Source organism: Lygodium microphyllum, chromosome 7 (assembly GCF_053477565.2).
Source record: "Lygodium microphyllum isolate KBCC chromosome 7, Lygodium_microphyllum_v1.1.10, whole genome shotgun sequence".
NCBI lineage: Eukaryota > Viridiplantae > Streptophyta > Polypodiopsida > Schizaeales > Lygodiaceae > Lygodium > Lygodium microphyllum.
This window is the reverse complement of record NC_141141.1, coordinates 153,999,184-154,071,272: the sequence shown is the minus strand read 5'-3', so window position 1 is coordinate 154,071,272 and position 72,089 is coordinate 153,999,184. Positions and strand designations below refer to the sequence as shown.

Here is a 72,089-nt window from a genome sequence, read left to right as displayed (position 1 = left end):
GTGGCAACGTTCTTTCTGCCAAGGCGTTTATGAATCTACGATAATAACCAACCGAAGACAGAAAGCTATCAACTTCTTTTGGAGTGCGTGGTGGACCCATGGCAACTATGACTTTGACCTTCTCGGGATCTGTCACAACTCCTAACGAACTGACCACATGGCCCAGCTATGCCCATAAGGTACACCGAAAACACACTTCCGTGGGTTTAGAGCGATACAAAATTGTCTGCAACGCTCAAAGCATTTTCTTAAAATGATCAACTGCCTTTCTCTCACGATGGCGGCCCCTAAGTCATCAATAAACACCTTCAACTGTTTGTTGCCACGAACCAGGCGCATTGCATAAACCAAAGGCCATCACATGGTACACAAAAGTACACATGAAAACCTGCAAGAAAACTCTCCTTCTCACCAAGAATCCATGCTCTCCAATCACACAAGAAAGAGGCACACAAGAAATAGATAGATTAAAACCATCCTCACTCTCTTCCTCTTCCTTACTCTTCATGAGATCTTGTAAAGGAGCACAAGAGAGGGAAACAAGAACAAGAAGGCAAGTGTTGTGCCAAAATGAGAGAAAGGGAAATGAACCGTGAGAAGAGAAGATAAAGAAAGAGAGAGGGTGTAACCACCTCAACCTCCCACCTCCCCAAATCCCACAGCTGCAACCACCTCCTTTTCCTTTCTTGAATTATAAAATTCAAATTTGCATACATGGACTAAGGTCTAAGGACCTTTCATTTTTAGCATGAGACAAAAGGGTTTGACCTTTCCTTTTCCTAGCAATATTTTATAGTGTGTCTCTTTTGGACTACACATTTTACATTGCTTCATATTTGAAATCTTGACAAAGGGGTACAATTGCAATTAGTCATTTTACAAAAAGTTGTTTCCATGTAAGCACATTTTTGTGTCTTTATTTGCACTGATTTGTCGGTCATCATTCCTCCCACACTTAAGTGTGAAGCGTCCCCGCGAACAAATTTGAAGAAGAACCACAATCATCACTTATTTTTATCTTCAATCTTCATTTCTTTTCTTCATCATCTTTGAATTGCCATTGGATAGGGAAGGAAAATAACACACAAAATAGAATCACAACAAGGACGTTAAAGCCTAGGTCACAAACATTCCACAAGAAAAATTCACCAAGCACACAAAAGATAGGGCTTTTAACCAACTTGCACACAAGAATAACTTCACACTTAGGATAGACAGAAAAAAAACCACACCATAAAGCTCATAATAAAAAGCCGAGAAAGATAATCATTCATCATACCCTCTCTAAAGATACAACAATGTAGTTCTCCACCCAGTAAATGTGTTTCAAAAAAAACATGGAAAATAGGTTTTATTGAAGATAAAACAAAAAGAAAGAGAAAAAGGCTTGTGTGTTTTGGAGAAGGGTGATCTTGCTAAGCAGTAGAATCGAATTTAGGATAAGAGAAGATGTCCACATGAACCACTACCAAAAAGGTTTTTATTTAAAAGACTAATGGTTCAATTTTTTTTAAAAAAAACTTTTGGGGTCAATGCCAAAGGATGCTGTATGGATGGATAAGACCAGGGGGCGTAACGACCGCGTGGAAGGAGACGAGCAAGTAAAGGAGGATGAGACAGAGCCAATGTCGCCTCCACCATCAAATCGGATCCATGGGGTACAGGCTGGATTGAAATCATATGAGCTTGGTTTCCGCACATTGGAAGGTTCCACCTAGTGAGGCTAGGTGAAGGAGGATGTGTTCAAGATGATCGTTATGTTGCTGTGTGGAGGATGAAGAGTAAGGGAAGGATGGAGGATGCTGTGATTGCTACATGTGATGGAATCCGTCATGCTACAGGGGGCGAACAGTGGACGACTACCACTTAAGTGATGACAAGTCTCGAGATGATGTAGGGAGCGAGGGCGAACAGTGGACGACTACCACTCAAGTGATGACAAGTCTCAAGATGATGTAGGGAACGAGGGAGAACATGTCGGCCCACCAGAGAAGAGTTGGGTAGAGTAGGTGGAAGGGGCGAAAGAGGAGGAGAAGGCGGGGGTGGACAAAGAGCTGCGGGGAAGATTAGTGGGTTGAATGGGGGTTTAGGAGTGGCAGGTGGAAGTGGACGAGGGCAGGGAGGAGGCGACAGTTAGAGTGGCAGAAAGATACGGGAAAGGAGACAGAGGACATGCCACATGGCAACCTAAGGGAAAATGGAGGAATCAGAGGAGTAGATGGGGGTGTTTTGGAAGGGGGGAAAAGAACGGCCAAGGCTAGCAGCACGCACGATAGCAGCATGAAGCCCATAGCCTCATCAACCTCCTCTCTTTCATTCTCCTCCAACGGCTCAACAAGACTGTATTCATTCCTTGCTCTTTCCCTCGAAATGCAACAAGGAAAAATCGTGTTCCATGGCCAAAATACACCAGCAAATCCTTTCTTCTTGCAAGTTCCATGACCACCTCTTTCCCGGCCAGTGTATCAAATGAACAGCACCCTGCCGCGTCACAAATAGAACCATGAACTGGCTAGGTAGAGGTTGCAAATACATTGCTGGCCATGAAAACCTGCAAGAAAACTCTCCTTCTCACCAAGAATCCATGCTCTCCAATCACACAAGAAATAGATAGGTTAAAACCATCCTCACTCTCTTCCTCTTCCTCACTCTCCATGAGATCTTGTAAAGGAGCACAAGAGAGGGAAACAAGAACAAGAAGGCAAGTGTTGTGCCAAAATGAGAGAGAGGGAAATGAACCGTGAGAAGAGAAGATAAAGGAAGAGAGAGGGTGTAACCACCTCAACCTCCCACCTCCCCAGATCCACGGGATGCTTAGTATCATAAACTTATATAAAGTTGTGCAAATCTTGACCATTCCTGTCATTGCACATTAGGAAGCAGAGGGCCTATACGATGATAGATGAAGCCATGCACTCTAAAGGTATAAGAATTTCTAGCAATAGATAAAAACTCATCAACATTGGCACCAAGTGACACAAATGCAAGATCACTATTATACGATCGTATATTATTCTTAAATACTCTACTTTGAGGATGCATAGTGTGCAACAAATCATGCAATGGTTGCAGTGGACGTTGCAATGGTGGCAACATTACTTTTCCATTCAGACAACAATGTTTACAAAAAAAAAACTGATCCTTGCACTTGAGTCTCACATCTCCACAATTTAGCCAAACATCGCTCACACATCTCAGAAAGACTTTCCATGGAATGCATAACTGGGTCTTGAAATAGCAATATTGTAGTTGCAGGATGAATATCCATTGCAGGAAAAGCATGAAAAATGGAACAAAAACCTCCATTTTGAGGACTAAATGTTGGAACATTATTGAAACTTGACTCATTAATCACAGGATTTCCTAGATTTTGGCTATTTTCAGTCTTGTAATTATAATTCATAGCAAAAGTAAATTGCTGCTCAATCAATTCACCATCTAGAACCTCCATGCGAGAAGGCATATTTTGCATACTATGTAGGGTACCCCCCTCATGAATCACACTATCATGATTTAGAGCTTCTCTCTGTGAAATGTTTTGGCACCCAACCATAGCAGAATACATCTCTTTGTGCCCCCTTCGACCATGTTTTATTTGTAGCCGAATCATTTGAGTCCTAAGCCTAGCAACTTGCCATCATCTATGCCACATAGAGTCGAGTCTATGCCTATGAATACGTAACACATAATCTCTACTAGTTTATCGATGTGAAAATAATATGACAGGATTCTCACAAAGCCTGCACACCAAGAGAGACATGCATTCTTTCAAGAAGAGACTTGATTGGGATTAGTATTTTCAAAAAGACTTAAGAGTAGAACCAATCTAGAATCACATAATTCAAAACACTGTAGTAATTTATTTAAATCAACACAATGTTACATGCAAGGAATGCTAGTACTAAAAATAAAATTTATATATTTTTATATTCCACATATAATTAGATATCTTATCCAAAGAGAGACATAGAAAATTTCTATCTAACCAGCAAGTGATACCCCAAGCTTACAACTCAAACCCAAATATATCATTCAACAAGAATACGCAATATACCCAAAACATTAAGATTCTTAAATCATTACCAACACCAACAATCACAAAACTATGCGAGTACTTTGATTAAGATTCAAGAGCTACCTTTGCCATGACGAAAATAGCAGTAGAGTTATCTCTTTACAAATTGCAAGCGATAATAAAACTTTCTATAAGTTAATCTTTAAACTTGATACATCTAGTCTAGCTTAGTTTAAGTTTGTCACATAAAAAGCGCTGTTGCATAATTTCTTAGCCCATGAAATGCAACTTCACAAAAAGAAAGCACACAATATTATAAAAAGAGTGTGTCAATGCACTTTAAAACACTAGTAGTCAAAATCAAAATTAGCCCAAACACAAGTTAAAAAAGGCCTATAAAGACCATAACTTGTGTTTGTGCGTGTGCGTGTGCGTGTGCAAGATATATGTATATATATATATATATGTATGTATATACATATGTGTGTGTGTATATATACATATGTATATATATATATATATATATATATATATATATATATATATATATATATATATATATATATATATATATACATATGTATATATACATACATACATATGTATATATACATACATACATATGTATATATACATACATACATATGTATATATACATACATATATATATATGTGTGTGTGTGTGTGTGTGTGTGTGTGTGAACATTTAAATGCAAAAATCAATTAAGTTTTCTCTCTAGATTGCAAGACAATAAGTTCTCTCTCTAAACCTTAAGAAAGAGGCATCACATTTATGTACCCATTACATTTCACTCATTACATTTCAAAACCAATGCAAGTTTCACAAAAAGGAAGCATATATCTCCATAAGAAAGTGGTGGCCTAAGCACTTTACAATAAGCAAGACAATAGTTCTATCTAGATTGCAAGACACAATGCCTCTTCCTATAGAAGAAACCTCAAGAAAGAGGTATCACATCACATTGCAAGTACCCAATACATTTTACTTAGTTTAGCTTTTCCACATCAAAACCAATGTAGGCCCCACAAAAAGGAAGCACACATCACCACAAAAAAGTGGTGGCCCAAACACTTTAAAACAATATGGAACCGATGATAAGCTTGATCCTAAGCAAGTCCTCCCCCTTAGTTGTGACCATCCATTTGATGACTCAATTGTTGCAGCAAGGCATTAAACCTATTAACATTCATTTGAAATTGCAAGAATGGTAGTCGAAAACCTCTTTGGAAAATCATAGGCTTGTGGTTAACTCCAAGCCCCCAAAACGATGCCCACATATCATTCACCAATAAATTCATCAACCTGCTTGTCTCAGAGACAATTGTCGAAAGTTCCCTTACTTTAGCACCCAGACCACTCGAGACTTGTTGAAGAACACTCTAGGTGTGCTTTGTCTCGTACACAACACTATACAAACCCTTAGCCTGTTCATGTAGCTCTAAGGAGTAAATGGCAAGTGTATGATCGACACGGGTGCATAAACTCATCTGCAATTCCATCAACTCATTCATCTTAGCCTCGAGACATTTAAAGTCCGAAGAAATTGAAGTAGCCTTTGTGTTCCTTCGAACCCTTGTTGTTCTTGTAGATTTAGCAACACACGTTCCTTGTTGCCTTGCTACTTCTTTCATTTTTCACACACTAACTTTGCTAACTCTATTAGACTCCACATTTTGACTGCAAAAACATATACAAATATACAAATGATTATCTCCAAAAAAAGTATACAACACCTAGTCGTAAATACAATTAGAACTATCTTCCATATCCATGCGAACGGCTCCAAGTAGGCAAGCGTCGAAGAGATGATGTCATGGCTATTTTCTTTAATTCCATTGAATCAAATGCATTCAATGGCGTCAAATGCACTATGTTTGGAACATCATCCATGGCATTGCTTTGTTCCATGATGACTACACGAAACTTTCAAGAGAGTATAAGAGTTCCACTAGAGAAATCTCAAAGCTATTCAAGATACAATCGATAAACACATTTGCAATCAAAAACCCTAAATTCAAGGTGACTCAGACTCAAAGATAAAAGAACAGTCATGCGCGTGAGCACATGCGTAAGTGGCCATACATGAGCACATGCATACATGGTGCTCGTCAAAGGCCAATTAATAACCCCTCCCTCTCTAATGGATGTCCATTCATTGACATTTGCATACGACTCTCACATCACCGAAGGCCTAGCAAGCACCACTCAAACTTGAAAATATGCTAGCCTCGACCGTATTCGAGACTTGAAAGCAAAAGAACAAATATGCATTAGGCCCAACATGCATAAGCAAATGTGTATATGCCCATGGTGAGCACATGCGTACACAGTACTCAATAAAGTCCAACCAAGCATTGTCTAATCTTCCCCCCTCTCTCTCTCTCTCTCTCTCTCTCTCTCTCTCTCTCTCTCTCTCTCTCCAAGCCTTGCCAATGGATGTTCATTAGTCTACATCCGTACGTAGGGCTTGCTAGAGGATCGAAGGTGTTGTAGATCCAAAGGTGTCTGAGGCTCCAACTGAAAGAATACTAAGGTGAAAGATGGAAAAAGAAACCATTAAAATGGCTCCAAAAAAGTTTTGTAATCTAAAATAGATAAACAACATATTTCAAAATGGAGACTTTCATCAATCAAATAAGGCAAATAAGAAGTCTCATAGAGGTTATACGTACACCAAGCAAACCATAGATCCGAGGATGTGCTTATGTGGTGATTCTTTCAAGTTAACATTGCCAAAAACCTATCAAGATAAACTTTGAAAGAAGCAAGTTACACATCAAGGGCAATGTTCTCTAGTGTAAGGGGATGAGCCTATGCGGCGATTCATCTGGGTAAACATTGTCGAGAACCTATTAAGACAAACTTTCAAAGAAGTCAGTTGCACATCAAGGGCAATGTTCTCAAGTGTGACCAAGCTCTCATTCTTGTGAGTAATTAACTCACATACTCCATCCTCTATACGACCTGCACTGTCAATAAGATATTTCATCTTCTAGTCACGATCATCCAAGGATCTAGCATTTGGCCAATATTTTCAAATATGGTCATATATCTCCTCTATATAGCCCTTGATTTCTTCCAACTCATCATGTATCCTCACTCCATCACCAAGGTTTCCTTCATATTTCTCCCCCAGCATTCTCTCAGTTCTTTGTAGATGGCTACCAATGTTCTCACTAAGAGAAATCGAAGCTCTTTGATGTCAAAATAGTGTCTTCACTTGCTTCTCAATCCCATCCAAGTGACGAATGATTCTCAAGAACCCAATAGAACTATCATATCCTCCAACATGCTTGAGTGCATGACGAATTGCCTTCCTCCTTGTAACCTCTTTCACCTTGCGCATACCCATTTGTACGCTAGGAATGCATTGTACAACATTTGATGCAGACACGTTCTTGTTTGCTATAAAACCCTCCATGTTGCACAAAACACGTGCGTTAACAATAAGGTGCGTATCAACTATCCTTAAAATTTAGAAATAATGAAAAATCCTAAATGGCATTAGATTAGCCTTCCAATACATTAAATTTGAAACATATGTGCTTTACACCATGTGATCGATCACGATAAGATTTACTACAGCAAGCATCACTTGGAGTGAGGTTCCAATCTATTTATCTCACGTGCATGACTCAAGTGAATCTTTCACTAACTCACATACATGTATTTCAAGCAAATTCACATGGCTTCCTAGTAGGCGAGAAATTAGAGTTATTGTCACAATGGATGTATTCATTTGAATATCCCTATGAATACATCCCTCATGATGCAAAACCCCTCTCTTAGTCTCAAATCTGACAATTCGTCTTTGTTCACAACCCATGGACAAATTCAAAGTTCTCTATAATTATACGCACCTCACAAATTGTAATGAGTAAAGTTGAGGATGGATCTTTTAATGTACCTAATGTTACAATGACCACTGAGTTGGCCTTTTAATTGGAATGAGGTTTTTTTCCCTAGACAAAGACTCTCATTACTTATGCACACTACACAACATCCTTTCCTAGAAAATCATGCCCTACAACAATGCAACACTCCCCATCCCTGCTAATAAAACCAACATTAAAAAAGTCCCAAAGTTTAAAAATGTCAAAAATAGGGTTTTTTATATCATTAAAGTTAAATTATTATTATATGCATACCAACCTTACGAATTGCAATGAACAAAGTAAAGGATGGATCTATCTCTCAATAATGAAAGTCAAATAAATAGTATTATCACTTAGCCCCTAGTGCATTGAATGCTACAACTACCAATGAGCTAGCTTTTCAATTTGAATGAAGCCTTTTCTCCAACACAAATAGCCTCATTACCTCATCTCATTCGGATCTGTAAGATGGACACCTATAGTCCAAGGGTGCACACAATACAATATCCTTCCCTAGAAAAGCACTACTTGATAATCCATGAAGAACATAAGTATAGAAATTTGTAGTCCCTACATTAGAGTTCAAGAGATATGGCTCCATCTTGATACCTTTAGGGGTTGATAATATAACACATATCTTACAATTAATATAGAAGATAATAAAATAAACATAGATTTAAATCCCCATATTGTTGATATCTTGCACTCCATGTCTTAAAATGCATATCTTAAAATGATTATTCTAACATAATGTAGATCCTCATATCTTAAAGTGTGTGGGCAGGTGTTCTCTATATAAATCCAATATTGAAAAGTCCACTATTTCAAAAGCCGATAGAGAGAGAGACACACACACACACATACAGACACAATTTTTGCCTATAAAACCAAATTATTACACAAAATCAAATCAAAATACGAAAACTTTGCATCCTACATGAGACTTTGAGAGAGAGAGAGAGAGAGAGAGAGAGAGAGAGAGAGAGAGAGAGAGAGAGAGAGAGAGAGAGAGAGAGAGAGAGAGAGAGAGTACTGAATCTTCCACTCCATGTACTAAAATCAGTGAAGATGATAAAATAAACATAGATTTAAATCCCCATATTGTTGACATCTTGCACTCCATGTCTTAAAATGATTATTCTAACATAATATAGATCCTCATATTTTAAAGTGTGTGGGTAGGTGTTCTCTATATAAGTCCAACATTGAAAACTCCACAATTTCAAAAGCTGAGACAAAGAGATACACACACACACACACATACAGACACAATTTTTGCCTATAAAACCAAGTTATTACACAAACTCAAATCAAAATATGAAAACTTTGCATCCTACACGAGACTCTAAGAGAGAGAGAGAGAGAGAGAGAGAGAGAGAGAGAGAGAGAGAGAGAGAGAGAGAGAGAGAGAGAGAGAGAGAGAGAGAGAGAGAGAGAGAGTGTGTGTGTGTGTGTGTACTGAATCTTCAACTCCATGTACTAAAATCAATGTAGAAGATAATATAATAAACATAGATTTAAATCTGTATTGTTGATATCTTAAGATGTTGATATCTTCCATTTCATGTCTTAAAATGTGTATGTTAAAATGTTTATTCTAATCCAAGGTAGATCCTCATATTTAAAGTGCATGGGTAGGCGTCCTCTCTCTCTGCCCCCACACCTGCGTTAAGAGAAAGAGACCTTCCCTCCCCCTCTCTCTCCCTCTCTCTAAGCAACCAACCAACCTACCAACTAACCTACTTCATACCCTATGAGAGAGAGGAAGACATAGTCCATAACTAATTGATCAATCACTTTCTCTCTCTCTCTCTCTCTCTCTCTCTCTCTCTCTCTCTCTCTCTCTCTCTCTCTCTCTCTCTCTCTCTCTCTCTCTCTCTCTCTCTCTCTCTCTCTCTCTCTCTCTCTCTCTCTCTCTCTCTCTCTCTCCCTGTCCCTGTCCCTCTCCCCCCTCTTCTCTCCCATACCTGAATATCTAGCTCTCTCTCTCTCTCTCTCTCTCTCTCTCTCTCTCTCTCTCTCTCTCTCTCAACTAAAAACAACTAAAAAGTTAACTAATAACAATAAAAACTAATAACTAACTATTAACTTAATTAGCCATATTATCTTAGTCTTAATCTTAATCTCAATTCTTATTGTTAATAACCTTAATCAACCATTAAATAATAATTATCATTATCAATTAAATTAACTAAGGTCAAATTAACAACCAACTAACTAACAAATACAATATATAGTACTGCTCTCTTATTTTGGCTTTTCATTCGGTTTTCGAACGTCCATTTCCTTCTCCCAAGCCTGATCTTGAATTTCTCCTAGGCCTAAATTTCAATTTGAATCATCATTGATATTAAGATTTTATAATCCATACATGGTCTGTGATCATTGAGGCCAGTTAAGGTGGCTTTTATGTCCAACATTCTCTCTCTCTCTCTCTCTCTCTCTCTCTCTCTCTCTCTCTCTCTCTCTCTCTCTCTCTCTCTCTCTCTCTCTCTCTCTCTCTCTCTCTCTCTCTCTCTCTCTCTCTCTCTCTCTCTCTCTCTCTCTCTCATGATTACAGATTATAGATAGATAAGAAAGTAGTGTAGATTCTCTTTCTCATTTTTTATTTTGCAGACTTGCAGGCACACTTACGCTCATGATTTTAAGAGCAGGTTGGTGGGAGCTTAGGGACAACTAATAACTAACAATTATTAATAAACTAATCAATTAACCAATAATTAACATTAATAATCAAAATTAATCAACATAAATAATAATAATAATAATAATAATAAACACAATATAATAAGAATAAAATAATAATAACTCATCACAATTATAATAATAACAATAATAATATTATAATAACATAACTAACTAACAAATACATACAATGTAATAAAACTATACAAAAACAACTAATAACTTAACTAATAAAAGCTAACTATTAACTTAACTAACCATCTTATCTTAATGTTAATCTTAATATCAATCAATTAATAATTATCAATTAAATTAACTATGCTCTAATTAATAACTAACTAATACAATATAACTACATAAAAATTACTAATAACTAACAATAATCAAATAATTATTAAATAGATTCAATAATAATAAAACGAAAAATTAATCAATCAATTAATTAATTTTCATAAGATTTAAATTAATTAATTTTAACAATAATCTATATCTATAACAATAATAAAAAATAACTAATCAAAATCAATAATTAGCAACAACAATAACAATTAACATTAATATAAACAATTATAATCAAAAAATAATATTATATTATATTTATTATTATTATTATTATTATTATATGATATTATTAATACTATAATAAAAACCAATATAATATAACACAATATAACAACATGATAATAACTATAACTAACAAACAAGTACATACAATATAATAACTATATAAGAATATCTAATAACTTAACTAATAATAACAATTATATATATACTCTTTCTTATTTTGGCTCTTGGTCAATAATAATAATTATTATTATAATATAAAGTATAGATCAATCTATATTCTATAATCTATATCTATGATAACAATAACATCAACACTAACGCTAACATTAACTATAATGTAAAACATTATAATATAACCAATAATAACATTTATATTTATAATATAATTATATAATCTATATCTATATATCTATACTCTTTCTTATTTTGGCTCTTGGTTCGGTTATCTCTTGAACCTCCATTTTTCCCCCCGAGCCTATTGTTCCTCCCAAGCCTATTTCGAATTCGAATTCATGTATGCATGGGATGTGATCATTGAGGCCAGTTGAGGTTACTTTAATGCTCGGCGTCCTCTCTCTCTCTCTCTCTCTCTCTCTCTCTCTCTCTCTCTCTCTCTCTCTATTAGAGTATAGATTAGATCATAGATCTCTTTCTCATTTTTTATTTTGCATTTTATAGGCTTACAATTCGGATCAATAATAGATTAATAATAATAATAAGCAACCATTAACTATTAATAAATATAAACATAAATATTAACAATAATTATATTATAACTATTATTATTATTATTGATAACTAACAATAACAACAATAATAACAATATAATATAATAAGAAACCATTAACTATTAATTAACATTAACATTAATATCAAATCATAGTGTAATTATATTATATATTTATAATTGTTATTATTATTAGTTAGCTATAATAATAATAATAATAATAACTATAGAAAACTAATATGATATAATATAATATAATAAGCAACCATTAACTATTAATTAGCATTAACATTAATATCATATCAGATTATATCATAGTATAGTTATATTATATATTTATAACTATTATTATTATTATTATTAGTTATATTATACTAATATATATATATATATATATATATATATATATATATATATATATATATATATATATATATAATGTAATGTAATAATAATTGTAAAGTATAGATTAATCTACAATATATCTATCTATATCTATAAAGTATACATTAGTAATTAATAATTTGTATCTATATCTATAAATATAAATATATGTTATATTATATTATATAACTAATTATTATTATAATATAATTATATATTATATATAATTATTAATTAATTATCAATCATCATCATCATCATTCATCATTCATATTCATAAATAAAATCAATGAGAATGATAAAATAATAATAATAATAATAATAATATAAGCAACCATCAACTAAACTATTAATTAACATAAACATTAACATTAACAACAACATCAACATTAACATTAACAACAACATCAACATTTACATTAACAACAACATCAACATTAACATTAACATCAACATCAACATTAATGTTAACGTTAACATTAATATCCACATTAACTTAAAACATTAATGTGGAAGAGAGAGAGAGAGAGAGAGAGAGAGAGAGAGAGAGAGAGAGAGAGAGAGAGAGAGACGCCCTGTGCCCCTGCAGCCGATCGTGTTGAGAGAGAGAGAGAGAGAGAGAGAGAGAGAGAGAGAGAGAGAGAGAGAGAGAGAGAGAGAGTGTGTGTGTGTGTGTGTGTGTGTGCTGCACCTCAATGAGAGAGAGGGAGACATGACACCTGCGTGTTCCATGTTCCCACAACCTGCGTGTCGCCCAAGCTCCCACAACTTGCAGCTTGCTCCAATCGTAAGCCTGCAAAATGAGATAAAAAATGAGAAAGATATCTATACTCTTCTTATCTAATCTATACTCCAATCATGAGAAGAGAGAGAGAGAGAGAGAGAGAGAGAGAGAGAGAGAGAGAGAGGGAGAGAGAGGACGCCATACATTAAAGCCACCTCAACCCCCCTCAACCATGCATGCATGAATTCGAATTCAAAATTTGCTTGGGAAAAATTCAAAATAGGCTTGGGAGGAACAATAGGCTCGGGGGAGGGGGGGGAAATGGAGGTTCGAGATAACCAAACCTCCAGCCAAAATAAGAAAAAGTATAGACTATAGAATTTTAAGGCATTTAAGGTATAGAAGAGGATTCTCTCCATGTTAAAAAGGCTCCCACACATTTGATATAAGCTCCAATATCAAGTAGGACACTCAACTAAATTGATAAACTTGATGAATCTGAGAAGATCCATGTATAAATTGATTGATAATTGGTGGACAATAGAAGGCCTTAGACACCTTGAATAGGTTTACATATGTGCTCTAATTATATTTCTAGTGTGTTTACGGATGGTGTTGATAGTGTTAGAACCCTATAGAGCTTCTTTTCGTCACCCTTACAACCATATATAAGAAAAAACGAACTATAAACAACCAAAACATTATGTATACAAACCATAGATTCTCAAGACAACGAAAGCGAAACAAACTTTGGATGTTTTGAAATTCAAGAGGTATCTCTCCACAATCTAACAGCACCTTGGATTCTCTCTCTCACACCTAACAGCAGTGAGCACCTTGGGACTCTCTCTCTCTCTCTCTCTCTCTCTCTCTCTCTCTCTCCGTGCCTGTTTAGTTTATGTTAGTCCTATAAGCTTTTCTTTTTAGAAATTTTAAAATGCCTAATTCCGATGCGGTGGTGTTTTAATCGCTATGCATTTAATAGCGAGTGGAGTAACTTGTAAGCTGTTAAATCTATTGTTTTAAATTCGCATTTGATGACACGTTTACACGGGTGACTTGTTTTCTTTGCTCCCGAAGTGTGAACTGTAACTGCAAATTTTAACATGCCCACTTCAGCATGTTTTGCTTTCCGTCGCTTCCATTTTGTTGTGGGGAGGGGCTGTTACGGAGAACAAAGTTATTGTGTCTTTCATCAGGGAACGGCTCAACCTGATGAGTCTTTGCTGGTTTGCTAGCCTACGGGCTGCTGAAATCACCGGAAGAGTGTAAGAGTTGGTATTTAGTTGTTGCCTTTGTGTGTGCTGAATGCCATCTAGCTTGAAATTATCCCCATTGTATTGTGCATGCTTGTCTGCAGGAATTAGAGCCACAACCGTCTCACCTTAAAGCTCGGTGCCATGGACATCTTCGAGGACAAGAGTGTGCTGGAACTGTTGAATTCAGATTCACTGCCTCAATTCTCAACAGCGAATTTGAATAGGATCTCGGATGCACTTGCAAAGGTTAGTGCATGTCTCTAATCTTCTTTTCTGCGGCTCATTTTTGCTTGCAAAAACCATTTTGCTGCACTTCACAGATTTGGATGTGCGCACTCATGGATCTGCAGGTTTCATTAGCAAGCAGCTTTGATTATGGGGTTCTTTCTAAGGTCTTCAATTGTCTGCGGAGCTGGTCCAGTTTACATGATGTTTTCACAGTTTGGTCTCACCTTGCAAGCCTTTATGATACTTTACTCCATCAAGATTATGGACAACTGGAGGTCTTAGACTCCGCTTGCGAGCTTCTATTTCTTGTTGAGGACATGATTGATCAAGAAAAATGTAAAATCTGCTTACCTGTGTAGAAAGCTGTGCCTATCCTTTTCCTGTATACCGTTTTGACTCGCACAAGCTGGCAATTTCCACAGATAAGGTTACGGCTGGAGAACATTTTCTGTTGCGCCTGGTCACGCTGGCGGGATCTAAAGTTACCTCGGTTAAGCTTCAAAGGAGCGCTGTTGAAGTAATATCGTCGCTGATTGTCAATTGTCCTGTCAACCAGCGAATTCTGGTGGAACAACTGACTCCGCAATGGTATGACGCTCCTGTTTTTCTGATCGAAAGGAGATGGAGCTTTCTTTTCGTCGCCGACTGAGGAATACACGTTTTTGTAGGGAGAAATTGGTGCAACAGGTACTGCCGAAGTGTGGGGATTTCTTTGTGCAAGCGAGCATTGTGGAAATCTCTTATAGGCTTTCAAAAAGGGATGTCCAGCTGCTTGACTTGCTTAAAGATCAGAGGTTAAAAGAGGAAATGCGAGTGCTTCGGCAGTCTAAAAGGCGTGATTTCTACGAGCAAACCAGGATATTTCTCGATCATTTGAATCAGTCCCTTGGTCTTTCAAGGAGGTAAAGGTCGGGATTCATTCAAGAAAGATGCCTTCTTGTTTAAAAAGTGTCTTATTCGAAGGCTTGAAACTTGTTGGCTTTCTATCAAGCAGTGTTTTCTCTTTCTTGGCAAAAGATATTGTCATTGACGGGCAACCAACATCCTTGAAGGAAGAGAAGTGGGTACATTTTGGCCACGATCATATGAGTTGTTATGGAGTGTTGTCGGTAGGTGATACCAAATCTGGGCCCTGGAAGTTGCCAGCCAGATAGTTGTGTTCGCATCTAGAATTCCACTTAACAAAAAATTTCTGTGAATTGTAGGGAAGCAGCAGTCCTCAGCTTGTGGACGTATATTATAAGACAGTCACAGGCTTACAGAGTAAGTATCTCCTCTCAGTTTCTCTTTATCAGGTACATCTTCATGGGGAAATGTCTCATGGACACGGATAGAAATAGATAGCTAGGAATGATCACAAGGAAAACTTGTTAGCTGTGTTAGTGCCAAATCGTAGAAGTTGTACCAAACCAGAAGAGTCAATTGGTGCATAAATTGCACGCTTGACATGATGTTTAAGACTAGGTTATAAAGTTTTTCTTAGACGTAATGCTCAAACGTTATAAACCTTAAGATGAGGCATTGTTGATGCACGTGGGATCAGGGTCTGTACTGCGTCACCTTAACAGTCACCAGACATCTGATTTGCTGGCAATGAGGATGGTAAAGGACAGGCATGATAAGAATTAAGCTGAATTGGACAGACCTAACCTCTTCCCACTGCTTAATAGTAACAAAAGAGACCAATGAAATTATGCTGGTTTCTAACTTATACAAACTATGTCAAATTAACGCATTGTTTGTTTGCAATCTCTCTCCATTATCTTAGCATCTTATTAGTCTTTAGGTTTTAGGTTTATACTATGCAACACATCATGACTCTTCTATCTCAGTTTAAGCTTCAGGTAAGACAAACTGAGTGGTGTATTATAACTCTTGCCTTAGTTGTTGACTGATCTTGGTAAGCATCTAGGATTTATATTTATGGTACCACTGTATGGTGGAATCTGAGCTTGTGCAAGCGCTGTATGAGACAAGCTGAATGCATAATGAGAGGTACGGACGTGCTGAATGCAGAATGTGCAGCTTTGACGTAACTTTGCAGAAATGGGATGAAGAAAGAAAGGAGAGACGGAAAGACGAAGGGACACCACATTTGCTGTACATCAGTTTGAAATACAAAACATACAAACGTATGTTAGAAATAGTTGGGTAAGCCCGTTACTATTTAATGATGGATGCGAAACTCAGTCACTAGAGTGCCCAATTTGGGATACGTGTGAGGTTGATGAAGTTTGTACAGATGTAAGTTACTTCACACATGGAGATTATCTCGAAATATGGTGGAAATATGACATAACATCATGCCTTGGACATTGTCTCCAAGCATGGTATATGACTAGGGACATCAACATTTAACACCATGCCTTGGAGATTATCTCCAAGCATGGTGGAAGTGCTGACAAGAGACATCAGTGTTTAACAGTGGTGCATTGTGGACCTTAGGGTCTCGCACAGGTGTTATTCAAGACTTAAGCGAGGGTAAAGAATCTGGGTGAGGACGTTTAATATGTACATGCTTGAAATTTGAGATGTATAACTCACAATATGAAGTGCTTCTGTCAATCAAGTTTCATAAGCTCTGGGAGCTTTCAATGTAGATATGCTAAGCTGTCTCCTGTCTTTTCTGATGCAGTTTGTTCCGATAGCTCCATAGAATTTTACATAGGAGGGCTGCCCAGATCAGTGCAGGTGTCCCCTTCCTTGCTATGTGCCATATTTCAGCATGCAGATCAATTTTTTAAAATATATTGTCTGTTATTTTTAATGATAGACGTTCCTACAGGACAAAAGTCCCTCTGAAAATTTCAAAATGGCTTTCTACTTCAAAGAGAAAGGTAGGTGAATTTTATTTTGTAACAAGAATTTTGATGGCACCCTTTGTTTAGGTAAGGATCGATTAGTGTCTTTGAACAGATCTTTCCAGTGTAATTGAGCACATTCTTCCAAAAATTAACTGCCAGAAACGGAATGAAAAGGTAGTGTCTGAGATGTCTCAACTCATTATCTAACTGTGAAAAGAAGGAAACTGAAAAACTTGCATTGATTTATCTTTTTCAAGCGTGATTTCAATCATTTGAATAGTGGGAACACATCGACGACTCCAAGTATTTCCTCAAAGTCCGAGAGAAGCTTCAGAAAAGCTTCAGTGGGATTCTTTATTCCCCTCCCCAAAAGGTTCAAATTGCCAGTCTTACCGAGAACTCTCGACTCGCAAACACTGATCAACAAGGCATCTGAAGACAAGATTCACCGGGACACTTGCAAGCAACAGAATCAAGCTAAGAACAATAACTCTTCTCAATCAGCTTCAGTGCCAAGTGATCATATGTGGGAGAGTGCCTTTGAAGCTCGTGAAGAGAAGTCTTTTGTCTTTGAGGGGTCTGCATTGCCTGGTACTGGTAAAAGTTTGACCTACCAAGATCAAGTACAAGGAAACTGCATCAATGACATGGCTGCCACAACAGTGATGTTTGCAAAAGAAGATACCATTCTTGAATGTGAGTCGGGAAGATCTAAGATAAATACTGAGCAGAAAGATTTGCACCCATGCTCAGAAAAATGTGGCGTTATTGAACTCTTGCCACCTATAAAAGGAGCAAAGGCCGAAAGTATTAGTGCTTTTTCAAAACGCAATGGTGAACAACAGTCTCATCCAATTTCAGAAGGCACAGCTCAGAAGCGAGCAGTCAATAACAAGAATGGCATATCCAGTGCTTTGCTCAAAGCAGCAAAAACATCATTGACAGCTGAACACAGAAGCACTGCTGTCGGGCAAGCTCCCAAAAGGCTAACCAAGAAGGGAAACACACTTTGTAATCACAATGGTGAGAAAGAAAATGCAATTTCCGATTCTGTGGATGCCCCCGATGTTTGTAATATTCAGAACGATGCTTTACCAGATTTATGGATGCCGAAAACCACAAAGACACAGAGGGGGAAACACAAAGCGGAAAGCACGGAAAGGAATGAAATACTGCGTGACAAGATCCTTGCTATTCTTAAAGATGCCAACTTGCCTAAGTCAGATAGTGAGACAGGGAAAAAGCATTCAACTTCGGATCCGATTGAAACAAGCAGTGAGGGTAACTCCATTCAGAAGACACTTTGTGCAGCATCCATTGAAGGGCAGCGAAAATTGAGAAACCAACGAGCAAAAAGGGTAGAACGAAAAGCTAACTTGACAGAGGAAAAAGAGGAGAAGCTGGCTTGCGTGAAAACTGTACCGCATGATGTTATGCTTCTCAATTCAAACCAACCACCCGTTGCTGCTGAAGTCAGAACTGCTCAGAAAAGAAAATCTGAGTACCTTCAATCTAAGATTGAGCAAACGGATTGTATCCACGCCTCGGTTTCTCCTACAACACAAGGTGCTATGAAGCAGACATTTGACAAATCGTGTCTTTACGAAAGGAAGAATCTATCTAGGCGACAACGAAGACTGTTAAACTTTGCAAGGGGAGATCCAATACTACCACCATTGATTGGTGTAGATGAGTTGTTGCATTCTGATTCTGGTAATCAATAATCTTTCCTATTGTTTTCAACTTATCAGTACATGCCAAATTGCAAGCCCGAACAGTAATTCAAGGCGGAAGTTCTGAACTTTATCACCTTCTGCAGAAAAGGGACTTATTAGTCCTTTTGACCACACAGTGCCTTCAAAGTCACGTAAGTCTATAAATATTATGAATGAGAACATCGGCAAGAGAACACGTGCAACACATTCCTCAAGTGAAGAAAGTCAAGGTGATCAGGCCAGCGGTAAGACCCATAAGGTCTTTTTACTAGTCTTATATGTAAAGACCTAAGATTATTGGTTTAGTAATTTATGACGCCACAATTTCTAGCAGCAAGAAGTTCTGAAGAAGCCTGTGAGCTGACGTCGTTCAAATGCACTCCACGAATCTCTACTAGGGATAAGGAGCTTAGTGAACAGAATTATAAAAGAGTCAAAAACTTGCACACTCGTGGAATCTTCTCGGCAGGTTTCCTTTCAATTTCCCCATATTGCTATATGTTGTATTGCCGTTCTTCGTGGCTTTTGAGCTGGTGCGTTGATCAATTGGTGCAGAAGCTGATGATACGATCAATGACAATGATGGTAAAGTTGTCTCAATTAGCCGGTAAAAGTCTTAAGCTTTGATGCAACTGATATCTTCTGTCATGACACATTTTGTGAGTGAACTCATTTCATTCTGGATTAGGGAGATGCAATTGCTGGCGACATTAATAGAACAATTTGCACAAAAGATTAAGCTTGAGGCACGTCGGAAATCAGAACATATTCTTGCGTGCACCTCTGAGGGCATTCAGCGTCGGTGTCGAGAAGTTGAAGTGGATATTCAAGCAGACGTGTAAGTCAAATACGTAAAGCCAAGCTGCGTTTGTTCCCCTGCGTACATCAATCCTTCTCTGTGAAATTGCGTAAACCAAATGGTTTCTTCTTGTAATCGTACTCTGCAGAGTGGAGTGCATAACATTAGGCAAGGAGAAGTTTGGGCTACTAAAGTCACTATTGCAAGGTGAAACTGCGCCATTCTCATTGTCTGGGGTGGTTTTATGAACCTAAAGGTCTCCAAGAAGATGCATGCACTTCACCATTTTAGTCAATTTCGATTGGAATTCCACTTACTAGACGGAAATTTATTTTGCATTTGTAGCTGAACGTGAGAAATTTGAAGATACAGTGCAACAATGGAAGGATAATTTTCAGACGCATGTTCAACGTTTGAAGGACATTTCCTCTCAAGTGGATATCACTCACAACCATCTAAAAAGTGTTTCTGATAAGCTAAGTAAGAAAGAATCTAGTCCGTTATTACCCGTTAGTTTGATCGGGAATTCTACTACGTAATGAGACCTTCTATGGGTTACTACAGAGTTAGCACACCGGAAACTTCTGGCAAACTTGAATGAGCTTTTCGAGCAGCAACTGACAGAAGCTGATCAGAAACTCTTGGCCATTCGGAAGGTGACAACCAAGCTCAAGAGTTGTGTCATCTAGAAGGAAAAAAGCAGGTTGACTGCGTCTAGGAATACTACATATAATTTATCCGTAACTTCGATTTTCCCTAATCAATTTGCAGGCTGCAAGAGGCCTTCGTGCTGAGCTCAAGGGAGCGCTGGTAGCCGTCTTATTTTAGAATCAAAGGTATTTAAATGTAGAGTGTTGTCAGATTGAACAATACGTGGGGGTGTAAGTGTTGATTTAAATTTTTCCTTGAAAAGTCTCATTGAAACATTCATTCAATATGACCAAGCAGAGAACATGCAATGTCTTCATCGGTATGCATATGCAGTGGATATTTGTTGTCTGTGTTGCACACATGTACAGTGTTACATTTAACAGTGTGGAGATTCAGAGGAGACTCCAGAAGCCTCCTCACCACTGGTTGTAAGCCAGCTCCATGCATGCCAACTTCTGCAAGCCTGCCACTGCTGGCTGCACCAAATATGCTTCCTGTTCCCTCATCTTCCCACCCCACCCTTCTCTCTTATCGAACGTCCCTTTTTTTTGGGGGGGGGAGGGGGAGAAGGTTGTAAGATAATGTTTCGTGAAGCTGAGTACTCAGTAATTGGCTTTCAGCGATAGCTAGTAGAACATTTTCAGCACATATGATGATGCTATATATCTGAGGATAGAAGGGTGAAAGCATGGTAAGGTGGCTCGAATAGTTGTATCCTGAGCATATATTATGATAGCATAATAGTTGTAAGCTGGAAGGAGTTTCATTCCCTTTACAAAACTTTTAAAAATCATATCTTTATTGCATAGTCAATTAAATTGTGCAGAGTTGGGCCTTATCTTTTGGACTAAAAATAATAACGTGATTGTATGCACACGCGCGCGCACACACACACACACACACACTCTCTCTCTCTCTCTCTCTCTCTCTCTCTCTCTCTCTCATAATCAAGTGGCTATCCTAGTGGCAAGCCACTTATTTTATTACTCAAGACACACACACACACACACACACACACTCACTCTCTCTCTCTCTCACTCTCTCTCTCTCTCTCTCTCTCATAATCAAGTGGCAATCCTAGTGGCAAGCCACTTATTTTATTACTCAAGGGAGTCACTCTATGAATAGATGTGCATATTAGGTGGGTTCATAACAAGGGATTTTAAAAATATCATTTGTATGCATTTTTCACATATAGAAGGGTATAATATAAATGGGTTATTTATAGATTGAATAAAAAGGGTTGCCTTTTATTCAGGAACAATTCACAAATAATGATATTCATAAATAAACCTTAAATGCGCATGATATAGAAGATATACATATAGTGAACCCCCCAAGATTTATTAACTTGTTGATCTAGGTTCAAATCTCCCTTTTTCTACACCTATACTAAATGATTGTGTAGAATGTAAAAGTTGAACCCTAGACCTTTTGGTCACCATATGTTCAACATAATCAAATGAGCTATATTTGTTTGGGGTGGGTGTGTGTGTGTGTGTGTGTGTGTGTGTGTGTGTGTGTGTGTGTGTGTCTCTCTCTCTCTCTAGTGACTTTTTTTTTTTTTAAAGCCATAAGAGGTACAATAAAAACAAAAGGACTAATAGCCTTGATCAAATAGTCTGTAGTTCGAGAATATATTTGAAGGTGATAATGAGATGAACCTTGGAAGGGATTTGAAAAAAGATCATTGATTGAATAAGAGCTATAATGAAGTATGAGGCCAAATGCAAGGAGCAAAGATAAAAAAGGATATTAGAAAATTGTTGTGTCAACAAGTAAGTCTGCTACAAGAATCAACATCATAGATTGTCAAGTACATATTAGGAATACTAAAGCCATTCCTGAAGAAGAAGAAGATTCAATTCACGAAGCATGTTTTAAATGACATAGAATTTTGGCTTTCATTAAGGAAAACATGAACATCGACCAAATGCAGTATGTATCTATAATTAGTGTAGTGCTTAAGGCTTCCTTGTAGGTTCTTAAAGTTCCTCAATGCAATGATGATCATTCTATGGAGTAGGGAGCTTTGAACATAGCTATACATTTATGTATAAGTATATCCAAAATCAATGTGCAAGGTAGGCGTATACAATATGTGTAAGCATATTGTATGCAATACCTAATATTATATACAAAGTGTATTGTATGTATAGATATATACGTGTATGCTTCCTTCTAAATACTTATTATAGATGATTCGTTTGGTCAATAGATGAGGTTGCCTTTGAAGATATTAAAATTTGAAGAAGAGATTTAATGTCAATCCCATTGTCATTAAAGTTTCAAGAGAAGGGAATGCTTGAAAGGAGCAATAAGAGTTCTAATAGTACCAATAGAGTGCCAACATTGAAGATAATAGCTGGAGCATTGATTTTGAAGTGATTATGAAGCATTTGATAGTTAGAAACGAGTGGGAATAGGCTTGTAGGAGGTTGGCAAATTGCACTAGCTTCTCTTGGCCAAATCTTGGTTAAGTAATCCACAAAATGGTACTCCACGAGTTGTATTTGATGCTTAGAAGGCCTCCCGAGAGTTTTGAGGACTTGAGAATGCATTTTAGGATGTAGAGAGAGAGAGAGAGAGAGAGAGAGAGAGAGAGAGTACTCTAGACCAATGACAGCAAGGCCTTCATAATGGAAGTTTATTTTTGAAAAAGAAAAAAATGATTTTATAAATAGACATGGATATACTATTACTACAAATCTTTATCATAAATGTCTATTTTCATCATCTCATAATTGCGATTATGATATCATTTATATTAATGACAAGGTCTCGACCATTTTGTATTAATAACATAAGGTCTCGGTCATTTTGTATTAATGACATGTCTAGGATTGTATAATAATCACAATTGAAACTAAATTCAAATTACCAAAAAGCTTAGTATTCATCTTTTTTTCCTTGTTTTATTATTCTTGTCTCTTTCCTTCCTTGGTGGTAGCTTGTTTCTCTCTCTTCTCTCTCTTTAGTATGGATATAGAAATTCGATCTTCAATAAGGTGCCCAAGCTTTAAAATCACATCCATATCTATGTTTAATTATTTTTAAACAAATGGAAGATGGATTCCCACCATTATTAGCAAAGGTAGGTGGATTATCATGCAACAAGCAAAACATAGGAAAAGACAGAGATGTGAGAGCTCCTTTATCTCTACTTGGAAGGGTACGATCTAGATTTCAAACTTGGAGCAAACAAGAAAAGCATAAAAGAGGTTTCAATACAATACGTATTTATGCATGAAGAGTTACATTTTGAAAAATGGAGCTTCAAATCTTCTATTGCATAGACCGAATTGTAAGTATTTCATTCTCAATGCTTTTCTTTATTAAACTTGGCATTACATTTTATCGTGACAAATTTTATTTTTATTAATAAATGCCTATCCTTCTCATTCTTGAGGAATGGACGTAGTCAGCCAAGTCGATTTATTGATGTTATACATGGTTTGATTGGAGAAAAAATGTGTATAAAGGTAAGAGAAAAGCACACCTCACAGATAATGAAACATTTTTTAGTGACTATTTTTATATTATTCTGATACACAATGGCCAATGAGAACCAATATCCCTACTTTCTTTACCTGATTTTAGAAGCCTTGAGTGGTATTTACCAAGTCTAGCCACTAGTGAGAGCTATAGAGGGGCTAGCATATATTCATGTCCTACAATTTGTTGATGAGGGGTGGAATACCAAGATAGAAGGAAAGTTAACTTATAAGATAGATCAAGACTTTGTTGCTTACAATTACATGCTAACTACTCAAAGTTTCATTCTTAGATTTTATTACAATAGATGACATTATATTGGTAGTAGTTTAGTTACTTTGGATTAGAATCTTGAGGATTTTAGCAAAGATCCTACAGTGAATCTTTATGTTTGGATCAATGAGGACATTATTATGATACTAAAGGTTATATCATCATGTATATTTGTATCAAGTAAGAGAGGGTTTATACTCCATTTGTGCAAGTAGATTAGAAGGCATAAAATGTTTTTTTTATAAAACTTCAATTAATATTTTGTAGCTCTATACAAAAGAATAATAAAATTTAGAGTACTTACAATACATAAAGGTTTGAATTATCAAGGAGCCTTGAAATAATTTAACTTACATCTTAGCATTTTCATGTATTCCTTTTAAAGAATTGATTTAAAAATATTATTTATCAACAATTTATGGCAATCAAGCTCCAATAAGATTTAAAAATACTTATAAGTAAATAATTAAGCCTAATAAACTATTTTCAAAGTAGAAAAAAATGCTAAATAACTTAGTTTTTATGATATGGAGTCATTATAATCTCCAAGGTATCAAAATCAATTCTAGTAAGCCAATTATCAAATGCATTTGCTTCAAGCTCACTTAACCTCATGTAGTAGGAGATTGAAGAATTAAGAATCTTAACCTTTTGCTATATTTCAAAAGGAAGTTTATGCATCATACAATTAGTAAAAGTAGTAAAATAGTGAGTATATATGAAAAAAATATGGATAGAAAAATATCATTCTTAAGAAAACATTAGGGGAGATTTGAGGTCTCGAAAATGCCATGTAAGCGATCCTCGAGAGATAAAATATTTTAGGAAATAAAATTACTTCTTAGCTTTTTAAAAACGTTTATATTTTGGTAAGTAAATATATAAAAATTTATTAATAAGTCATTGTTGTGATATTCTCGTGGTCACATCAAACCTAAAAATCTAGACCGCCCTAAAGGTGACAAAGATTGTCATAATAAAAATCTTACTCATCCTCATTCAAGTGAAAACTAATATTCAATTTGAATTTTGTTTGACGTTTGATTACTTCTCTCCATTCTCACTCTTTTCTTTTTTTCCCATCCTTACTAGTTTCTTCTTTGTTTTCCTTCTTGATTCTAATTTGCATACTTTTTCAATCCAATCTTCTAATCACATCCTTAGATATGGATCAGTCATCCAATGATCTCTGTAGCTCTAGTAAAAGGTCTCTTTATCATCTTCATATTGAGTTGGATAGTTAGTATGAACCAATAAGGAAGAGAACAAAACCCATTACTATTACAGAGTCTACGAAATATATACTTAGGTTTGAAGGAAATAAGAATCTTAATCTTTGGTTAGATGGTAGGTTATATCCTAAAGATCCTAGCAAAAATAGCACTCCGCCTTTCTATAATAGCTCTTCATTGTTGAGGTTCATTGGTGATGGTTATAATGGGTTTCTAGGCTATACACTTAACTTGGTTGTAGAAAAGGATGTCCTCAAATTGGAAAACCATATTTTATCGAAGCATAACAATGAGTTACTGCAGAAGCTAGAAGGCTATTAATAGAGGATTCATTTATTGGAGAAACGCATCAAATCTTATCAACAAAAGCAAACTATTTAGGACTTCGAAATCGACAAAAAGCTCTTAGAAATATTGAGAGTCTCAGACAAGGAGGAGGCGGTTATAGTAAAAGAATCCAAGCAGCAAGGTACATTTTTTTTCACTTCAAAAATATGAAATATGACTTTGTTTATAATTAATTGTATTGATTTGTGATGTTGATTTTGTTTAGGTCTCTTCTTCAACCGAATACAAGTGAAATAGATTCTTTGAAAGCATCTTAGTTTTATTATCATCTTCTTCCTTCAGTAGTTTCAAAAGATTATTTGGAGAAGAAGAAATTTAAAAAGACAAAGAAACAATGCTTGGAGTCATTTATAAAGGATGTCTCTTTGGATACTTAGTGTAGAAGACACTAGATAATATTAGTATCAGTCAAGATGCTTATATACAACTTTTCTAGCTTTTACAGTCAAATATGAAGTAACAACAAGTACATAATTGCATACTTCCAAGGCCATCTGTGATTAGAACTATTAGACAGAGAGTGAATAACAAAGTAATTGAGATTTTGGGTGAGCCTTTCCATATCAAGGCTAGCTTCAAGGGTAAGAAAAAGGAAGTTGTATTCAATGAATTTAACAATATTTTACTTAACTTGCCCACCCTACAATGCTTAATGATTAGATTCTATGACTTGCTAGTGTAAGAGGCACAAGGAGTGGCTAGATTTATGGTTAAACTTGATGAAAGTGAGATTCTAAAATGTACAAAATTAGAGAGGGTCTCTATTACCTTGATGAATAGAGCACTTTCATTAGATCATTACAATCACTCAATATCATTTAGTGCTCAATCGGGACACAGCATCTGGTGGCTAGGAGCATTCGAAGTAGATACAGAGGATTTTGATATATTGTATTGGGTTTTTCATCAAACACCAATACCTAATGTTATTAAGAGACAACAAGCAGGAGAAGAGCCATTTTTTGAAGAATTTGGGAACTATAAGATTGAGTGGCACATAGCTGGTGACATAATGACACTTAAATGTATATACAATGTATCAAAGGGAGCCAACTCTAGATCTCCTTGCCTATATTGCATGTTTCCAGCCATAGAGTTGAACTAAAGCAATTGGAATAGAGCACCCTCTAAGCACAAAAAGGATCCACACTTTAAGCCAGTCCTAGATATTCCTTTAGTGAAAGCCCATATCTGTAAACTTCATGCGCTTTTTGTAGGATAATTGAAAAGCTTGTTCATCTTTATATAGGATTTGCATGGAAGCTGAAGCCATTATCAGCTAGAACAGATGTTATAATAAAGATTGAAAAAGTCTTATCTGCAATTGGTTTGCATGGTAGTACTGTTGTTATTGAATGGGATCTTCAAAAGTCTAAGGATGGCAATTGTGTCTCCAAAAAGCCATCTATTGGTGAAGTGAAGGCTAGAAGGTTCCTAGACTTTCATGGAAGACTTGGTAAGGTAAACTCTAGGAATGGTGGCTTAACTATTAGATACAATCAATGAAAGTGCCTACATAATGCAGTTAAGGATCATGTTGATAATGGACAAAGCTTGAAATAGAAAAGCAATGTTTGGAAAATACTAGACAAAGTATTCTTTTATTGTGATAAAACAGAGTGAAATGATGATGATCTCAAAGACTTCAAAGATCAATTGAACCTTTTTTAAAAAGCAATGACTGAAGCTTGGGGTAATCAACACTTCACTCACTATATGGTAAGAAGTTTGCATATGTATGTTTCTTTATTGAGTGACTCATATAGGGGTTTCTAATTGAATTTCTTTATTTGTTATCTATGCAGCATATTTTATACAACCATGCTCCATATTTTATCAAGAAATATGGATCTCTATCTATTTGGTCAACCCAAGGTATGGAAAAATCACATTATCAAGCAAGAACAAAATACTTTAGACACACAAGACATAGAGGTGGAAGATATAAAGCAAATAGTTTACTAGAGGTCTTTCAATGGTTCTATAGACAAATTTGGCACAAATTCAAGCTCAAAGGCACAATCACATCATGTAATATATCATCTTTGGCAAGGACTATATCCACTGTTACCCAAAGAAGAAAAGATGGATATTTAAACTCTTATGCAAAACAAAGATATTCTGAATGGTTACAAACTAGACAAAGAGATGGAAAAAGATGGGTTTCAAGAAACCTGTAACATCTTTTAGTCTGACTCTGTTGCAGAAGAGTCGTTAATTTCAAGGAATTCACTAGGTCCTCTAAAGGAATCTTTTGTTTCATCCCACCCGATGAGACCTCTATATTTCAAGAACTCTTGTTTCCTATAGCTTGGAAGGAGCTTCAAATTCTTGGCAACTCCTACATGGGAGAGCAAATAAGAGGCAAGAACTCCAAAGTATCTTGCCCTAGATCCACTGTATCCCACGGCATGAAGCCCAAAACTCTTACAACCTCTTTCTTCTCCACCAAAATTATCTTGTGTGAACCTCTATTGAAAGCTTGGGATGCAATCACCTTGGAGATAGCTTTCAAAGCCATTATTGGTAAGCTTGGAGAGCTTGACAACCTGCTATGATAAATTGCAACTATTTGATTATTTAAGCTTCCAATATAATGACCAAGGCCTTGACTTTTGCCAAGCTTCAATGGCCTTGAGCCCTTGGCTCTTCCAAGAAAGTTATCTACATCTTCAATTTCTATCTGCACAATAAACCACAATAATATAATATGTCAGTAGATATGCATAACATACTATGATATAAATCACAATGGATATCTTAGAATAATCTTTCATACCTTAGGGTTTTCATCTTCTTCAAGAAGACTATCATCATATAGATTTATTGAACTTTTGGGTTTCTCCTCTAATGGAGACTTCAGTTTCTCTTCATACCCCACGTTATCAATACCAAGTCTTTGTTGAATTTGTAAGTACTCTTCCTCTGTAGGTATCCCCCCCTTTTCATATTCCACGATCTGATTAATACAAGAATGGAAGGCTACAAAACTGTCTTGAAAATTCTCTCCCTCAATATCAAGAGTTACTAGCAATTCCTCTTCATAACCTATAAAATTCTTATCATTTTGACCCCATGCAGCAAGGATTGCCAAGTAGTAATCTTCTCTAAGATAAAAAAATGTGTTGAATATCATTTAGCAATACATATCTCTTTTTGTTGATGAGATAATTGGAAAATGTTGGGACACATTCAAGAGGACCTATTTCAATCTCTGCACTTAACTCTATCTCATTTTCTTCCACTTTTATAATGTTCTCACTTTTAGACAAAGCAACATCAAATCCCGGCACTAACTGGTTCTCAATATCCTCTTGAAAATTTTCACCCTTATCTTTAACGTCTTTGTCTTTGCATGCAATATCCTCCATCTTCTTCTCTTGTATTGTATCTGAAGAACAACAATGCATATATTGAAGATATACAAGAAATCCAACATCCTTCTGTACAAGAAGACATTGTTGTTGATTCTGATGAAAAGAGAAATCTACTTTCCACTTCTTGAATTCTTCATCAATAAAGCTAAACCTTGTTTGCAATGTTGTTCTAGTAGCATTGGAAGCTTCCATTACATTGCTATAATGGACAAATCCCTCAATCTCTAGGCCTTCCACATGTCTATCATAAAAATCCCTGAAATTCTTCAGTTTATCTTCAAGATCCTTCAAAAGCTCTAGCAAATTAGAGGGAACATTGAGCATATCTCTGATGTAAATAAATCTAGATGAATTTCTAGTTGCATGAAGAAAATCAAACAGCTTTTCATCACAGGCATCCTCCAAATCCTCCTTTTCCATTCCCTTTAAATACAACTTTCTTTTAGTCATCTTGATTACTCACAAAAAAAAAAATCCAGAAAATAAAAAATCAAATTTGGGGGATAATTTACAAATCAACATTTGCTCATATCTAGTAGATTAAAGAAAGATTGCTAAAAAAATTTGGCATAAATTGAAATGAATTGAAACTTTATGCAACCTTACAAAATCTATAATATACAAGATGAAATGATTGAAATGAATGAATGAAATTAATTTTAGCCAAAATCTATAATATACATGATGAATGAAATGAATTGAAGCTTTATGCAACAAAGAAAGCATGAAACATTCACAACTCATGAAACACGAAAATAATGATTCAGACGGCCTCACAGCTCACAAAATCGTGTTTCATACGTCACTTTGATATTAAAAACTTGACGAATTCATGTTTTATACAACCGAAAATTTTGAACAAAACAATGCATTAAGAACATCAAAACCCCATCGTTTAACATGTCTACTAGACCAATATTGATAGAAAAACAAAGTAAACCCTTACAGAATTTCTAAGTCCCAAATGTAACATTGTCCTCTTAAACCAACTAACATCTTCAATGCCATGAAATTCAAGATTACATAGAAAAATATTAAGAAAAGTGTGATATGTGATATTTGCAGGCCTTGCTTCTAAGAATAAATGGTTTTTGATAAGAATGTGCTTGGTATGGCTTGTGATTCTTACAAGATAAATAGCTGGTCGAAGACAAGACAAGATACATGTAAGAAATAGTAACCAAAACTCGAACCTAAGTGTTCATATATATATGCCAGCAATCACCGCATATTTGATCAAAAAGTACATTGCACTAATTCGGAGGAGGTGCGTATAAATTGAAGCAATAAAAGTGCTATCATGCCAAAAAAGTAAGTGACATGTAGCACAACTTCCCAAGTAAAAACGGTCTGTAGTCGCACATGTGAAATTAACTACGCATTACAACAGCCACACATATAAACAAACATTCTTATAAACCCAATTTTTGAACCGTAAAATAGTTTTTTTGAAGACAAAGCTCTTTCTCTGCTCAATCATACCAACACAACGCTAATTTGATAGCATGTACAAAATTATTCTTCCACACAAGGCTACTAAAGAAGGTTTCATCACCCAAGATACACATCAAATACTCGAGAATGTAAGTTTTTTGCTCAAATATAAGTTACCTCTAAATCACTTGAGAATTCCTACTAGACCATTCTCAAAAATGCCAAAAGTATGAAACGTGATGAGCATGGCTCTTCACATCGACAAGAGCTATTTCACGATTCATATGTATTAAATGCGAGATTGTGTTGGTTTCTCTTCTCCATATAAGGCCTCCTCGCGTTTCATGTGACTTAGGCATGCATTTATCCTTTTGTGACATATGAAACGTGATGGGTGTGAGATTTCTCTTTTTCATGTGAGAGCTCCTCGTATTTCATATGACTTAGGCGTACATCGTTTCTCTACTGATGTATGAAAAGCGATATGGTTTTAAGTACTTTGGTCAAAAAGGTCCCTCGCGTTCCATACAACTTAGGCATGCATCATTTCTCCTTTGACGTATGAAACACAATATGGTATTTAGTTCTCTGGTCCAAAAGGCCTCCTCGCGTTTCATACGTCTTGTGCATTGTTTTATTGAAATTGGATTTAGACTATGTGATTAGTGTTTGCTTGCTTTTTACTGATTCGGTATCTTTTCTAATTTGTTTGTATTATTTATTTTTTTGGATATTTCAGATGGCTAGAACTAAGGCCATTGCACCTACAAGTTTTTGCTGCTTCAACAGGAAGAGGAAACAGTCCACCACATAGAGTATGCATCATGATGGTAATATGTTTCCGCCATTGTGGGATGAACTTCTTGTGGAAAGTGGCTTTGATAACGAGAATCTTCAACTCTTCAGTGGAAGAAGAAACTTTGCAAACATCCATTGAATTCTTCTCTTCTTGGCAATCCCACTTCCTTCATTTTCAACCTCTTCTGATGCTTGTTGATGGCAAGTTTTCCCCGGCTACGCACCAAAAACATGGAGCCCAAGAGAGACACCAAGGAAAAGGGGATTCTACTGCAAGAAAATCTATCTTGTAACATCAACAAGCTTTTATTTCATTCTTTTGATGACCAAAACAAAGAAAACAGCAAATCTTCACGCAGCATCATAGTAGATATCTCCCACGGATTTGATAAAATCAACCATAATCTTCAACATCTTCATAAAATCCTTCAATAGAATAAAGAACCTAAAAGAATACACCATCTTTTGAATGAAAATTAATCACATAGTATTCATCTTCAATGTCTTTATAGTTCTCTCTCTCAATCTCTCATATACAGTTACACTGTTTTGATAGAATTAACTATCTCTAGCTCTCTCTCTCTCTCTCTCTATCAATAGTACATAATATCCTCACTACAATACTCTCATAATAACTCTCAATAATTCTTCTTAGGTCGTGGATGCACCTCCCAAGAGGTATGTCTGATGTGAAGAGGTACCAGAGCCACTACAGTGTCTCTTCATAGCTCACTACTGTCACTGTCACTCAATCTTCTCTTTAGTCTTCAACAGCTGCTTCTTCCATTTGTTTTAGCTCTTTTGAACTTAGATTCATCCTTTCCAAAAGTTAGAAAACTTTCCCAAAGTCACACATACTTTCTACAGAACACTTACAAAAGGTCTACATAATAGTACAGTACAGTACTAGAGCAGATACAGAACAGTTACAGAGCAGAGATAGAGCAGAGACAGAGGCTCTACAGAAGGTTTACAGAGGGTTACAGAAGGTCATCAAAACCTCATAACTTATACTAAAAATCATTCCAAACTATCAAAAACTATTCAATAAGCTTCCAAAAGATTTCAACCTTCATCAATCATCAATCCATGCTTCATACAGAAGAAAATTAGAACAAAACAGAAGCTATACATAAGGTATATAGAACCAATCAGAACATCACAGAGCTTCATATTTCTACTAAGAATCATCACGAACTTTCAAAATATAATCAATATCATCCAAAACACTCTCAAATGCTTCCATTAACAACCATACATCACTCTAAATCCATCAAAAATCAATCATTCAGTCCTCAAAAATAACAAAAATCGGTCAAAATTTCAATCTTTTTCCACTCTCAACAAGATGGTTGGTAGTTTGATTTATTTGACCATCACTAGGCCTGACTTGAGCTATGCTGTAGGCCTCATAAGCCAGTTTATGCAGAAGCCCAAAAAGCTGCACTTGGATGCAGTTAGACGCATTATGAGATATGTTAAGTCCATTGTAGATTATGGGTTATTCTATGTGAGAGATAAGCCCTTGAAACTGGTTGGATAGATTATGGGTTGTTCTATGTGAGAGATAAGCCCTTGAAACTGGTTGGATACACTAATGCAGATTGGGCAGGATTCTCATATGACCGTAGATCTACAAGTGGCTATGCTTTTGGGTTTGGAAGCAGAATGATCAACTGGAGCAGCAAGAAGCAGCCTACGGTTGCTTTATCAAGTACTGAGACAGAGTACAGGGGTGCTACATTGGCAGCATGTGAGATTGCATGGCTGCTCAAGCTTATGGATGATTTGGACATGCAGGTAGATGCTCCAGTGACTCTGCTATGTGACAATCTTAGTAGTGTACTTTTGACCATGAATCCAGTATACCATGCTAGGACAAAACACATTGAGGTACACTACCACTTCATCAGAGAGATGGTTCTTGGAGGGAGAGTTGATCTCATGCATGTGAAGAGACTGATGAACAGGTTGCGGATATCTTTACCAAGTCTCTAGGTAAAGATAAGTTTAGTGTTTTCCGACAGCTGCTTAATGTACATATGTTGTCTTGAGCTTGAGGGGGAGTGTCAGACTTCAAGCTCTACTTAGCTGTCTTTGGTGTGAATGGTCCTAGTGTGATCTTAGGTTGTACTCTTTTGAATGATGATTGAGAATAATGAGAGTGTTTGTGAGAGCTCTTTGCTCTGCACTGTTAAAGCTCCAACCCTTCTTTGACTTCAAACAGCCTCCACTACTTCTGTCCTTGCTAGTGCCATGATTCATTCCCTTTCTACCAAGGCAAGGCCTTTAGAAAGGTCTTTGAGTCTTCCAATAGTCTTTGTCAGAGAGAGAACCAGGGAGAGAGAAAGAAGAGAGAGAAGACTGCAAAGGAGAGAGAAAGACTGCAGGAAGAGAGAGAATAAGAGTGACGAGGAGAGAGAAAGACTAGATTTAGAGAGAGAAAGACAAGAAAGAAGGGGAAGCCATAGAAGCTGTGAGCAAGAAGGGAGAGAAAGACTGTAATTGTATTAACATGTCAAAAAGATATGAAAAATTACATCTTCTCTCCTTTTATACCGATGTCAGTGTGACATGGCTTAATATCAACATTTTTAACACTTATTTGCTATTCCCAGCTTCTTACAATCCATCCCTTCCCAAAATTTTTTGTCCTAAAAAACAAACCTAGAAACAACTAGAGAGGAGATGGATAGAACAGAGTACTACTCTGTTTTACAGCTTTACAAATGGAAAATGAATGAAGAGTGACCATTACAAGAGCTGAATTTGAAGAAAGGAAGTAAGGCCCAACTATATACATGATTTGAAGTACTTCAGAAGCAAATGAAGCCATAAAATCTTCAACAAATAGTCCCAGAACAAAGTAGACAGCTTGCTGAATAAATAGTCCCTGCTGGACCAAATCTGCCATAACTTTTGATAGAAGTGTCCAAATGAGATGTACCATATATCAAAACGAAGCTCTTGAAGAGTACTTTAAGCCCATATAGATAGCTTAATTCTGAAAATTAGGTACGATAAAAACTGTTCTAAAACAGCATGCTGTCCTGAACCAGTCTGCATCAATACTAGCTCCATAAGCAATAGGCTTCAGCCACCAATGTCTCGCTCAAGTATGGATACTCATCCAATATAGAATCAGGTCTTCAAGAAGCCTCTTCAGAGGGTAAACCTCTCCATTTGATCAAATATTCCACAATAGAACGTGATCGAAGCTTCTTTTCGCGCTGACCTATAACAGCCTCTGGGATGTACTGAACAAGACCATCTTCATCAATAGGTGGCAGCTCATTAACTATATCGACTGGATCACCATAATAGGGCTTGAGCTGACTAACATGGAAGACGTTATGAATGTTTGTAGAAGAGGGAAGCTCTAGTTTGTATGCCAAATCTCCAATCCGTTTAAGGATCCTGTAAGGGCCATAAAACCTGTGGGCAAGCTTATTACTGGATCCATCTTTCAACGTAGAGGACTTGGATTTGGGCACCTTCAACAAAACCAGCTCTCCTTCTTGAAACTCTAAAGGCCTCCTCTTCTCATCAGCATACATCTTCATTTGATCTTGAGCCTTCCTTAGATTCACCTTGCATTGCTGAAGAAGCGTCTGCATTCTTTCGAACTCTTCCTTCCCATGAGGATTGATCTTTTCATTAAAGATGACTGTGGGTAAGGGCACCTTGTAACCATACAAAGCCTCAAAGGGTGAAACTCCTATACTCGCATGAGTGGAATTGTTGTAAGCAAACTCAACCAGGTGTAACCAAGAATCCCATGAGGTTTAGACATCATAGCAAAAATGGCGAAGATAAGTCTCCAACCATTTATTAACTCTCTCTGTCTGTCCATCAGTTTGGGGATGATAAGCCATAGATGGAGCTAACTTAGTGCCCATAGATGTAAATACCGCTTGCCAGAAGTTACTCATAAACTTTAAGTCCCTATCATAGACAATCACCTGATAATCCATGTAGTCTAAAAATATGCTCCACAAACTGATTGGCCACTTGAGAAGCAGTAAATTGAATTTTTGTTGGGTTAAAATGAGCTGCTTTGGTGAGTCTGTCAACCACCACATAAATACTATTCCACCCCTTCTTGGTAGTAGGTAAGCCAGTGATAAAGTCCATAGTAATATGAGTCCATTTACCCGTAGGAATAGGCAATGGCTGTAACAAACCTCCTGGCTTATGGGTGCTATCCTTATTTTGCTGACAAGGCATACACTTCATAACAAAGTCCTTGACATCTTTCCATAGTCCTTTCCAATAAAAGCTCTTGCTGATCCTGTCATAAGTCTTGAAAACTCCCAAGTGTCCAGCTAAAGGCGAAGAATGTAACTCCTCCATAATTTTCCGCTTGAAAGAAGAAGTAGAGGGAATAACAATCTTGCCCTTCCACCAAATAAGACCATTTTTAAGCTGGTAATGCGAGTTTTCTTCCATAAGACCTTGCTGTAATTTCTGAAAGATTTGGCTGAATTCCTCATCTAAAAGATAGGCCTCCTGTAGTTCTTCAATCCAATCATTATGTAATTCTGTCATGGCTGACACTTTGCAGGCCCATATACGAGAAAGAGAATCAGCCACTATGTTATCTTTACCCCTTGTATGAGTGATGTCAAAGTCATAATTCTGTAATGTAGCTACCCATCGTCGTTGCTTTGGAGTGAGTTTTGACTAAGTAAGGAAATACTTGAGTACTCGATGATCACTATGTACTCTGAATCGACTGCCATATAAGTAATGGTGCCATTTCTTGATTACATACAGGATAGCCAACATTTCCTGGTCATAAATATTCATGGCCATCTCCTTACCTGTAAGCTTACGGCTCTCAAATGCAATTACTCCATGCTCCTGAAGCAAAACAGCCCCAATGCCACGGCCACTAGCATCACACTGTATAGTAAACTCTTTGGAGAAATCCGGGCATACTAGGATAGGAGCAGAAGTAAGTAGTTCCTTTAACTGGTTGAAGCTGCTATCTGCAAGAGCATCCCAAAAGAAAGCCTCTTTCTTCAACCTTTCAGTCATCAAAGGAGCTGCAATTGCCACATAATGCTTTATAAATCGGCGATAGAATGAAGATAGACCAAGAAATCCTCTAAGAGAGATAGTAGTAGTAGGCGTTGGCCAATCTCTTATGCATTGCACCTTCTTGGGATCAGCCTGTATTCCTTTTTCACTGATTATATGCCCCAAGTATTCCACTTCAGTCTGCATGAAAGAGCACTTCTTCTCCTTAGCAAAAAGCCTATGATGTCTCAACACATCAAAAACCTTCCTCATATATGACAAATGATCCTGTAAAGTCTTGCTATAGATCAAAATGTCGTCAAAGAACACCAAGACAAACTGAAAGAGGAAAGGTTGCAAGATCTTATTCATCAGGCTTTGAAAGGTAGCTGGAGCGTTTGTAAGCCCAAATGGCATCACCAAGAAATGATAGAGCCCACGATCAGTCCTAAAAGCAGTCTTGACTTCATCACCCTCTCTCATGCGAATCTGATGATACCCTGATCTCAAATCAATCTTCGTGAAAAATCGAGCCCCCTTAAGTTCATCAAGCAAATCATCAATCTTGGGTATAGGATACCTGTTCTTCATTGTTATCTTATTGAGATCCCTGTAGTCAATGCACATTCTGAAAGATCCATCTTTCTTTTTGACTAACAGGACTGGGGATGCATAAGGTGAAGAACTTGGTTCAATGAATCCCATTTCAAGAAGCTCTTTGATTTGCTTGGCTACTTCCTCTCGTTCACATTTTGATAGTTTGTAAGGTGGCTTATTGATTCTCTTTGAGTTGGGCTCCAAATCAATGGGGTGATCCACCGCTCTCTTAGGAGGCAATGAAGTAGGTACTTTAAACAAATCTCTATACTCCTCAAGAAGAGCTGTCAAGGCTGGATGGTTTGCTGAATTATTGGGCTGATCCTATGTTTCTTTGTTCAAACGCAAAACAAATATCTGTGAGCGCTTCTTGTACTCTCTCTTGAGTTGTTGAATGGTGATAAGCTAAAAATCAGATCTACTAGGAATTCCCTGTAAATGGATGAGCTGTCCATTGGAGAAAAACTCCATATATAACTGTGAGAAATCCATAGTAATCCTGCCTAATGTCATCAACCAATCACAACCAAGTACAATATCTATGGGCCCCATTTCCAAAGTGATCAGGTTTACTTTGACTTCAAAATTTTCAGCCAACTGCAAAGAAACATGTGGGAAAATTTGTGTGTTGATTTCCTCTTCACCATTAGCCACTTGTACTCTAATGGGCTGATGTAAGTCTGTGGGAACACAATTCAACTTGTCCATAATGGACTTATTGACAAAACTGTGAGTACTGCCACTATCTATCAGAATGAACACTGGCTTTCCACATATGCTTCCCTTCATATGAAGTATATTAGGGCTCTTAGATCCCGTCCAAGCATCCATAGAGATAGAACAATTAGTGGCAGCAAGCGACTCATCACAAGATCCACCAGGATCAAACGGAACATCTCCGCCTGGATCAAAAGGAAAAGAGTCGGCTGGATCATAAAAGTACTCCTGTCCACCATCATCCTCAAAATCTTCATTTTCAGCATTGATTGTCACTGCATTAGCTTCATCTATGTCATCTTCAAAGTCCTCAAAAACTAGCATACTTTGAAGCTTTGGCTTGACATTTTTGTATACACACTTTGAAGCATGGTCAGGAGTATACTTTTCTCCACACTTGAAGCATAAGCCCTTGTCCTTCCTTTCCTTGTAAAGATCCATGGGAATAGATTTAGGATTTGTATTAGCTGAAGTGGACTTAGGCTTGTTGTCACCCTGCTTAAATTCAACCTTTGGACTGTTTGCTGTCCTGAAATTACTTTGAAACCTAGAAGCATTGAATGGAGGATAAGTTGGTACCCGTAAGCTCCCACTAGGCACATGATTGCTGCCATAAATGTTACCAACTTGTCCTTGCTTTAAAACAGTCCTTGGCTGTCCATAACTTGGCTGAAATGAAGACTCTTTCCTATACTTTCTTCCATAGCGCTCCGCAAGCTCAATAGCCTTGAAAAGTGAAGTAGGATTTTGCGCCATGACATCAGCTGACAAAGATGGCTCTAAACCATACATAAACTTGTGAAGCTTGGCCTCATCACTGATGCTTTCCACATACATGGTCAAGTTGAGGAATTGGTTTGTATATTCTCTTACACTTAGGCCCCTTTGTTCCAAACCATACCATCTCCGTGCTAGCTTCTCTTTTTCAAGAGGTGAAACAAAGACTTCAGCCATAAGTGCCTTGAAAGCTTCCCAATTCTCAATAAGTACATTCTCTTTCTTGATATACCTCCACCAAGTATGGGCAAATCCTTCTAGGTGCAAGGAAGCAAAGTGAATCTTCATATCATCAGTTTTAGGATATATATCAAAGTAGGACTCCATCTTAGAGGTCCATTCCTCTAATTCTGATGGTGAAGATGACTGGCCATTGAATTTGGCTAAAAAAAAATTGTCCTTGAATTCTCTTTCATGAAAGGGTTGCTGTCCCAAAATTGGCTGATCAGGATTTCCAAGTACAGAACCTCCAAATTGAGACTGAAATCTTCCAACAAGTGGTTGAGAATTACCATGTAATCTTCCTGTTGGTAAAGTACCCCTGGAATTTTGAGTATGCAGTCCAAAAGCTTGAGTATTGGCCCCATTCAAACTGCCCAAATAGTCATCATGCCTTTGTGAAGCTTCTCCTACTTCATACTGACTATTTGGAATGCCTCTTCTTCCAATAATCCAATTTCCATGACCATTCTGGTTAGATGGCTGAAGTGGGACTGAAGGGCCACTGTTTGAACAGGCTTTCTCATTAACTTCCTTTGATGCCATTTGCAACTGCATAAATTTAGCAATTTGTGCCATGAGTTGTTCGTTGGATTCTACCAACTTATCAATAGAAGCCTTGGTTTGATCAATAGATTGAACCATCTGCTCCATTCTTGACAAGATGGCCTCATGTCGTTCCCTATGTCTTTGTTCATGGGCACACAAAGTATTATTGAGTATACTGATTTCTCCTTGTTGTTGAAGTTCTTCAGGGTTCTCTTGAAGTGTGCTATCCATCATGGAATCCCTCATTTGCTGAGCATAATCCTCCTGGACCTTATTTTTGCCTTTATGTCCTGCCATTTTAGTGTAGTCCTGCAATACCCCCTATCAGTAAAATGGCTATAACTTTGGTTAGGAAGCTCCGATTTCAGAACTTTTTTGTGCGAATAGAAGGTAACAATGCCCTCTTCGAGATGAGCTATAGCACGCTATAATAGATTTAGGACAGAAAATTCTATAGCTAGATTTCAGAGTCTGAACTGTCCAGTCCTGCAACCTGTCTAGACTTGTAAGTGCCATGTTTTGACCCTGTAATGCAAGATAGTAACCCCAAATGGTTACCAAACCCTGCAAAGGGGTATATAGGACCTGTGGGTACCCTGTAGTACCTGCACCTATGCTTCAGCAATGAAGGGTGTACCTGTAACCACCTGTAAATACCCTGTAAGTGACCTGTAAATTCCCCGTTTTACCCTGTTTTGGTCCTGTAGGTACTTGAGTCTTTGGAAAGTCTTCAATCTTCAATCCTCCACTCGCTATACCTGTGTGAGGGATAAAACAGCATGACAGGCTCTCTACACGGGCTCTGAATCACCGGGAGGTGGGCAAAGTTTCCCCCGGGTCGGTTGGTTGTACCCCTTCGGGATCTTCGATAGTGAGGGAGGGTCACCTCTCTTTTGTCCCACTATCTCCCCCAGCATCCACCTTTTTCCTCGGTGGGAATATCAACATGGCAAAGGCTAGTGTGCTAAGCAATCAGCATGATATGCAATTCATAAATATTCATTCAGCCTTTCATGAGATGCAATTGATTGAGATAAGAAAATTTGGGATAGGAGAAGGGTCTTACCTATGCAATTCAGTGACTCACTGATTGCTAGTACTTACCCTTTTACAATATTTCAGCTTGGGTGAGAGAAATTCAACAAAACAAATCAAGGTTATGCATCAAGCTGATCAAATGATACCTATGATGAGTAATGGTTTGAATCAAAATGGAATTCAATGAAATAGGCTGAAATTGAGGAAAATTAACACTAATCTCTGATCTATTGATCAATCCAGTGAATTCATTGATCAATAACCTCCCATCAACAAGTGGAAAAGCCATTAGCAATAGGATTATTGAGAGATTTCAGAGATTAGTAAAAGGAAAATACCTCCATTAATCTTGAATAATATGATGGATGTCAGCTTCAACCCCGTTGATGCAAAAGTTCTTCATAATCCATCATAAAGCTTGAAATCTCCATGAAATCAGTCCATACAAACTTAAATATAATGAAATCCTTGAAGAATCAATGCTCCAGCCTTGCTTGAACACTTGAACCTCAAAGATTCAAGCTCCTTGATGAAAAGCCCCAAAATAATCCTTCCATTTGAGCTCCAATGTCATGCACGGGCTGAAATCTCTTCAATGTCTTCAATCTTGGAGTCTATCCAGCTTGTACTTAGCTTTAGAGAAGCTTTGGAGGTCGGGAAGGTCCAAAATTTTGAGAAATTTGAGCTTTCATGTCTGCGGCTATGGCTGCCCTGCTATGTATTAGGGTTTGAGCAAGAGAATGACTGATCAGAATGCTTCAGAGGCTGAAGATTGTTGCCAATCAAGTGCTTGATGAATCCTTTAAGAGCTGAGATCAATGGCTGAGTATGTGGAGCAAGCTGAGCAGGGAGGAGAGAGCAGGGAATTCAGCGCAATTTTCGGTGCATTTTTCGGGCTGTTCCTGGCTGGTCATCAGCATCACACCTCAACCATGGTACTCCTCCTGAAGCTCATGCTGTAAGGATCCTTTGCCCCATGCTTTGACAGAGAGAAATGTTCAGTAGAGAGAGATATTTGAGGACATTCTTGACAGCCACCATGAAAGCTTCAGCCAAAAGCTTGAAGGAGAGAGAAGAGAAGCTCTCTTTTGAAAAGTAACTGTAGTTTAGTCTCTCTCTAACTAAGCCCAGTTAACCATCCTTTACCCTAGTTACCTCCATTTTTGCATGAAATTTGATGACGTCCAGCCATTTAAGTCTTTATCCGCCATATCTGACCTTGGATATCTCCAGATGTAGTCTTTTGCTAACTGTAGGTGTCCTACAGTACTCCACTAGTCACTGTCTTGTACCATTTTTGTCTGAAATTGGTTTTGAAATAGGAAAATGGGACTGAAAATGGAAGAAAATAATGGATCAAAGACTCAAGCTCTAATACCACTTGTCAGAGAGAGAACCAGGGAGAGAGAAAGAAGAGAGAGAAGACTGCAAAGGAGAGAGAAAGACTGCATGAAGAGAGAGAATAAGAGTGACGAGGAGAGAGAAATACTAGATTTAGAGAGAGAAAGACAAGAAAGAAGGGGAAGCCATAGGAGCTGTGAGCAAGAAGGGAGAGAAAGACTGTAATTGTATTAATGTGTCAAAAAGATATGAAAATTTATATCTTCTCTCCTTTTATACCAATGTTAGTGTGACATGGCATAATATCAACATTTTTAACACTTATTTGCTATTCCCAACTTCTTACAGTCTTTTTCTCCCAAGCCTTGGCCTTTTCTTCCAGTCTTTTGACACCCTAATTTTGGCATTGAGACAGCATCATGACCATCTATTCTTGCTCTTTCCAGATTCTGAGCATCTCTCTTTCTGCTATCTAAGGTAGTTCAGCTACTCTGCCAACCGTTCTTGCTCTAAGAGAGCCACATGGAGTTGATTTTTCACACCTCTATCAGCTTTTGGTTGACACTTCATCCTGTGCCTTAGCCTCATGTAGTTCCTTAAGCAGTTGTTCCTTTTTTTGTTTTTCCTTTTGGTGCTCTGTGTAGGCCTAACCCTTTCTAGCTCCTCAACAAGCTGATCTTTGATCTTTTTTAGCTAGTCGAGGTATTCTTGCATCTACTCTTTTTGCTACTGCAAGAGCACCAAAAAGTCCTCCAGCATTGTCTGTTCTCCTCTTTCCTCCTCGTGGGGCTCTTTTACATCCTTCTTCTTTGTCGTCCCTTCTAGTACCAGTTTGGTTCCAACTCCTTCCAGACGTTGCTTATTTGCCTCTGCTAAGTGGCTATTTGGTGTGTTTTTTTGAGTTGTAAGCCGAGAATGTTTCCCTTTCTGCTTCCAACTCCACCACCAGTGTTTCCCTCCTCTCCTCTTTTAGTCTTTCTAATTGGCCTAGGAGTTCTTGGAAATATTCATCGTATTGTGATGACCCTGGCATGGTTGAGGATATGGACATAGATGAGGCTTCTACCTTAGCCTTCTTCGAGTCTTTTCATGTTTTTGCATCCATAGCGGTGGTAGGTCTCTTGGTCCGTGGAATTGGGGCTCCTCCCAACCACTGGGTGTTGGACTAAGCTGCTCCACCATGTTGACTAGGTATTATACCCAAGCCATCACATTACTTTGGTTCATTGTTCCATCTATGGTTTCTTGGGTGGTGGTAGTGGTGGCAACCATGAAGGGAAGACGGGGCCTTCCCTTTGCTTTCCACTGTGGGTCCTCAAGCCACTTCTATCACTGCGGTGCTGGTTCTAGGTACATCTTTTAGGCTCCTCTTGGCCAACTCGTTTGTGCAAGAGGGTTGCTTGACTGATAGCCTAATGGCGAGAGCCATATGCTCCTCCTCTTCTCTCCTTAGTCTCTCCTTCTCTTCTTGTCACTTATTTCTTCATTCTTCCTCCATTCTTTGGGACTCTTCTTCTGCCTTTCATAGGCGTTCTTCCTCTTCTTCCTACTTCTTCTTTTGTTCCTCCTCTACCTCCTTTGATTTCCTTTGCACTACTGCTAGGGCTTTATCCTCTCTTGTTGTGGTTTTCTTCTTCTTGCTCAATGGACCGAGCCCTCCCCACCTTGCTCACTAACGGTCCTTTTACTTGACCCCTTCTGATGCTGCTGTGCTTGGAGTTGAGCTCCTTTCTTTCTTGGAGCTTGCTCTAGGTCTCTTTCCATGGCTTGCTAGCTTCTTTGTCTCCCACATTTCTCACTTTTGGAGACATTGATGGCTTTTTGCAATCAAGGAGAGGTGTTGCTCTTGAATAGGAGATCTCTTCGAAGTTTCCCCTACTTCATCATCCCTTTCCATATCTCCCATAGCTTCTTGGATGATGGCCGTCAACGCCCCTCCAAACCTTATCATGGGGATGCTTTTGGTGTGGGCATTTTCTTGTCCGATTAGTCATGGCCAGTGATTCACCTCCTGTAGATCTTTGGCTTGATCACAACACTTTGGCTAATGATTCAATCATTTTATGGATGTAGGCATTCGGATTTATTTCATCTAGGGCCCCTGCTGCAATGCTTTCAAGCATTGGCACTGGGATCCGGTTGCTAAATTGATCCCATCATTGGTGTGCACCTTTGCCTTTAGCATCTTTAGCATGCCGTAAACATCCCTCATCAGTCTCTTTCCCTATATTTTTGCCAATCCTAAAGCCTTCTCCACTATTTCAGGGCTAAGCACAACTTCTATCCTTTTGGGTGAGCCTCCTTGCTTAAGGGTCATCGTACTACTGTTCTTTCTTGCATCGAAAGTTCTTAGAAACCCTATGCATCTTCCATGGTCGACTTTCTTTACATATCTCTGGAGATTTTATTGATTGACCATTTACTTGACCGCATCTTCCTTGTTTACTAGCTCTTCCACATTATTGACATTGCAATATTTTAGCCAATTGTAGACTTGTATCTCAGTTGTGGGCAATCGGTACATGTTGTGCTCTTCCTTTGAGAACAAAAGTTGTCTTGCCATCTTCATGATGAAAATCCTTCCTAGGATTGGAGGATGGAGGATTAAGGGCATGAAGCACTTGCTTGTTGTGCTTTATTTCTTCATGAGCCAAGTATAGAACTGTGGGTTATACTCTAAGTGGGTGTGATGGTCCATGGTTTGAGGCCTAATGTGTATGTGTGGAATGTAGGTCAAGACATCAGTTAGGAAATCACCAGAGTTTATCTGGCTAGTGGTGTGCAGTTATTCCTTCGTTAGGAGTCAATCCAAATAGGAATGGACCATCATACTCTTCTAAAGGTCAATTCCATGTGATGGCCAATGCTCTGAACAAGGTAGGAGCTACATAGGTTGGATCGTACTCAAAGGTTTTGATTGCACGTCTTTGCTCAATGTTGGTCATAATTTGGTAGCCCTCTTGCTCCCATTGGAGATGAAGAGTATACCATTTTTGTAGAAAGGAAGAGTTAGAGTTGGCTAACCATTTCAGCTTTGCTAGTTTTTGGGTTTTTGTAAAGACTTTGCTCTTGCTATAGGAGGTGAGCATCCAATCGTTTGAGAGATTACTCTTGAGGAATCTTGTTGGCAATCAAGTCCATTGGAGATGGAGAGTATACCATTTTTGTAGAAAGGAAGAGTTAGAGTTGGCTAACCATTTTAGCTTTGCTAGTTTTTGGGTTGTTGTAAAGACTTTGCTCTTGCTATAAGAGGTGAGCAACCAATCGTTTGAGAGATTACTCTTGAGGAATCTTGTTGGCAATCAAGTCCATTGGAGATGGAGAGTATACCATTTTTGTAGAAAGGAAGATTTAGAGTTGGCTAACCATTTCAGCTTTGCTAGTTTTTGGGTTGTTGTAAAGACTTTGCTCTTGCTATAGGAGGTGAGCAACTAATCGTTTGAGAGATTACTCTTGAGGAATCTTGTTGGCAATCAAGTCCTCGGCCACCTAGGGAAACTTGATAAACATGAATTCATATTTCTCCCAAGTGCATAGCAGGGAATGTACTTCCATTGCTAATGGCTCACTAAGGAGATCTAAATCCAACTGTTCTTCATAGCTTTTAGCAAACATAATGAAGGTAGCATCCAAGCATTTGATGCAGGTGATCAGATTGTCCCCCGTGTTTGTGGCTAGGTATGAGGCCAAAGTAAGGATAGATCTTCGCTTATAGGGGGGTCTAAGTCCTACGAGAGATTGGGGTTTGGTTGGGGGCTGGACAATTTAACTATTTATGTCTGCTGCATGGGTTGGTCAGTGGGGTGTTTAGCAGCCATTTGTGCGATGGGTTGGTCATGTAGCAGCTCAGTTGATGTGTTGCTTTTGGCTTGTGGAGCTATTATAGAACAATAGAACTGATAGGTTGAGTCGGTTCAGATGTAGTGGACTATGGTTTTGGTTGATAGACCTATTGAGGTTCAATGGGTTTGGCTCCTTTTGGGTCAATTTGGTTCTCACACCTAGGTGGCTTACAGTCTCATGGAGATGGGTTAGAAGGTGGTGGTGGTTAGGGGACACACGTATCCACGGGGACTTAGGAAACCAAATCCAAGTGTTTCCATTGTAGTAGTCTTGAGCATGCTATAGGGCTTTGGGCACCTATTGCAACTTGACCGTTCATCTATTCCTATAGTGCCAAATGTGTCTCCTAGGCCTAGGGCGTGAGGTTCTCAGATTATGAGTTTGTGCAGATTGGCTTCTAGGTGACTATGATTGTCATTTGGGCACCCATTTGAGCTGTTGCTTAGTGGTTTTGGGAGCTCATTGGTGGTTTGCCACTGGTTTGTTGTGGTGGGGGTTGGGATAAGTCATGACCCTCCTCCTTAGGCTTGGCACTAAGTTGCTTTGTTGGAAGCACTGTAGCCTTAGATGGAGCCACGCTAACCTTGCTAAAAGCCATCACTATTCAAACATTACCAATGGTAAGGTGAATACGCTATGAGTTTTAGCTGACATTATAGTGTGCTTAGTTCTTAAATGCACGTCCTAGAAGCAATTCTTTACCAACGACCTTAATGTTAGGAATCACATAGAAGATCATTGGTAGGCTTTTAGTCTCGATAGAGACCACTATCTTGCACTTTTCAAGCAGTGAATAAGACTTCTCCCCAAATGGGCTAAGTTTAGCATTAGTAGGTTGCAATTGAGGCTGACCAATGAGGGTCCAGTGATCATGTGCAAGGATATTACAACCAGCTCCCTCATCAATGAGTGCATCAAAGGCAGTCTTGTGGCCAATGACTGATATGCACAAGTATACAAGTGACACTACTTCCTTGTCCTCGTCCTCTATCTTGATGGTGGCTACTCTTACATTCACAAGTGGGTCAAGCATTGGAGACTCGTGTAGTGGGTGCATTGGAGGATAGTACTTCTTAAGGTGAATGCCATTAAAGAAGACTTTGCTCTCTTCCTCTAGAGTCTCAAGCTCTATGTTGCCGGTTTGCCTAATGTTGTGGACCTTGAAAGGTCCCAATCCTTTGAACTTCATCTTTTTCTTATGGCCCTTCACCGAGTATAGGAGCATTAGGTCGCCCTGCTAGAAGTCACGTTGTTTGACATGCTTGTCAAACCAGCTCTTGCATCTCACCTTTTCATAATTAATGCATGAGTTTCCAAGAGTTAGGTTTTAGAGAGACATTCTAACTCTAGCAAGCATTCCATCCAAGCTTCCTTTTCGTCCCATCTCTCTTGTATTGCCACTCTCAGGCTTGGAATGATGAACTCTGCCGGCAGGATTGCTTTGGTCCCATAGGTTAGGTTGAATGGTGTCTGTCACCCTAAGGCCATCTTGTATGCTATCCTATAGGTCCATAGAAGTTTCATGAGTTTATTATCCCAGTTAGTGTGCGAGATGGAGACTACCTTAGCTAGGACATTCACTAGGATCTTATTTGTAGATTTCACTTGACCGTTAGCATGAGGGTAAAACTGTGAGGATTTCCTATGGATGATCAAGAAGGTGGATAGAAAATGGACAATCACCTCATTAATGAAGTGTGTGGCTTGGTCACTAACTAGTTCGATGGGGTAGTCAAATCACAAGATCACTTGCTCCCAAAAGAACTTAGCCATGGTTCTAGCATCATTCTTTCTAGTGGCTCTTTCGTGAGATAATCCATAGCTACAATTATGTACTTCACCTGTGAGTATTGCACTATGGGATTGATCAACCCAATGAAGTCAATTCTCTACTTTTTAAAGGGTTGTCATGCTATCATCGGGCTCAACTCCATCTTGTCCTTTTAGATGGGAACTTTGGCACTTGTCGTCACAATGTTTCACAAACTTAGCCACATCATGGAATAGGGTGGCCACCATAGTTGAGATTGTAGCACATTATGTGTTGTGGTGTCTTTGTTGAAGTGTCCTCTAGTAATTCCACCATGCGCTTCAGCAACTGTATCATGCATTTGGTGGTCACACATACATCTTTGTAATAACCCATCCCTTCCTAGTCTATAGAGCTGATTGGCTATTAACTGATAGGGTTGAACTTTGAGGATAAGACGCTTTAGCCTAGCCTTCTCTATAGGTTGCTTAGCAATCCATGATCTAGGATTTGGTCTATGTCATCTACCCAATACAGTATTAGATTGGCCCTAAATAGGTCTCTCCCATTGGACAGACATGCTAAAAAGGTGTGCATTTGGTAGGTTGTCTATGATGCCTTGGTCAACAACTTCTCCTATGGGTATGCGGGACATATGGTCTGCCATGTAGTGCTTCTTACCCTTGCATATAATCACGGAGAAGTCAAACTCTAGAAGCAAAGTAACCATCTAGCTATGCGTCCTATAGTGCAAGGTTTGTTTACTAAATAAAGCAAAGGTTGATGGTCAACAAAGAAGTGTAACCATCTACCTATGCATCCTATAGTGCAATGTTTATTCATTAAATAAAGTAGAGGGTGATGATCAATGAGAAGGTGAAGGGCGTAACTAAAAAATAATGATGGAACTTCTTCACATCGGACACCATGGCTAGGCCTTCCCTTTCAATCATGGAGTAATTCATCTTTGTATCCGTGAGTTGTATGTTAGCAAAGCTTGTAAGATAATCAAGATTATGTTTACTAGGTTGGCACAAAACAACTCTCACGGTGAACTTTGACATATCAATGTGTATGTGGAGTGTCATATTCCAATTTGAGGCTCGTAGGATTGGTGCAGTCGTAAGAGCCTTCTTTTAGTTCCTCGTAAGCACGCTGTCATTCATCGATCCACTCAAATACAATCAAAAATTTGTAAAGGATTCTAGCACTCAGTGCATAGTTTAGAACAAATCACCGAGTACCCTATGTGTCCCAAGAAGCATTGAACTCCCTTATAGTTTGTAGGTGGTGGAAAATCAACAATGACCTTGAATTTGGAGAAGTCGGTGGCAATGTTGTTCTTGGACACCATGTGCCCTAGGATACATCCATATTTTACCTAGAATTGTCACTTCAAGGGATTCAAGGAGAGATTGTATAGTCTACATTGCTTAAAGAATGTGCAGAGTTTATCTAGGTGTTCCCTGCAATTGGAATGGACACATATTGTCAACGAATACCTCCAATTCTTGCCTAAGCACGTGAGATGCTAAAAGGTAGCTGGTGCATTTGTCAGCCCAAATGGCATGACTGTGTAGGTAAACATGCCCCATTTGATCACAAATGGTGTCTTATGTCTGTTGTTACAATGTACTTGTACCTGATTGTAGCCTAAGAAGCCATCCCGAAAATTGTAGGCTTCCTTTCCCGCTACTCTTTCGAGCATGTACTCTGTGTAGGGTACTGGATAGTTGGACCTCTTAGTTGCAACATTGACCTTTTTATAATTCACACATACACACACACTCAAATCTTCCTGTTCTTTTTCAGGACAATCACTATAGGAGATACCCAGTATGTGTACTCAATTTCATAAATGAATTTGGCCTTCAACAGTTTATCTATCTCTTCAGCATGTGTATGCTTAGGATTCATTAGGTATGGTCACTGCTGCACTTGACTAGCATTGCATCAAGAGTCATAGGGATGTTATGAGTCACGACCCTCAGATCTACTCCTCTTAGTTTGTCTAAGAACCAAGCAAACACATCTATGTATTCTCATAAGAGAGCGACAAGATTAGCCTCCTCTTTTTCAGTTAGGTCCTTAGCTATAAATATGGGTTGAGGCTTTTCACTTTCCCTTGCTAAGTTGACTTCCTTAACCTTAGCAGGACCCTCTAAGTTGACTTCCTTAACCTTAGCAGGACCCTCTATTGGTTTGCTTGCTTGTCCTTTCCTCTAAGCTCCTAGCAAGACCACCACCCTATAGCCATTTTTGAATTTTGTGAAGCGCTTTGGTAGGTCTTGGGGCTTCCTTTGCTTTTTAGCTCTTCTAACCCCTATGTCTGCCTCATGTTTTCCTCCTTCAACCGTGTGCCCCTCAGGTGGACCGGTAGGTTGTACATTTGGTCTTAGGTGGTTGGGGTATCTTTGGATTGCTCTTGGAGCTCACTTTTGATTCAGATTTAGATTCAAAACCCTCACTAGAGGAAGGAGTTTCTCCTGTTGGTCGCAGCTCTAAGACGACCGATTCAGTTCTACAGAGTGGTGTAGTGCTTGGTTGAACTAATATAGCTTGTTCATAGTCCATTACACCTAGGTGGTCTTGCGTTTTGTCTTGATGACTCTTCTTTCAATCCTAAAGACGTTGGCTCTCTATGGCTTGGAGTCTACTTGTATCTATTCAATCACTTGGCCATCCATATCATACTCTATAGTATCGGTCTCTTCTTCATTTTCCTCATTTGTAGAGTAGAAGTCTTTGTACTCATCATCCAAATCATCACACCTTAACTACTCATCCTCTCCTAGGCTTTTTCTTTTAGCCTTCTTTTCTTCCATGATTAGTGTCTAATTGTACAATATATTCAAGTCATGCACTTTATTCCATTGCTACTTCAGCTTGTCCATGAGGGGTTTGAGATTGGTAGCTAAATTACCAGCTAACTCTTTGGTCAAGTATTCAAGAATCCCTTGGAATTTGAGTTTGTTAGATGGGACATGTACTAGTTGTTTGTTGGAGCTCTTGGCCATCATGTAGAGTGGTATTGATGGTGGGATCCTACTTTTTGATAGTTGAGATGGTGTGACTCTGTGGGACTCACCGACTGTCATGGTAGCGTGCTTATAATCCTCATCATCCAAGAATGGTAGGTCGATGCTGGCTAGTACATGCATCCAATCCTTCTCATCATTGAGGTAAGGGATATAATTTGTTAGTGGCTCATAGGAATTACTAACATGTTGACCGGCGTGGTCTTCTAGGTCTCCCTCCATCTTTACTCTCATAGCTTTTGATCTATTGACCAGCATGGTCTTCTAGGTCTCCATCTTCACTCTCATAGCTTTTGATCTATTGTCTAAGAATATTAGACCATTGCCCTAGTTCTCTATCACTCGTGTGTTTTGCATCTAGGGTTGGCCTAGTAGGATGTTGTACTCTACTTCCTTCATGACTATAAAGTTCACAAAGAACTGGATTCTCGCTATCTTGTAGGTCTAGTATTTTAGTACTCCAAATGGTCTAACCTTCATTCCATTAGCCAACGTGACTAAAAACGGATGGGTTACCCCAAGCTCACAGGACTATGTGACTGAGCACACTAACTCTCACTCTTGTATCTACACTTCCCTTCCTTGTGGCATCTCCTAATCATGGACGGGTAAGATTGCATGCATCTTTGTGCCTTTCCAAAAAGCATTTACATGCAAAGACTTAGGCACTGAGTTCATGGTCAAGCTTAGTATATGAATTACTATGTTGTGATCAAGAAAGTTAGTCGCTCCAAGATCGTCAAGTCTTTCTACCCACTTCTTCAACCCTTGCCATAGTGTTGGGTCCTGCCTAAGTAGCTCTCCCAAAGGTAGAGTCACAGGGGTTGATATCAATGTTGTGAATAGGTTGCCAACCACTTGCTTCCCAATAGGCTCCACACTCTTTTGCCAGTGATCTCAGTTAGTCTGTTGGTTGTGATGCCTAAGATTTGTCCATGCAGTGCTACATGGGATGCAAATACATCTCTTGATCTTAACCATGCAAGGTAAGAATGGTGTGTTCACACTAGAGAGCTCATGGATCTCGTCTTCTATGATAGATTCGGCATCTTTTAGGTACTATTGGGCTTCCATCACCCACTGACCTTATCCACTACTTTCAATTGGCACCTTGGGTCGGGGTACTCCCCAATCTTGGCACTTCCTTTTTCTACCATCTTAAGATTGGATATTTTTGCTTTTGCATCCATGATTTGCTTCCCCTTGGGTAGTGTGGTGGTACTATCTGTCTTAAGCATTACCTTTATCTTAGCCCTCCTCCTCCTTCTCTTACGACTCTTCTTCCCTATTGAAGCTACATCAAGGTTGCAAGGTTAGGGTAATGAGATACCGGCCTACTTCATTTGTGCTCGGGTCATGATTTTTAATGGGATTGGCATGGCCTCACCATCAAATGTCTCGACTCCGAACATCCCTAAGGGTATGGATGGCATGATTTCCAAACTATTGGAAGGTTTTTGCCTAGGAAACTTGGCATATAAGTGTGTGATCCCACACTCAAGACATCTTAGGTCAGCTTTATCTCAATTGGCTTGCTCCCTTTCGGGGTAGCGAGATGAGATATGCCCTAGGTGACCAAAAGTCTAGCAGGCGATGGATTATTGGTTCTATCCTCCTAGACCTCTACCTTTACCTCTTCCCCTTCTTAACACCATCACCGACACTGGTTTAAAATCCATCAAGATGGGATTTTCCTCTTCATCATACAAGATATAAGGGTTCATGTATGCTTCATCCTTATTTGGCTCCTCTACATAATGTATCAGATAATTGCTTAATGGATGGGTCCAAGTGGTCTAGGTAGGATTGATGTCCCTTCTAAGGACAATTGAATTTGAGGAATCATCTTGGAAATCTAGAATGTATCACATCATGCCCAAATCGATTGCAATTAGTGTATGATCTTGACCTAGGATCCAAGCACTCGACTGGGAGGTGATTTCCTCCACAATGCACACATTGCACATGAGGTCATGTGGGCCTCCTCATCATCTCTTGTAGCTTGGCCAATTCTAGCTTCATGTCAACTAACACCTGGCTCTGATCAATGCCCTTTCCCTTGTATTGCGTGTTTTGGCTAGGTCTCTTGTTAATGGTTGTAGCTCTCTCTAAGAATCTAGAGCTAGTGCCCTCTTGAGTTGTGGTTCTGGAGCTTCTATCCTTGAGCAAGTCATCCATGTGTATAACTTCTTTAAAGTCCCTAGCTAGCATGTCCCTTTGTAGGTTTGAGTTGCTCATCAAGGCCTTGTAGACCTCCTCACTTCGAATTCCATTTATAAATACAATGGAGGCTGCTCATTCATTAGGACATTCGGTCACCATTAGGATTCTCTTAAAGAGACTCCGCACTTTGGATGTTGTTCATAAACTTGACGATGAGGTTGTTGGAGTATCCCACTTTGGAGATTCTCTTGATGAAAAGACTCTTGAGGTTATTAAAATTATTCTGTTTGGAACTATCTAGGCTAGTAAACCACATCCGTCATTTGTCTCCCTAGGGAGGCCTAAATCTTGTGCTTGTTGAGCGAGGCCCATGAGGCTGTTCACCTCAGATACTTGCTCGAACTGCTCCATGACATTGTACGGGCCGTTGCCAGGTTGATACATATCAAGTTGCTTAGTAACCGTAGGTATTTCGGTCAAGCTCTTAGAGTTTGGCATGATTCCCGGTCATAGTTGCTAAGGTAGCTCAGCTCACCTCTAAGAAGCTATATTGTCTAGAAGCCGCTTCATGAGAAACTTGCTTAGTGTAAGATTGGCCTCTAGCACTTTCTCCCTCTCAGCATTTGGTCCTATCCTAGTTCTGTTGGCAAGAGCTAAGATGCACTAGACCTCATGCATTTCTATGTCTTGTCTTAATTTCTGAGCTCGCTGCTCTTGGTTATAGGCAGTAATGCTCTGCAATGCTTTTCATGCCAACCTTCTTTCTTCCTCGAGATCGGCTATGATCTCCTCGGCTAGTCCACCATGATGCATCATTTTGGTTTGCAAGTGATACTAGTTTACCATTTGTTGAATGTTGACTGGGAAATCTCCCAAGTCGAGCTCATTGTCTACAAGGGTGGTGTTGGCTCCTAACATGTCGGTAGTTTCCTAATCAACTAGAGTATTGATCATATTAATCAAATCAGGTAAATCTACATCCCTAATCATGTTGGTTCTCAGTTGTTTGCTTTAGATTCTAGTTCTCGGGTTGTATCCTACTTCTCAAGGTTTGCTCTTATTAGTGGGTTCATTGCTTACTTAGACCTTGTTAGTGTGTTCCTTGTTATACAAATCAATTTGCAATGTTACATGAACTGGACACATGAGTGGTGGAGTGGACTTGTGCCAAATTAGGCTTTCTACATTTCCTTGTGCACTTCAAGTGGTTATGTGATGAAGTGTGTAAGTTCAATCACAATCAATGCAGATCACACTCCCTTTAATTAGTTTTAGCTAGTGCTAGCTTTCCCGTACAAGTGGTGACCACTCATAGGGGTCCACTCTAGTATAGCCTATGAATTCATCCGGTTTGCATAAATTGAAACTCTCCTTGCCTCCCTTGTTGACTTGCAACAAACCTATCCAATTCTCTCTTTCTCTCAAACCCTAAGTGTATAAATGAGATCCCCTCGGCTCTCTCTGCCTTTTAAACCCCTATCCTTTAGTCTTCCACTCCTCTCCTTCTCTCTTTCCTCTCTTAATGTCTTGAAGCTCCTTTTTCTCCCCGTTTCACCCTATTTTACAGTACTAACCCTACTGTTTGTCTCCCTATTTTTCCAGAGTTTTCCCTACCTAAATACATCCAAATCATAAGCAAACACTTAAGCTAATCCAACCTAATTTCCTAAACCTTAAAAACCAAAAAACTTACTTGCAAAAGAGATTGAATGCCTTGTGACTCCCTCTCTTTCTACCTATCTCAAGCACCAGTTTGGGGCAAACCCTACTCCAATGCTCGATTCGAAGTGCACAAGCACTCAAAGCTTGAATCCGTGGTCCTGACAATGGAACCGAAATGTGAGAGGTCTTACTCAACCACCAAGACCCATGGACCACTTATTTTTTCAAGCATTTCAAGCTAAGTGCAATGGCTACCTCTCACATAGCCATGTGTACTCTCGCACCTACAAGTGTAGTTCGCTTACCTTAATGCCCAATTGAGTTGCATCCTGTCACAAGCTCTTCGGTGACTCCACGATCCAAGTTGCAAGCTCAAGAAAGCTCGATCCTCATGCTCCAAGCTCCAAGCTCCATTTCTGCATGCGAGACAAGAGAATAGAAGAAGAAGAGAGGAGAAGATGGAGAGCTTCTCCACCACCGTCCCTCAACCTCACATACTCAATCCCTCATACTCCCTCTCTCAAGTGCAATCACAAGCAAGAAGAAGAAGAAGAAGAAGAAGAAGAAGAAAAGAGCTAGTTCTGGCCACACACAAGAATGAGCTTCTTCATTCACTTTTTGCTTTTTATACATGCTATACTCCTCTTGGGTGCCCATCTCTTTTTAACATGACTGACCATTTTATCATCGGTTCTCTTTCCCTTTTCCCTTTCTATTTACATTATTCCTTCACCCATACCCATCTACATTTACAAATTGACCAAGAGGGAGCTTGGAGCTTTTTTTAATAAGGATTTAGGATGCACTTTTATATTTAAAATGTGTCTTTCCCTTATTGCACTTGCCTTGAGATTTTAAGTTTGCTTGTTGTGCTTTTGGTCCTTTTCCTCCTGCTTTTCCGTTGGGCCTTGGGCTGCTACCTATTTTTGCTTTGTCCAATGTCTTTTTTATTTTCTTTTGCTTTCTTTTCGAATTATTTAATTAGTTACTTATTAAAAATTTGACCCCTACAAAGTTAATTAAGTAACTATTAGTTAGTTAGTTGTTCACTAGTTAATTAACTAATAGTTAGTTTATTACTTAAGTATTTGATAAGTATTAGTTGATTAATTAATAATTAATTAATAGTCACTTACTTAATTATCTAATTAATTAATTAATTAATAATTAATAATTAGTACTTATTTAGTTAGTCTAGTAATTGTTACTTGGTTATTTAGTTAATTGATAATTAGATAATTATTAATTAATTAATTAGCTATTAGTTAATGAGTAATTAGTAATTAGTTAATGATTAATCAGTAGTTACTTAGTAACTAGTTAATTAATTAGTTATCAATTAGTTAATTAGTTTGCTCTTTATTACATAACACTATTAATTTATTAATTGTTAATATATTAATAAGTAATACATAACACTAAAAATTAAATCAAAATAATAATATCAATTACTACTAATTAATTTATTTATGCTAATAATAAGTACTAATAATTAATAAATTAACATTAAAATTAAATAATCAACCAACACCAATAATGACTAAATAGTTAATGCTAATGTAATTAATACAGATGTAGTATGATTAATAGTAATATAAGTAATTGGCTCAAAAGGGGATGAAGGGGATTTGTGGGTTTTTTTTCATCCAAGAAGAGGTTGCCCCAACAACCCCTTCTTAGCGAAAAAAAAACCACATGTCAGAGAATAGAGAGCATGGGGGAAAGAGAGAGTAACAGAGTGATGAGATAAGGGAAGAGAGAGAGAGAGAGCATGCAATATGTACTATTGTTTTAAAACCAAGAAGGTGTCATTGGTAGCCCCTTCTTGGGTGAAAAAGGGAAGCTACAAATCTACCATGTACTATTTTTTCATCCAAGAAGGTACTACCAAAGCTCGATGCCTTCTTGGTGGTGAGAAAAAATAGTACATATTGCATGCTTGGTCTCCTTTCGTCTCTCATCACTCGGCTACTCTCTCTTCCCCCTATGCTCTCTATTCTTGGACTTGTGTAATAGTATATATTGCATGCTTGCTCTCCTTTCCTCTCTCATCACTCGGTTACTCTCTCTTCCCCCTATATTCTCTATTCTTGGACTTGTGTAATAGTACATATTGCATGCTTGCCCTCCTTTCCTCTCTCATCACCTAGTTACTCTCTCTTCCCCCTATGCTGTCTATTATTGGACTTGTGTTTTTCTTTTTCATTGAGAAAGGGTTGCCGACAACCCATTCTTGGGTGGAAAAAAAATCCACAAATCCAATTGTGACTTTTTTTTCGCTTATGAAGGGGTTGCCTCGGTGACCCCTTTTTGGCAAAAGAAAAATCCACAAGTGGACTTGTGACTTTTTTCTCCACCCGAGAAAGGATTGTCGATGATCACTAGTTGGGTTAAAATTTTACTCTTGCCAGAAATGGGTCACTAGAAGTCCCTTATTGGGGGCCTTAGACTTGTGATGATAATTTTTGTTCGATAAGGGGTCACCCAATGATCCCTTGTTGGCGAGAAAAAATTACACATATCACATGCTCTCTCTCTTTCCCCCTCTCTCTCATCACTCTTTCTCTCTCCCTCATTTTCTCTTTCCTTCAACTATGAAAGGAACCATCCCCCATTTTCACATTGCGAATCATTCTCACGACTCTTGGTATGTGGGTCTCTCTCTCTCTCTCTCTCTCTCTCTCTCTCTCTCTCTCTCTCTCTCTCTCTCTCTCTCTCTCTCTCTCTCTCCCCTTTTCTCTCTCCTTTGTCTCTATAAAATGACCCCCCTCCCCTTGCAATTCAATTGCATATTTTTTGTTAGCTACTCTTAGCATGGTTCTATCCCCCCTCTCTCTCTCCACACCTCTCTCTCTCTCTCTCTCACAAGCACACATATTCTCCCACCTTTCTATCCCAGGCTTTTCCCTCTCTCTCTCTCTCTCTCTCTCTCTCTCTCTCTCTCTCTCTCTCTCTCTCTCTCTCTCTCTCTCTCTCTCTCTCTCTCTCTCTCTCTCTCTCTCTCTCTCTCTCTCTCTCTCTCTCTCTCTCTCTCTCTCTCTCTCTCTCTCTCTCTCTCTCTCTCTCTCATGTAGCTACGTGGACACAGTGTGAAAAGAACTTGGAGTGCATCATCGTCCAGCTTTCTTATTAATTTAGAGAGTCAATGTCATATTAGTCATTAGTATTAGCATCCATAGTATAGATAGTTCCAAAATACAAGATTTTTAGACAAGTTTAGTCTATTTTTGATATTTTAGATATTATATATTGTAAACATCCTAAAAATATATAGAAAACTTTTAGAATAGGATGACATGCAAAAAGCAAGTAGCCTTTTTAGCCAGTTTTGGGAAAACTCATGAAAAAAGGGGAGGGGCTTCCGAATTCGCACGGCGTGCGATCGCAATTTTCAAGCAATAAACAACACTTTAAATTGAAAGAAGAAGAAAGAGAGATCCGAGAAAATTTTGAATATGTGTCCTGTGATTTTACCTTCCTTTCAGAGCCAATAGAACCATCAGATTTGCGGTTTGAGCAGTAGAGAAGAAGCTAATGTTTAGTGCATGTTTTTGGTCTAGCAAGGAGCTCCATGAGATATAATACTTAGAGATTACTTTTGAATAGTCCTAGATAAGGATTTTGTTTATCTGCTTCTTAAGTTCTATCAATATATAGTGATTTGATTCATTGAGATTTGTCTTTATCTTGTGTACATCTTGTCTATTCTTTTTATTCTCTTCTATCTTCTATTCTCTATTTCATTGTCTCTTTGATTCCCCCCCAATGGATTTGACCTTTCGATTAAAACCCTTTTGACATTGGTGAACTTGACATGAAAGGTCGTTGGAAGGAAAGACAGGATGGGAGAACCTTTAAGCAAATTTCTAGTGATGTTTTATAGCAGTTAGTGCAGAATGTGAACATGCTTACAATAACAACAACATGCGATGCAGGCTTCTGCTCAAACAAAAACTATTGTGATGAATGCTCTGTAAGCAGGAGAGTGTGAGATGTTGTTTAATGGCATGAATGTATCTATATATTTGCAAACCTATGCTCAAAAGATGGAGTTATTTGAGGTGGCTTAACTTGCATGGAGTCAGTATTTTGTACGAGTCACTGTACATGAATTGAAAGCCTAAGTTATTGAATTGTACATGCAGGATGTTGACTAGGTAGCTTTCAAGAAGACACTCTGGGAAGAATTTTACATTGAAGACACTAATTCGATTACCCACAAGACTTTTCAAGAGTGGGTTCTACAACCCAATAATGGTCTTATGGCTACAAAGTTATTAAGAGAATTTGAAAGTCAGTTTGAGCAGTTAGATCTTGCAAAACAGCAAGCTCTTGCATGTCAAAAAATTGAATTGTTTCTACAAGTAGTAGATTTTGAGCTTTAAGAGAAGCTTGATGATTTGTTAGAGGATCTGACTACAGAGATAGGGGTTAAAACAGAGTGGAGGCATGCTAAGGAAGTTGTTACTGGTGAAAAAGCCTAGCTTGCCTACTATTACGGGAAAGACAATTGATGTATCCAGTAAGCCTCCCACTTCTGTGGCTAACCCTTCGCAAAACTAAAACAGCATCACAAAAAAATCTCTTAGGAAACTCATCTTCAACTATCAATTTTAATTAATAAATATAATATAAAATCACTTGCAAGGAAGGACCCTCTTTTATTATTAACCCTCTTTCTTCCTTAGAATAGTCTTACGAATAAATTTATGCTCTAATAAGTATATATTTGAGCATAATAAGTATTTTAAGGTTTATTCCATGAGTAGTAGTAGTATATATGCAACCATCAAGCTAGAGATCATGCTTTGGTATCTATGGAGATCCCAATCTCATGCCCTCATAGAGATTGTAGTGTGCAATAGTGTGGAGAGAAGATGGGTGAGTTGTAAATGGTAAAGGAGAATTCTACTGATGATGGAGAGAAGATGAGGTGAATTGCCAATCCTATTCTTAGTGAGTCCAACCTACCCATAGTCATGGTCATCATGGTCGTGGTCATGGTCGTAGTCGTGGTCGTGGTCGTAGTCGTGGTCGTGGTCATCATAGTTGTAATCGTAGTCGTAGTCATGGTCGTGGTCATGGTCATAGTCCTAGTCGTATTCATAGTCGTGGTCGTGGTCGTGGTCGTGGTTGTGGTCATGGTCATGGTCGTAGTCATGGTCGTGGTCGTCGTAGTCGTGGTTGTGGTCGTGGGTTGTGGTGGTGGTCGTCGTAGTCGTAGTCGTGGTCATGGTCGTGGCCGTGGTCGTAGTCGTAGTCGTGGTCGTGGTCGTGGTCGTGGTCGTAGTCATAGTCCTGGTCGTGGTGGTAGTGGTGGTGGTGGTGGTGGTCGTTGTAGTCATAGCCGTGGTCGTGGTCATGATCGTAGTCGTCGTGGTCATGGTCGTGGTTGTAGTCATAGTCGTAGTCGTAGTCGTAGTCGTAATCATAGTCATAGTCTTGGTCGTAGTCCTTGTCATGGTCGTCGTGGTTGTGGTCATTGTGGGATCGTGGTTGTGGTTGTAGTCGTAATGTAGAAAAAGAGAGAGAGATGGAAGGAGAGGATAACAATTTAAGAAAGAAAAAAAAAGAGAGAGATGGAAGGAGATGATAACAATTTACGAAAAAAAAAGAATGATAACAAAAACAATTATTTATTGTAATATAGAAAAAATGGAAAACGATAAAGATCATGTTATTCAAGATCGCGAGGCGTATCTTAATTAGCATGTCCCATGTCCTTGCTCTAAATGTAAGCTAGCAATTAGACGAAAACGTCGACTGTCTATAGAACACGTATGACGATTTGGTGAGTTTCAATCTGAAATCATTGATCAGGCGATTGCGGATTTTCAACAAGCGGTAAGAAAAGTTAATATCAATCATGCATTGTACTCGCAAGCTAATTGAATACCATATACAATAAGATTGGGTCTGGCTGGAAAATTTTCTATCCAGGGAGGTGATGTCTCGGCGTCCCAAGGAGGAGTGCACCCTTTGTGGACAATTAGAAGAGTTCATGGGCGTGCGATGGATGGAGTGCATGAGCCAATCCACCACTTGCAAGGCCAATCTATACCATCAATACCAAAGGAGACAGGAAACCTTCCAGACCTACCTACAATCTTGGAGCCTGAGATGGAGGCAATGATCGATGCATTGATTCCCACGGATGTCGAGACTTCTGATCCGCTTAGAGAGGAAGCATCCATACCATTATATGATGAGTGCCGAGTATCTAGCCTGAAGACACTGCTTGCACTCTTAAGTGTGCAAGCAAAATATGGGTAGAACGATGCCAGTGTGACCGAGTTGTTCAGATACCTTGTATATATGCTTCGTTGATTTTTTTTAGTACTATTATTAAAAATATTTATGATTTTTTAAGGTGTTTATGATTTTTTTCAGGTTATTGAAATATCATATATTACCACCTGCAAATACCATACGTGAGTCTCATGATGATGCACGACATGTTTTACGAAAGCTTGGCATGGACTACAATAACATTCATGCATGTATCAATGATTGCATATTGTTTTGAGGAGAATATGAGATAATGGAGACATGTCCAAAGTGTGGTTCTCACAGGTATCGACAGGACTTGCAAGGGCAAACCATCTCTTAAAAAGTTCTTAGACACTTTTTCCTTATCCCCCGCATAAACCACATGTTTCATACATTTGGCATGGTGAGCTTGACAACGTGGCATGCACAGAATAGGTCCACGGATGGAGTTCAACAAATATCAGCGGATTCACGTGCATGGAGCAACATTGACTCTACCTTCCTAGACTTTGTCCAAGAGCCAAGGAAACTTCGGCTCGGTCTTGCAATGGATGGTGTGAACCCATTCAGTCTGCGCTCAACTTCTTACAGTGTGTGGCCTATAGTCCTTGTCAACTACAATATCCCTCTATGGATTTCTACGAAGAAAGGATATCTCATCCTTAGCTTACTCGTCCTCGGCCGCTACAAAGTCAAAAATATGGACGTGTATCTTTGTCCATTAGTCGATGAGCTTAAGATTTTGTGGGAGGAGGGGATCACCATGCAAGATATGAGCAAGCGTGATGGTTGGTGGTCTGCCAATATTCGAGCCATTCTCATGTGGACGATGCATGACTTTCCGGGATTCGGAGAGTTCTCAGGTGAATAGGCCTCTGTTCTCATTGGTAATATTTATATTTTATCTTGTTCAAGCTTGTATTTACTAGGTCGTGGTGTTGGAACAGGTCTGGTTACCTCAGGTTATCATGCATGTCCATTGTGTGGGCCACAGTTAGACTCCCGAAGGTCATGAACCATGAAGAAGATGGTATATCAAGGACATGCTGCTTTCTTGCAAGAGGATCATGAACTGAGGGAAGGTTTTCTTGGACGACCTCCAACACATATGAACTCCGTAAGCTGGTGCAAGCTAAAAACTGTCCACGCGGAGTCACATCCAAACGGAATGTGGTGGTTCTCAGTTTTCTACAAGTTGCCATATTGGACCCAGTTACAGGTCAACCACTTGTTGGATCCCATGCATATTTTCAAGAATGTGGGCAACTTGCTATGGGACCACATCACAGGAAAGAGAGACGCTATAGGGGCACGAATGGATTTGAAGGAGGTAGGTAAGATAGAGGTGCTTTGGCTGTAGTCAAGTATTGATGGTCGCATGCAGCTACCTCACGCTCCTTGGGTTTTGTCCACTAAAAAAGAGTTCATTGTGAAGCAAGTAGTCAAGTCTATCCGCACTTCAATGGGTATGATGTGTTCTCTCAGGTCTGCATTTTGTAAAGACGACCAATTATCAAGGCTAAAATCCCATGACTGGCATAAGATATGTCAATTTTGTACTGCGAATGGATTGTAATTGACGTGCGCATTTTGCTATTTGTGTAGCCCTTATTCATAATGCTTTCTCATTTGTGGTAGTTTGTACTACCGATCGCAATCGCAGGATGTCTTATTCTAGAAATACGTGGGGCCATTTACAGGTTGTTGACTTTGGTGCGATGGATCTTGCAGAAGGAGATTAAGACGTCCTTTATTGAATCCGCAAGGTAGGGAACAGTGGAGACGGTCTGTCTCTTTGAGAAATACCTGCCCACCAGTATGCTCACGAATACAAATCCACCTTCTTGTGCATCTTGTAGATGAAGTGGAGATTGCTCGATTTGTCCATACACGATGGATGTTCTTCTTGGAGCGCTTCATGAAAACCCTGAAAGGCTTTGTGCGACAATGAGCTCGGCTAGAAGGTTGGTTGGTGTCTGAGGTGCTAGTGCATATTTCACAATGGCTACCAACGGTGGATCTAGACAACGAAATGCTATGGTCTCACTGAAGGATGATGATAGACTGACTGGAGATGTGGTGGTTGGAAATGGGGTAGACAAAAGAATGGATGCCTCAATGGAGGAGAAGGTGAATCGCTTTTGTATGTTGCACCATGCCTCTATGGAGACGTGGCTCACCAAGTACCAGATCGCTAGGCAAGATAGAGAGGAAGCACGATTTGAATTCTGACGTAGTACGTGTCATCGATCGATTCGATATCCCGAGGGCATGGAGGAGATGCCGTGGTTCATATCAACGCAATGGTTGCATGGATCTTTGACCGCAGCGTCTCGCGAAGGGACAGAGGTCTCAATGGAGGAGTGGGAATTCTCGAGGGGATGTAGTCCAAAGGTGATGAGGTGTTTAGGATTTTTCGTATCTATATTTTATATGTGACATCTAATTTGAGTGTTTCAATGTATAGTACAAAATATATAGTGTAGCGAGGTCACGCAGACGGCATTTTCGCGTGGAGCGTATTGACAAAATGCGCTCCACAATGGACTATGGTATCATGGCAAGGTTTGAGCAAGAGAGCTGGCGACGAGCAACGGATCCAAACATGGTTGTAGATGAGATGGAGTATTTTGGAAACTTGCAAAGTATTGTTATGGTGGATTACCGTAGCTTCTCCATGATACTATTCGATGTGTAGTGGTTCAAAGTGGTACTTGAAGGTGCCGGAGCAACAATTCGACAAGGTCCATCTGGATTTCTTGAAATAGATTCGAAAAAAAAATGGACGAATTTGTGCGACACCTTTGTGTTGCTAGCCCATTGTGAACAGGTGCATGGACTCATTTGTTTGTCAATTGTATTACGACATGGTACATGTCACAATGGTTTAAACTCTCTTGTACGTGTTTGTGAATAGGTAATCTTCTATCCAAACCCACGACAACCTCGATGGTGGTATGTTATACCTTCAACTCCTCGAAGTGCAAGAGTATATGATCAAAGTGATGTTCCGAGCATACATGAAGACAATATGCAAATAGAGGGGTCGATATTGCAAGGGGTGGAGGCCACCAAAAGCTTGAAGCCAGCATCGGCTAACAATGATGGAAATACAAGAGTCCAATAATTCTTTGAGAACGAGGTGGACTCATCCTTTTGTGGTGGCATGTCTATCAACCTTCCAGTGTATGTAGAGTTGTGTCAGGAGATTGACATGGAACCATAGGATACTTCATACTTGGAGCATCCACTTACTCAATTCGTTGACCAATCGCTTATAAGGGCACATAAGATATGCATTTTAAGTGAGATATTTTTTTAAGGATTTATATTATTGTGCTTTGTATGATTTAAATTGATTATTTTAACATCAATTTTTTGTCTATGCAAGTGACATTTTCAGGATGAGTCGAGGAATGAGTGATGAGGAGTTACAGGATATCTTCATGCGCATGTCTCCAGACCAAATCGCGAGATTCAGAGACATGGCAGACTAGGAGCTATCTCGATCTTCGTCAGAATGCTCTGCTAGATCTACTTCAACGCGATCGAATGCTTCAGCTTCGAGCAGACCAACTCGATGCTCCAGACTTGGGCCAGAGGGACGGAGGGCTTCAGGGTCAAGGGGATGTTGCAAAGATAAGAAGGCAATGAGCCCGCGGTCGACACGGGATACAGGTGCGACTCCTCGCTCTCGTGGCGGTTCCAAGGAGCATGGCTCAGGCTCAGGTGGATGCTCTAGAGGCACGAACGCGGTGTCTCCGTCTCGTCGTTCAACTGGAGTTGGGTCACCTCCAGGATTTGTCACACGTGTGGGGATGTCTACTCCAGTTACTCCGACTTTTGCTTAGTCGTCAGTAGGTGGCACCCCTATGGGTGTCACTTTGACAGATATTATCCCAGTGAGTACACTGGATGCACAGGGGTCTCCTGGATATGCCCAAGAGCATGGACGCATATGAGAGAGGACCCATCCTAGGCATACCCCACAGGGATATGCATATCTAGTCGATGATAGGTCAGGAGCCATCATCATGAATGATGAGGGGAGGAGGGTGATGGCTGGCATGAGAGAGTTATGCCAACAAGTTTTTTGGCACAACATCTTAGATCATTGGAAGAACATACTGGAGGGGAGCAAGGACTACATAGTAGCATCCTTGCATGAGGAGTTTCCGGTTCGAGTCTCAGTAGATAGATTTTTTGCAGGCTGGATGATGGATTGCATGCATGCATATATGTCACATAGATGGTCCGACGCATGCAATGCAATCAAGAGTGGGGCTGCAAAGCCCGAGTGGTTAGACGCGGACGACTATCACTGACTGAGGGAGGAGGCTACAGATTCTCCAGGACGTTGGAGTCAACAACGCGAGCCAACGAGGGCACAACTCGAGGTCGAAGTGGTCCATCATCTTGGGAGTGGCGGCCATAAGACATATTTGGAGGACTTTGTAAGTTTTTCTTTTGTTTTGCTTGTTTATTTTTTTGCAATATCCTTCGTACTGACAATCATGTTTCTAAAAGTTAGCATTTTGTTTTCTTTGGGCACTCCATTACAAATCGTGATCCGACCGGCCTTGAGATTCGATATGCAGAGAGGCACGGTCTAACTTCATTGATCGACCAATTGTATAGACGCGGTGGCCCTGTAAGTCAGTGGTCTTTCTTGTCCTTAGTTACCATGTTTAATTAGAATGCATTATTGTATGGTGGACTGATGTGTTGTTGCTTCTTTTTTTGCAGAGTCCGTTCGATGCTCCTTTGCGGCGGGATGAGCTTTCGAAGGGCGAGGATATGTAGTTCGCCCTTGGATCCTTGGAGCTCACACACCTTTATTTTTTGGTCGTTTGATCTGTGTAGACATTTTCTATGTATTAGTGATATCTTGTCATGATTGTACCAATCGCTTACTATGCGATCATGTATTTATTCCATGTATCAGTGTTATGATTTCAGTATACTTGTGTTTGTTTGCACGAGATTTTTTTTTTCCCTGTTACCGTCGCTATTAGCATTGCAAATTTACATGCACGCATCGTTATTGGCGTCATTATTTTCATCACAAACCGTCGCTATCAACGTCAATATTAGTGTCGGTATCACCATCGCATTTGATGCCAATGCTGACGCTAACAGCGACACTGATACCGACTTTTCTATGGCATCGCCAATAACGATGCTTTTTGTGACGATGTGGAAAAATTTTGTTATTTAAATTTTCGTCACTTTTACCGTCGATATAAGGCCTATATCTTGTAGTGCATCGATTGACACACATGTATATGGATCGGAGTACTTAGATATGCTTTCATGCACTAGAAGAAAGAGAGGGTGTTAGAGATGCGGCAAAAAATGACAGGTGTCGCTTGAGTGATGCCAAAACATTGCTTATATGAAGCCCTTTTTTTTTTATAAACTTTTTGGTGCAGGTCACTTAAGCGACGTTCAAAGTGTCGTATTACGAAGGTGTGTTACATTGCAAATGAATTCACTTAAGGGATGCGTAATCAAGACATGTTAAGTGACATTTGCAATATAGATGCCGTCAATTAAGTGACACTCTATAAATTTTAATTTCTTCGTGGGTCCAACCCACAAGATATATATATATATATATATATATACACTCTCCCCTCCCTCTCCCCCCACACACACATTGAGAGAGAGAGAGAGAGAGAGAGAGAGAGAGAGAGAGAGAGAGAGAGAGAGATCTTCTTGCTCCAGCCACGCCCCATGTCCGACAAGCATCCTCCTAAATACATCACACCATTGGCTTGACAACATTCGAGGTAAGTGTTTCTCACAAGAACATTGCAAAATACTATGGTCAAACACCCTAGGATCAGTCACTTGATACCAATTGAAGAGAGAGAGAGAGAGAGAGAGAAAGAGAGAGAGAGAGAGAGAGATAAGCGATAAGATAAGATGAGATCTATTAACATCTCTAAAAGGCCAGAATGGCCTATGAGACCATAACCAATACAACTGTATCATCATCCCTCACTAGACAAGAAGAGATAGAGATAAATGTGTAGGTCTACATGGTGGATCAGGATGAGAGGTATGAGAAGTATGGAGAACTTAAAAAGCTGAAAAAAAGTTGAAAAAAATAGGTTTACAAAAATTAAAAGAGTGTAAAGTATCTCCTCCTCAATCTATGGAATCCACGAAGACTCTGCAAGCTACCTCCGACTACATCAGTGTGCTAATTTGCATTTGTGACGAGCAATCGTGATGCAAATGTGACACATATGGGCATGCCTATGTCATCGAGTAGGTACTCTAGGGCATCATGCTTTGCATAATGCTATAGCTTTGTCAATTGTGATGTCGCCTAATGATGATCCTCAATAACACCTATTAGTAGGAGATGTAGTGTTTGGGGTGGCAGTAGTTGGGGGGTTAGCTACATTGAAAAGGTCTGCAATTTCTCTTTGGAGGGGTGGATGAGGCTAGGGTCGCCTCCTTTCCTGTAACAATACTACTCTGCGTCACTAGAGCTTCAATAAGAAAAGACCCAAACATATTTGGTTCTCATAGTCCATCACCTGTCTTAGTGGTCCAAAGCCCTCCTAAAAGAGGCAATGAGAGTGGCCTTAGATATCAAAGTATAGAGTACATCTATAGATGTAGTGCTCCTCTGTATTGGGCTCTCGTCCACAAAGCTAGCACATCCTCTCATTGGCTGCAATATGGCTCCACAACCTGTCTAAATCAACAACTGATGCAATGAGGTGTGAAACTAACCAATAGCAACTTTTAGTCCATGGGAGAGTTGAGCATCCACGTATCTTGGCCTCACTATAAGACCATCGTGAGAGAGTTGCAAGAAGTGGCATTGGTATTGTGCCTCTATTGTACCTAATGGGAAAGGGGGCTTGGACCAAGTCCTTCCTGTTTCCACTTTAGTAATATTTTCTTTCATCACACTATTCAACTCTACATGACTGAGGCTCAAAGTAGGGAAATCAAGGCTGTAATCGAACAGTGGCAATCTCTCTGTACTCATGCCATGTAAGTTCAGCCACATGCTCATATGTGCATACCAACACTATCTATCTCCCTCTACTGCAAGCTGTCTTGAAGACTGCAGGGCTAGGCTAGGGTATTGGTCTTTAGGGAGTTGCCATATTCTTTGAAGGAAAGTAATTTCTTGGAATAAGGCCTCAACTACCATGGGTGCAACACCCAATTCTACTCAAATGATCTTGGGTGGTACCATACATTGCCGATGACTTGACTAATGAAGAAGAAATGATTCTTGTTGCTCTTTTGCGAGTGTACATAGATGTGTTCGCCTGGTCCTTAGAAGAGCTTAAGGGGGTAGATCCAAGTGTCATGACTCACAACATAACCATGACGCCAGACGTAATGCCGGTCAAGCAGTGACCTTACCCTATGAATCCAAAACATGCTCATGCTGTCAAGGAAGAGATTGATAAGCTGATGACAGCAGGATTCATTTACGAATTTGAGCACACAGACTGGGTATCGCCCATAGTCATCATAATGAAGAAGAATGGAAAAATCCGAGTGTGCGTCAATTACAGGAAGGTAAACACTGCCACCAAGAGGGACAACTATCCATTGCCATACACCGAGCACATGCTTGAGAGAGTGGTAGGCAAGGAAGCCTACAGTTTTCTGGACGGCTTCTCAGGGTACAACCAGGTGCAAGTGCATCCTGCAGACAGACTGCCTTCGCCACTGAGTGGGGCGTCTTTGCTTACATAGTCATGCCCTTCGGGTTGACTAATGCACCTGCCACTTTCCAAGGCCTCATGTGCACCATCTTTAAGGACATACTTCGCAAGGAGTTAGAAGTCTTTGTCGATGACCTCTGTGTCCACTCGACCTGGATTGAACACTTAGAAAAAATCTGAGCAGTCTTCAAGCAGTGTCGTTTATATAGTCTCTCCTTGAACCCCTTAAAGTGCTAGTTTTGAGTGAAGCATGGATGCATCCTATGGCATGTGGTGTCGAAGAACGGCATTGCCCCACTAACTTCTCGAAGGTCAGGGTCATTGTTGACCTTCCACCCCCAAACAACTACAAGGGAGTTGAATGCTTCCTAGGCCATACTGGGTACTATCAACGGTTTGTACTGAATTATGCGTTGATTGCCAGACCATTGTACAAGCTGCTTGTTGTCTTCGAATGGACTGAAGCATGCCAACGGGCATACGAAGAGTTGAAGAAGGCTCTAACCACAGCACCAATCCTATGAGCCCCAGATTGGACCATCACCTTCCACGTGCATATCGATGCTTCTAAGTTTGCCGTGGGGGCAGTATTGTGCCAACCTGGCGAACATAATTTAGACTATCCAGTGAGCTTTACTAGCAGACAACTCACTGAGACAGAAATGAACTACTCGACGACGGAAAGAGAGGGATTAGCCATGGTGTTCGCCGTGAAGAAATTTCAGCATTATCTTTTGGCCATGCCCTTTACCTCCTTTGTGGACCATCAAGCCTTGCTCTATCTAGTAAACAAACCTTGCGCTACAGGACGCATAGCTCGATGGCTCCTTCTGCTTTTAGAGTTTGACTTCTCCGTAGTGGTACGAAAGGGAAAACAACATTACATGGCTGATCACATGTCACGCATACCCACCGGAGAAGCTGCTGAACAAGGTGTTATTGATGAGTTGCCCGACGCCCATCTATTTAACCTTTCCAGTGAGAGAGATCTATTTAAGGTTGATCTAATGCCGTATTGGGCAGATGACATAGTCCAAGTGCTTGAGCATGGACTGCCTGATCGACCAATAGAAAAAGCCCGACTTAGGCGATTAATCCTTAAGATCCAGCCCTATTAGCTGATTGTAGGTCAACTCTATAGGCTGGGGCAAGACGGATTGTTGCGCAGATACGTATGCGAATATGAGATGCACGATGTGCTCTCAGAAGTGCACGGCGGCATTGCCGGAGGGCACTTCAGTGGAGACACGACGGAACGGAAGGTGTTGCAGTCTCAACTGTGGTGGCCCACGCTTTTTCACAACGCAGCTCGATTCGTCAAGCACTGTGACGAGTGCCAGCGGACGAAGGTCCCAATTCGCAAGGATAAAATGGAATTAACCCCAGTTATTGCTCGACAACCCTTCAAAAAGTGGGGAATTAATTTCATTGGACCCATCAGTCCTGTGGCACAGTATTCGCAGGCCAAGTACATCATTGTGGCCACGGATTACCTCACTAAATGGGCAGAAGCATGAGCGACACGAAAAAATGACGCTAGAACGACGACTAAGTTCTTATGGGAGCAAATGATTTCACGATTCGGTTGCCCCATCGAACTAGTCAGTGACCAAGGCACACACTTCATCAATGAAGTGATCGTGCATCTCCTATCCACATTCCTCATCATCCATCACAAATCCTCACCATACTACTCTCAAGCAAACGGCCAGGCCGAATCAACGAATAATATTCTAGTCAATGTCCAAACCAAGGTTGTCTCTGCTTCACGTAGCGACTGGGACAAACAAGCTGATGGCAGCTCTGCGGGCTTACCGAACGGCTTATAAAACGGATGTCGGTCAAACCCCCTTTAGGCTGACATATGGAACAGAAGCAATTCTCCCATTAGAATTCTTTGTTCCTAGCCTGAGAATAGCGCTTCAAGAACGATGGGAAGGGAAGGAGATATGGATGCAATGCCTAGTTGAGCTCGAACGCCTCTCGGAGACTCACCTTCTAGCCACCCATGCACTGATCTGTGAGAAAGCCTGACGCAAGAGCTGGTTTGACCAGCACGTTAAGTAGCGTGAGTTCAAACAGGGTGACTTAGTGCTCCTCTACTCGGTTAAGGGGCATAGGCAAAAGATGAAATTTAGGTCTTGGACCCTTCAAAGTTCGTGCGATCAGCCAAACAGGCAATGTCGAACTTGAGACCCTAAACGGTGAAGGAATAGGCTTCTTCAATGGCAGTCATGTCAAGAAGTACTACCCTCCTATGCATCCTTTGCACGAGCCACCGATATTAGAACCGCATGTCAAAGTACGAGTAGCCACAATCACTGAAATAGACGACGAGGATGAGGAAGTCGTAGAACCCGCATACCTCTGTATCACGGTCATGGCAAAACAAACATGTGCTTTCAACGCCTTAATCGACAAGGGAGCAGACTTCAATGTCTTGACCCACAATCATTGGACTCAACTTGGCAAACCACAACTTCAACCCACCACTGCCAAATTAAGCCCATATGGGGCCCATTCCTATGCACTACTCCACAAGTGCAAAGTAGTCGTTTCTATCGAGTCTGAGACTGTTCTGATGATTTTTCACGTATTGCCAAATGCTAAAAACGTAGGCACGGAGTCACTGCTAGGGCAAACCTTTAAAAAGCAGACCCACTGCAATGTTGACTACGCGTCACAGCGCATCCACCTCACAATAGGCAACGTTCGCATTGTTACAGCTTTCAGCAAGGGCTGCGCAACCTCATCCCAGGCCACAAAGCCACCGATAGAAACATATGGAGGCAAGTTTAAGGAGGCGGGTAGTGCGCGGCTACCACCCCCCGAGTTTCATGAACCGCAACCCATAGCAGCCAAAGCAAAGGCCCCACATCCTCGCCTTCAATGGATGCCTAAACAGCCGCAACAGCCGCCTAGGAGTCGACGCTCCTACCCTCATAAGACCAGAAACTCTAAACCTAGGAAGCCCAAACGCAGTTACAGGAATAGACGTGTAATCCATCAAAGATGGGTCCCCAAGGCCCTCTTGCATGCACAAGGCTACTATGAGGGAAATGCTTGGCTATGTATGCCTAAGGCCCACACGGCCAGAGACACCACTCATACGCTAGCCTCAAGCTTGATCATATCAAAAACTATAGAACCTTGAAACCACAAGCCGCAGAGCTTCCCCGACCCGCAACGATCAAGTTCATCCACGCACGAACCCACACGAGTCACCCAAGCCTGTCGACCCAAGTGACAACCGCCATCTCAAGAGTCATCACCTGCCGCAGTCGATCTGACTTTCCAAATCCATCCTGAAAGCAACAGGCCGTCACTCAAGGCTGCTGCTAACACAGCCTTCGTCCTAGCGACCCGATCGCAAGCTCAAGAATACTCATCACCGCAACTTTCCGTCGCCAAAGGCTCAAGTCCTACCAAACCCCTACCATCCGCAAGCCTTAGGCCCTCTTACGAGAGGAAATCCTTTCTCTCACTAGCAACTGATTTAGCTGAAGAAACAGGGAATGACATAGTGGATTGCATTAAGCGACTGGACGCTACTTTTGTGTCGCTAGCTCTGAGCTACGATCGCCTCGACTTAGGCCTATTGGACGAATCCTTCGCAATTGAAGTTCAAACGATGACTTGTTCTTGGGAAATGTTTGAATTCGCATTTGCAAATGATGCTATCTCCGCTGCTAAGTTGCTCAGCAGTGAGATCTCAAAAGAGCAAGCAATCAAACAACGCCTCATCACGTTGTATGATCACTGAACCACTTCTTCCATCATTGACCAAGAAGTGGCAGAGCTGTCAAAACTTGCTGAGATGAAATCCCAGTTCTTAAGGCACTGATATGCTCTTAGGTTGCAATGGGAAGTTGAAGGATGCCGAATAATGACCAATGCTGAGCAGTGCCGCGCTATCAAAACAATAGAGTACGACCCCACATACGTCGCGCCAATCTTATATCGAGTGTTAACCACTCTGCGGGAC

General features: G+C 39.5%; 1 protein-coding gene across 7 annotated transcripts; it reads left to right on the top strand.

Annotated features, from left to right (window-relative positions):
• Positions 1 to 14,069: 14,069 nt before the first annotated feature.
• Positions 14,070 to 58,292, top strand: ASY3 (asynaptic protein). Of its 7 annotated transcripts, none has more exons than XM_087682113.1 (20): positions 14,072 to 14,267; positions 14,360 to 14,504; positions 14,579 to 14,822; positions 14,909 to 15,074; positions 15,155 to 15,388; positions 15,481 to 15,595; positions 15,692 to 15,749; positions 17,122 to 17,177; positions 17,260 to 17,323; positions 17,403 to 17,464; positions 17,548 to 19,003; positions 19,110 to 19,250; positions 19,337 to 19,474; positions 19,561 to 19,612; positions 19,694 to 19,843; positions 19,953 to 20,011; positions 20,150 to 20,284; positions 20,369 to 20,460; positions 20,576 to 20,640; positions 58,274 to 58,292. In XM_087682113.1, exons 2-19 carry the CDS (start codon positions 14,400 to 14,402, stop codon positions 20,630 to 20,632), a joined length of 3,384 nt encoding a protein of 1,127 aa, XP_087538239.1. In that variant the 5' UTR covers positions 14,072 to 14,267; positions 14,360 to 14,399; the 3' UTR covers positions 20,633 to 20,640; positions 58,274 to 58,292. The 7 variants fall into 7 exon arrangements, 6 of the variants coding, with proteins under 6 accessions (XP_087538244.1, XP_087538239.1, XP_087538238.1 ...); XM_087682112.1 differs by lacking the exon at positions 58,274 to 58,292 and adding an exon at positions 20,753 to 21,261 and having other exon boundaries at positions 14,073 to 14,267; XM_087682116.1 differs by lacking the exon at positions 58,274 to 58,292 and adding an exon at positions 20,753 to 21,261 and having other exon boundaries at positions 14,074 to 14,267; positions 17,272 to 17,323.
• Positions 58,293 to 72,089: the final 13,797 nt, after the last annotated feature.

What these genes read in the sequence shown, in the direction of transcription:
- ASY3 (XM_087682113.1), top strand. Translation starts at nt 14,400, where the DNA reads ATGGACATCTTCGAGGACAAGAGTGTGCTGGAACTGTTGAATTCAGAT. An exon ending in TCAAGGTGATCAGGCCAGCG is followed by an intron (nt 19,251 to 19,336) that starts GTAAGACCCATA and finishes CACAATTTCTAG; the next exon opens with CAGCAAGAAGTTCTGAAGAA. An exon ending in AAGTGTTTCTGATAAGCTAA is followed by an intron (nt 20,285 to 20,368) that starts GTAAGAAAGAAT and finishes GGGTTACTACAG; the next exon opens with AGTTAGCACACCGGAAACTT.